At 30.4% G+C, this 62,709-nt stretch overlaps 6 protein-coding genes across 6 annotated transcripts in view; all 6 read left to right on the plus strand.

The window, feature by feature from the left end:
- The window catches only part of LOC133779461 (phenylacetaldehyde synthase-like), a 7,724-nt gene extending 7,050 nt beyond the window's left edge, over positions 1–674 (plus strand). The window contains exons 17-19 of the mRNA XM_062219593.1: positions 1–53; positions 140–277; positions 408–674. The exon at positions 1–53 is cut by the window's left edge and continues 71 nt beyond it. Of these exons, the coding sequence (XP_062075577.1) occupies positions 1–53; positions 140–277; positions 408–530 (314 nt within the window). The 3' untranslated portion in view covers positions 531–674. The remainder of the gene's footprint in view (positions 54–139; positions 278–407) is intronic.
- Positions 675–33,313: 32,639 nt separating this feature from the next.
- Positions 33,314–40,824, plus strand: LOC133784111 (ABC transporter C family member 5). The gene is made up of 12 exons (XM_062223614.1): positions 33,314–33,561; positions 33,832–36,088; positions 36,191–36,511; positions 36,599–36,685; positions 36,865–37,560; positions 37,665–37,829; positions 38,010–38,304; positions 38,641–38,855; positions 39,005–39,310; positions 39,551–39,614; positions 39,691–39,930; positions 40,097–40,824. Exons 2-12 carry the CDS (start codon positions 33,980–33,982, stop codon positions 40,207–40,209), a joined length of 4,611 nt encoding a protein of 1,536 aa, XP_062079598.1. The 5' UTR covers positions 33,314–33,561; positions 33,832–33,979; the 3' UTR covers positions 40,210–40,824.
- A 3,862-nt stretch (positions 40,825–44,686) lies between these two features.
- On the plus strand, positions 44,687–46,069 carry LOC133780049 (uncharacterized). Its single transcript, XM_062220125.1, has one exon. The coding sequence runs from the start codon at positions 44,687–44,689 to the stop codon at positions 46,067–46,069; it is 1,383 nt and encodes a 460-aa protein (XP_062076109.1).
- Positions 46,070–46,094: 25 nt separating this feature from the next.
- LOC133781185 (uncharacterized) lies at positions 46,095–49,430 on the plus strand. Its single transcript, XM_062220543.1, has one exon. The coding sequence runs from the start codon at positions 46,095–46,097 to the stop codon at positions 49,428–49,430; it is 3,336 nt and encodes a 1,111-aa protein (XP_062076527.1).
- Positions 49,431–49,675: 245 nt separating this feature from the next.
- LOC133784122 (NADH dehydrogenase [ubiquinone] 1 alpha subcomplex subunit 9, mitochondrial) lies at positions 49,676–53,285 on the plus strand. The gene is made up of 13 exons (XM_062223618.1): positions 49,676–49,856; positions 49,938–50,034; positions 50,439–50,503; positions 50,631–50,716; positions 50,845–50,929; positions 51,011–51,081; positions 51,445–51,576; positions 51,782–51,897; positions 52,042–52,165; positions 52,266–52,334; positions 52,506–52,626; positions 52,735–52,945; positions 53,083–53,285. Exons 1-12 carry the CDS (start codon positions 49,763–49,765, stop codon positions 52,869–52,871), a joined length of 1,197 nt encoding a protein of 398 aa, XP_062079602.1. The 5' UTR covers positions 49,676–49,762; the 3' UTR covers positions 52,872–52,945; positions 53,083–53,285.
- Positions 53,286–53,928: 643 nt separating this feature from the next.
- Positions 53,929–54,294, plus strand: LOC133782053 (uncharacterized). Its single transcript, XM_062221553.1, has one exon. It carries the CDS (start codon positions 53,929–53,931, stop codon positions 54,292–54,294), a length of 366 nt encoding a protein of 121 aa, XP_062077537.1.
- Positions 54,295–62,709: the final 8,415 nt, after the last annotated feature.

A 62,709-nucleotide genomic window follows, 5' to 3' on the forward strand; every position in this document is an offset into this window, starting at 1 on the left:
TCAACTTGGCTAAACACTTTGAAGACCTTGTTGGTCAAGACCCGAGATTTGAGGTAATAAATTAAGTAACAGCTATAAATTTCATGTCAGAGTCATTTGGTGTCATAACTTGGTAAATTAAGTTGTGTTGGCATGGCAGATCGCCACGCCTCGAATCTTTTCTTTGGTTTGTTTTCGGCTGCTGCCAAGCTCCAAGGATGAAGCTTTGGCCAACAAACTGAACCATGAGCTGTTGAATGATGTGAACTCAACTGGGAAAACTTTCATTTCTCATACAGTAAGCTCACACTCACTTAGCCACTAGTTCATATAGTTTGATAGTGAAATGATCACTTTCACTGCCTTGTGTTTCTTCTTTCCATGGTTAAAAAGACTTGAAAAGAGTTGTTTTTTGTGTGAATATGCAGGTGTTATCAGGCAAATACTTGCTACGATTTGCAGTAGGAGCTCCATTGACTGAAGAGAGACATGTTAATGGAGCATGGAATGTTTTACAAGAAAAAGCCTCTGCTCTGTTGGGAACTTTGTAAGACTATTTTTTCAAGACCTCATCAAGTTTAATAATTCTTAACTAGAACTGTTCATAGTTTATTAGTGACTCCCATTAATGTGGAGTTAAAGACAATGATACCAGCAGTTACTAGTTAATGAATGAATAATCATAATTTGGCATACTTTTATTTTTATTTTTAATATGAACAACCAGTTTAGATGGTTTGCAAAAATGGGATCTTTTTTAGAACATACCACAATTTGTTTTAATAAAATATAAATACAGCCAGTTCATAATCTTTTCAAAAATATGATTTTCAGAAAGCATATCATATTTTTGTTTTATTTTATAGAAAAATACCACTCCAAATTTTTTACAATCATACAACTTTGGATTACAATGTATCATAGTTGGGCAGATGAAAAAGCCCAACAGGAAATGCAATCTATCTGGGCCATTCAAATTGAAGCCCATTTGACTCAGATTATCAAAGCTCTTACATAAAATTACTAGGATAGGAGCACTCACATTAGAATAGCTTAAAAATAATAAGCTCAAACTTAGCTACATATGTAACATTTTATTAATTACTCACTCTTCTCTCATCTCTTTCTTATTTTATATGTTTTTATTTTTTTTTATTTTATGAATTAGAAATTTTGAAAAAAAAAAATATTATATTTAAATGATTTTGAGAAAAAAAAATAAAGAATCTAATGTGTATAGTGTAATGTAAAATGCTAAAATAAAAAAAAATAATAATAAAATTTTTGTAAGGTAATTTAAAAGATAGAGAAGCTGGTGTGAATGTTATAAGATCATGACAAATAATATATATTTATATACATACATATATAGGGAGTTTCTTAGGTAGAGGCATCACTTTTGTCCCTAGTGTAAGAGCGTTTTTTATTTTCGGTACTCGGAGAAATTATAACCCAATTTTTTTTGTATGATGTTGTACATTATACTTGTAACATGCATCTCGTCAATTTTTAAGAAATTTCGAATAATTTACGATACCGAAATCAGAGTTCAAACTGTATTTTGACATCGTAAATTATTTAGAATTTCTAAAAAATTTGCAGGATGTCTGTTATAAATTATAATGTACGTAATCATGGAGAAAAAAATTGAATTATAATTTCTCCTAGTGCCAAAAATAAAAAATACTCCTACCTAAAAAAAATTCCTATATATTTAATATGCTAATGATTCTTGACAAACTTGGATGATTCCACAAGGAAAGAACAGAACATTTACATGGTTCCACACACAGATTATATCCTCCATTGTGGTCTATTTCAAATAGGTCCAAATTGTTGTTGATTTTAAAGACAACATTTTTTTCAGTATAGATAATGACATAACATGTATGGAATAGATTATTTATCTGGTTTCTTCTATGGAATAAAATTCCTGTATTAGAATATTCAACTGGAAAAACCATGGTTTCATTCATTTTGAAATATTGACCTTTGAAACTCTTGTAAATAGACTCCCACAACAACATTTTTTATATGTAGAACAAAGATACTTAATTTGTTTTGTTCATTTATAAACAGGAATTAAAAAAAAAAATTGATAATTAAAAAAAGTTCCAATTTTTTTTTTTTTTTTTGTGTAATGCTATTGCAAGAATTTTATTATTATTTTTAAAATATGGAGAATTTGGTGATGGTGTTGTGAGTTGAAAATTATAAAACGTTAATTCATTGAGTACATGCCTTTGTCTCAAATGTCAATTATATGAAAGAGAATCTTATTCTGTCAGATTGTCAGTCAGAACAATACAAATCACAAAGTCCAACTTATGGGGCTGGCTTCAACAAATTAATACTTTTAATTCAATATTTATTTTATTATTTTTTCTTAAAAAAAATATTATCACACATTGTTTTTCATCAATTTTGGTTCTTAATAGCCCTCACAAGGAGCTAAACTAGCTAGTTTTAAAAAATATAAAGAAGAAACCTAAAATTTATCTTCGATGGGTGAGCTAAATTTGAACTATTTTACTCATTTTATTTTAATGAATAGTATTACAATATATATGACAATTATCTGTGTTTTAGTATAATTTGGTACAACTATCTATTTTGATCGTTAAATTTGTCTGCAACACAGAAGTAAAATGTACTAAATTAAAGTAATATTTGTAGTGTAATAGTGAAAGTACCAAATTAAAGAAATATTTACGACGAAATTATCTAAATTATAAACAAAATTGACGTCACATTTGCGGACTTAACAGCAGAAACAGACTTACCAAACTGCACCAAAATGTGAACAGAAAGTACTTTCGATGCTAAAAAAATAACTTAAGTACTTAATTGATATAACCAAAATAATTTAAGTATTTTTCGTTGCAAATATCCCAGAATATAAATATTAAAACGTCATTATTGATAATGTATATATATATATATTTCTTTTAATGTTTTGGATCTCAATACTGTTGTTTATTGTTCTTGAAATTAACTTCTTCTTGGTTTTTTCTTTTAAAAAAACCTATAATTAAAACTAAAACAATTATATCCATAATCAATATAAATAAGCTAAACCCATGTGATTAGATTATAAATCAAAGAAGTAGAGGAGGGGACTTGCAAAGATATGAATTATTGGATTTTGATGGTTTCATTTCTAACTTTTTCTTTTCTTTTCTTTTCTTTTTAGCAATACCAAAAGAGGAAAAAGATTATTGGAGAAAACTTTCAACAAAATTGGTGGTAGAATTTTTTACATGTGAAGCATCTATTTTTATTTTATTTTATTATCAAATTTGAACAAAAAACTTTGATTGATGCATAGAATAAAGTTTAAGGTTGACAATATTGAATTCTCAAGAAGAAAAAAATAATATATAAGTTGACAATATTGAAGAAAATAAACTCAAAAGACACGTAAGAAGTACATGTGGTATATGTATCTATAATTGAATTTTGATGCAAATATCTAATTTGGCATGTTCTTATGAAAACACTTTGGCTTCTTTAGTCCTTTAAATATATCTATTCTATATAAAAAGTGTCTAGATAACGGAAATTTTTGGTTTTAACGGTTTTTTAATTTTTTTTAGTTAACTTTAACGAAATATTCTTATATTTAATATAATATTCTTATATTTAACAGTAGATTGTAAACATGACTTAAACTTAAATAAATAAATAATTAAACAAATTAAAATAAAATATTTTTGAGATATTTTACCATGATAATTATTTAAAAATAATAAAATCATATATTTTATAACTTAAATAAAGTTTAATCAAACTTAATATTATATTAAACATATAATATATAATCATTTATTGTCACTGCCACATTCAAAAACTAGAACAAACATAAACATAAACTTAAAAAAAAAAAAAATTAATTAATTAAAATAAGATATTTTAAGGATATTTTATGATAATTTAAATAATTAAATCGTATTTATTTAAAAATAATAAAGACATGCATATTATTTTTTTATCTTATAAAATTTGTGTGATAGTTTGTTTTTATCAAGTGATTGGAGCTTTTTTTCTTCATCAAATTCACCAAAGGACAAAAAAAAAATAGTTGATGCAGATATACTATTGTCTACACTATAACTTTTTCTATTCTTATTTTATTTCTATTATCAATTTCTTTTTAAATATTATTCTATTTTATATATATGTCATGTAATTATGTAAATATATAACTATGTCAATGTTATGTTTAGATGTCATATATGTAAAAATTATTAATATAAATATTGATATATAATATAGAACTATAATTCATTCGATTATAAATATATATTTTAAAAAAATAGTGAACCAATTTTTATTAAAATTATATACAATGTTTACAATTTTAAAACTAAGCAAACGTGCATTGCACGTTGCTTTTACCTAGTATATATATATATACACATTTATAGGACAAATCTTCTAATCCCTATCGGTAGGGCTCTCACTGTTTCTCAACCCGTGAACAGTTTTCGGCGCGACTTTTTTTTATGACCGTGTATATTGTAGCTATTTAGAGCATCCTGCAAATTTTCAGAAAATTTCAAATAGTTTACAATACCGAAAACTAGGTTCAAACATGTTATTTTCCACGTGCATAAAAAAAATTAGTCACGCGTGCAACAACATGTTTGAACCTAGTTTTCGGTACTGTAAACTATTCGGAATTTTTTGAAAATTTGCAGGATGCTCTAAATAGCTACAATATACACGATCATAAAAAATCGCGCCGAAAACTGTTCACGGGTTGTAAGCACTGAGAGTCTTACCAGTAGGGCTTAGAGTGAAGCCCCTATAGGAGAATTCTCCTACATTTATATACTAGTAAAAAAAATGTGAAGGGCATGTTTGCTTAATTTTATTTAGAAAAAATATTAATTTATTTTAAATAAGTAAAATATCATATATTATAAAATAATGACACAAACATATTCAAAAAAATAAACCAAAATATTGTTTATAATTTTTTTTTTAAAAATAATATGATAATTTTTATTTTTTATTTAAAAAAAAACCATTAAACTAAGAATCTGTTAGATACACATTTTTACATATAAAAATATGATGCCTTCTAGTTTTAAAGTAAATTATTTGATGTTGTTTATAATTTAAATTTTGGTATTTTTTATGTTTTGATTTATATATTATATATGGTGATTCTAATTTTAAAATTAAATATTTTTTTAGAATTTTTTTTTAGAAAAAATATTCAATGTAATAAAATATTAAGAAATTCTAAATTAAAACTATAAATTTAAAAAGTTTATTTGATCAAATTTTAATTATTTAATTTAAAAAAATTAAAGTGAATAAAAAGTTATATATAATTATATATTATTCAATTAATGGGTAGAACAATTAAAATAAGTAATTTTTCATTAAAAAAACTAAACAAAAAAATAATAAAAATGTATATTTATGTCTTATGTCACCATTACATATATATTTGGATAACAAAATACATTAAGGACAAAATAAATAATTAATAAAAGAAAGAAAATAATAAATTTAGACACATAAATATATTTTTTTGTTATAGTTTTGAATAATTGATAGAGTAATTTAAATATTTTAATATGAAATTTTAAAACATATGATGAGAAATTATTATAGCTCATTTATTACTTTTTATTTTTATTTCAATTTATTTATCTTATTTAGATGATTTTATTATTTAGTTTTTTTTTAATTTATTTAGATGACTTTAAAACTAACGGTGTTAAAAAACAATAAAAAAAATTGTGAAATCTAACGAAAACCAACAATTTCCATTGAACTTACATTTATAATATATAAAAATACGGCTTTGGTGCAACTTTTTTTTTTTTGTTAATATTGGTACAATTATTTTTTTTGTCAACACTTGTGCGGTCACATTTTTGTTAATATTGGTGCAACTATTTTTTTTTCAACATGTAAATAGTTATAATCTCATTTTTTTTAATATAATAGTGTACATTATATTTATTTATAACATCTCACAATTTTTTTTATAAAATTTGAATAATTTATAATGTCGAAAACAAAAAATATTTAGAACGGTGATGTTGACAAAAAAAATAGTTGCACCGCAATTGTTCTATGTTTATAAAATGAATTTAAAAAGTACAACAAAAAAATCCAGCTCTACAATCCACATACTCCAAAAGGTTTTGTTTATGGTATTTTAAAAAAAGGAAAAGAACAGAAAGACAAGTATTATCCAAGTGATTGTATTAAGTAACAAATATGAAGAAGGAAAAACACTTTCTATTCTTTTCTTCTGATTTGATTTCTGAGTCATAATCCAAAATGTCACTACTTGACAAATCTTATGAGTCATATACCAATTCTCAAAGAGGTTATATCTGGTTATTTATTTATTTAATTATTTATTTTCATGGTATTTGAATGAGAGTACACTTTGGAAGAATATAAGGAAGTCCTAGAAAACATTTCCCCTTTCAAAGTTTGAAACTTGTTTTTTTTTTTCCTTGTGTTTGTAGTTTACTTGCTGTTTTGGTTATAGGATATTAAGTGCACAAATTTTATATGTAATTTAGAGATAATAATAATAAGATATTATAACACTTTAGAATATCTATTTTTGCTAAATATGTTTAGATAACACGATTATGGTCAACATACGTTTGTCCTTAAAATTTATTTATTGGGTCATCAACTTAAATAAAATGTGTAGATTTCTTATGGGGATAAATTTTACGATGTCATATCCAAAAATATTTTGATTATTATCGGGTTTAGATGAATATTTAGATCTAATTTACAAAAAGGAAATTCACAAAAATACTTAAGGTTTAAACAAAGTACAAAAAAAAAAAATACAAAAATATGGAGTGGCATAATCGTAAATACGAAGTTTTTTTTATTTGTAAACAAAGTTTACATATTTGTAACAATATAGATTTTTAGTAACCATATATTACAATTTTGTAAACAACATTTACAGATTAAATAGAAAATTGTAACAGACAATTACATAATCGTAACAAACTGTTATCCGTATTTTTGTAATTTTTGTAAAATTCTATATTTTTCAAAAAAAAATTTAAATTTGCGTGCAAGGTGTAATTTTTCCTTTACAAAACTCAACATTTGAAAAAAATAAATAAATAAAAAGTCCAACATGTATTTAACAAAAAAAAAACAGATAATATAAATTACTATCATCCCCAACAATAATAATAATAATAACTTCAAACTATATTGTATATATTGTTTGAGACAATCAGCTGCAATGCAACTAAATATTAAATAAATGTCACCCTTTGTTGATTTGTCACTAATTTAAGCACAAAGATTTGGAATATTTTAGGGTTTAACTTCATCTCAACCACTTTTTTTTTTAATTATTTTTATTTTACTTTTTTTTTATAAAAGAAAAATTCTCTTAGCCGAACACGTGTCTATACTCATTGCCGTAAAGTTTGTTGCTATTCTTTTAAAGCAATGAATTTACTTCACATGTCAAAATTTTGATGTTCCAAATGCAAATGAATCTTCAAAAGTTTCAACTTCGAAAGATATGAATATCTTGAAATTTATGTTGGTGGGTGTCCTCAATTTATTACTTTAACAAAAAACTAAAAGGATTCTAAAATAAGAGCTTCATTCATTCTAAATTTTTGTATTTTTGTTTTAAGTTATTAGTTTGATTAATTATTTGTGATTTTAGTTTAAAAATTTTTAATCAAACTCAGATTTATTAGTCTATTTGAACAATTTTATAAAATATAGGAGTTATTCAGTAACACTTAAAAAAATTAATTTTTTATTTAATTAATTAAAATGTTGAAAGTTAAACATAAAATAATGTTTGATAACTCCGTTTTTATTTATTATTTTTAAAAAATTTAATTAAAATTCATTAAATTTTGAAAATAAAATTTTTTCACTTTCAAATTTTTTTTAAATAGTTTTTGACTTTTCATTTTTTTTTTCTTATCTTCTTTAAATCAACACCTTATTTTATATTGTTAAATAAAAAATAAAAATAAAAGTTATCAAACACATTTATTATTTTTTGTTTTTAGAAATAAAAAACAAAAATAGTTACCAAACATATTTTTATTTTTTAAAAATAAAAAAACAAAAATAAAAACAATATTTCTATTTTTGTGTTTAAAAAATTCAAAAACAAAAAGTTTTACCAAACACAACAATTGGGTTTAAAAAATAATTTGTCAAAATACATGGTCCAAATAAGTAATTAGACAAAATACAGGATCTAAAAAGGTATAAACTCATTTAAATTACCCAAAAATCTTTCTTAGCACAAATGTTTGTGCAAACCATCCAAATATCATGATTCATGTCACCAACCCAATAACTCATATTCAAGACAATAATGTATGTTTAACATGGATTAAGCACTTTGAAAATTTTAATTTGAGTTATTTTTTTTTAGTAATTTTTATGTTTGGAAATTTTTACTAAAGAAAGATCTCTACCGACTTTTTCAAGAAAATCTTTGGAAGAAAAAAAAAATTGTTTGAAGTTTCAATAAAATTTGATAATTTTACATTTTTATCTTTATGACACGTTTATTAAATTGTAATCATAATCATAATAAATTAATAGAGAAATGAGTGAGAATAAAATAAGAAATAACTAGAATTATTATTTGTATTATGTTATTTAATAAAATTATTCAAAAAGGTAATCAGAAATAATTAAATTATCCTTTTTTATTAAAAAAATCATAAAAGTAGTTATTTTGTGGGATATGTTTTCAAAGGACAGTATTGTCTTTTAATTTTTTATTTATAAAAAAATTGAAGTCATTACCTTAATGACATTTTTTAGAGAATTGGGGAGAATCATTCTCATTCTTCTCCCCTTATCTCACTAAGTTCTCTTATTCCTTATTAGTAAATATGTAAATGAGAATCATTAACTCATAAATAATTCTCTTTCACCTTAAGTAAACATGTCATTATTATAATAAAAAAATTACATTAAATTTTAATTTTGTAATTTATAAAGTTCATTTAAAGTAGATTATTCAAATAAATATGTAAAAAAAAATATAAGATTTAATTTAGTTTTTTCAATTATCTAAAAGTAAAAGTATGAAATAAAAGTAAAAGTATTTTGGCATTTTCAATTTTTATTTTTACTTCTATTATTTTTATCGTCTAAAAATAAAAGTAGAGGCAATGATAAATCAACATTTACTATCTTGTACCTAAAAACTCTCAAAATCAATTTTAAGTTTGGAAAGCAATGCCATTAAACTCGTAAAAGTGCTATCAACATTATCATTATTATCAATTAAAAAAGAAAAGTTAGGTAAAAGTAGGAGCTTATACATTTTTATAAGATTTTTATAAGGGATATTTACATCAAAAGTACTCAAATTATTACGTTTGTAGCGTTTGTACTCAAATTATATTTTTGCCGACAAAAGTACATTTTGTCCCTGTTTTGTTGCAGCCGTCAATTTCAATCGTTAAGTAGGTTTGTAACATGTTGGTGAAAGTACCTAATTTAATATATATGTGCGACAAAAATACTCAAATTATAAAGATACTCAAGTTATAAGCAAATTTGACATCACGTGTTGGATTTAACGGCAAAATAAACAACTGCAACAAAATATAGACATAATGTATTTTCGCCAGTAAAAAAATAACTTGATTACTTAAATGTTGCAAACGTAATAATTTAAGTACTTTTACCACAAATATTCATTTTTATAATAATAATAGTAATAATAACTAATGACTTAGTAATTAGAAGAATGCCGAAAGTGATAATTACCAAAAGTAACTTTATAATGTTGTGCGGTGGATGGATGGAGTAGTATTAGGAATAGGAGAAAGCAAAACAAGAATGATTAGATATTTTCCAAGAATGATTAGATATTTTCCAATCCAAAACATAACTTCTTATTTGCCAAGCTAAGTAAACTTGTTCAATTATTTTTAAATTATGAAAAGTGGTCCTATCTAGTAGTTGAATACAGAACATAAATTAATTATTTTATTTTATTTTATTTTACTTTCCATAAAAAGTTCGAACTTGAGGACACAAAAATGTTTTTTCTATAATGGGGATTAACTTAATTTGCAAGAATCACGCTTTCCAATTAAAAAAAAAAAAAAACTCTTCTTTTTTTTTTCATTATTACTATTATTATCTTTAAGCAATCATAGAATGGAATGTATTTCATATGTTTTGATTCTTTGAGTGTAATAATGATATTTTAATTAGAGTAAAAAAAAACTTCTAACATATTTGCGTTAAAAATGAACTAATTTGTCAATATATATATATTTATTTTTTTATATATGAGTGTTTGGTGTTAGAAACTATACAACTATATGAATATGAGGATAAAATCAAATCTACATATTATCATATCACTATAGACATACAATTATCATATCACTATAGATTTGATTTTATCCTCATATTCATATAGTTGTATAGTTTCTAACACCAAACACTCATATATAAATATATATAGTGAGTAATAGTTATTAAATTACATCAATAGTATTTTTCATTTTTACTCTTATAACTTTATGTTTTTATTTTAAGTTTTGTATTGATTTGACCAAATTTCCATTTATCTCTATAAATCATAAAAAAAAATTAAAGAAACTAAAAGAATAGCATTATATGAGGTGGACAGCATCATCATCTATACTTGCATGTGATGTTTGTTTAGTATATAACTATATATATACTATTATATCTATATGGTTTTTTTGCTCAACTTTACTAAACTATTCTTAATTGTGATGAATACCAATTAAGAAGGGTCTCTTAGTGTTGATGGGAGTGACTCAAGGGCCTATAATGTGGGATTTTTATTCTCTTTTTTCTTTTTTCATTATCAAATGCATATTATAAATATATATATATTTATATACATCTATGTATATGCTTAATTTGTTCTCTTTAGATAGGAATCTTTAGGCTTAGGGTATATAAACTATATATGTATATATTTTTGTTGTTATATATGTACATATTTATCAACTTTTTCTTTATGACACAATACACATTATACAAAGAATATAAGAAGTGTTGGAAATCTTCAAATATATAGACAGATTTGGAACAAAACATGTAATGACTATTTTTATTGCTAAGCTTTTTATTCCCCAAGTAAGATTATATCCACATATACAATTATTAATGAGAATATTATTATTTTGTCCCTCTCAATTTAAGCTTATTATCAAGTTTAAATATGAGTTTTTGAAAAAACTAAAAATAATTTTCTGTTATATTAAATAAATAAAAATGATCCCATTTGCATGTTTTTAATCAAAATTTTCCTTAAAAATATTTTCACTTAAAATGTATTAATATAATATTTTTTTTACAAATATAATTTATAAATTTGATTAACAAAACATAAAATCTAAAATAAATATAATCTAGATTTAAAACAAATAAAAATATAATTTTTATTACTTTTGGAATTTATTTATTTATTTGTAGATTTATTAATCAATTTTTATAAATTATTTACAAAAATTATAAATACATTAACACCTAAAAAATGAAAAATATAGTTTTTTTTTATTATTTAAATTTTAAGTTTTGGTGATCAATTTTTTAAATTATATTTATAGATGATAAAAATATTAATGCATTTTACGTAAGAATAATACTAGGCACACACTAATATTTAGGTGGTCCCCACCAAATTAATGTGTTTGTTAAAAAATGCATGTCACACACCATGGTGTGTAAAATGAGTATGTCAATTATTATTGTTTTTTTTTTCTTTTTAAAGAAAAAACTTAACCTCATTAAAATTATTCAAAAGCACAACCTCATTATTCAAAAGCTCGAAATGGAAAAAAGAGTGCCGGGCGCTATCATTGATTAAGGGCATCAACCGAAATAATACGATCAATACAAAAAAGGTAGCTAGGTCACCATTCAATCGATCATCTTTCGATAAAGCTAGTTTTGCCAAAGCATGACCAACACTAATGGCAGTCCTAAGGAAAAAGAGTGTCAAGCGCTATCATTGATTAAGGGCATCAACCAAAATAATACGATAAATACAGAAAAGGTAGCTAGGTCACCATATAATACGATCATCTTTCGATAAAGCTAGTTTTGCCAAAGCATGACCAACACTAATGGCAGTCCTAGGACAATGAGAGAAAGATATGTCGAAAGAATTATTACATAAAGAAATAGTTTTTATGATTGAAAGACAATCAGATTCAAGCATGATATTAGTATATAGACACAAGAACTTGAGTGTCTTAATTTCTCAAAAATAAGAAATTAGGTATTTTGAAAAGGACGGTTTTATTGTCAAACATTCATTTATTATTACATATATTTGAAAATAAAAACTAGATGAAGTGAATGAATCTTCTTCCTACTTCACTACAAGAAACCAGTTCTTTGCCGGCGTAATTCGTAATTGCGCCGGCAAAAATCACTTTCACCGGCGCAATTCATGAATTGCGCCGGCAAAAATCAAATCCTATGCCGGTGCAATTAACGCCGGAAAAGATGACTTTTGCCGGCGCAAGTCGGGGTTGCGCCGGCAAAAGTAATGCCAGATTTTTCAAAATAAGCGTACAAACTTTTGCCGGCGCATTTCACCTAACGCGCCGGCAAAAGTCAACGTGTTTTTAAATTTTTACACGTTTGAAATAAAAAGTAGGTGGGCTTACTTTTGCCGGCGCGTTTCGTTGCGCCGGCAAAAGTGAACAAACGCGCCGGCAAAAGTCGAGATAATTAAAACGACATCGTTTTACTTTAGGGTTTACTTAAACACTTTTGCCGGCGCAGTTTTAGACTTTTGCCGGCGCAACGAAACGCGCCGGCAAAAGTCTTAACGATATATCTCAGCCGCAGCCTCCTTCTTCCCCATTTCTGTGTTTGTGAAAGCAAAGCTCTCTCTCTCTCCTCTGTGATAGTCTCCGACCACCGGTGTCCCATAATCCCACGCCGTGGCTCAAGTTATATATTGAAGCATCTCTCAAGGTTAGTAAAATGAGAAATTTTTTAACATTTTTGGATTTTTTTCTCAATATTATGTTTTGTAATTGTATTTTTTTTTTTGTTATTCTCTCCCTATGAACAGGTGTGTTGTAACTCTCTCGGTGAAACAAATGCAAAGGTTAGTTTATATATATATTTATATATGTTTATATATATTTCGGTTTATATATATATTTATATATGATTATATATATATATGTATATATTTATATATATTAGTTATATCCGAATATATATATGTATATATTTATATATATTAGTTTATATATATGTATATATTTATATATATTAGTTATATCCGAATATATATATATATATATTAGTTATATCTGAATATATATATACTTAAATTTGTTTTTTTTTTTTTATATATCTGTATATATGTTTGTATATGGATATATGTTTATGTATTTCTGTAAATGGGTGTGTATATATGTTTATTTAATGTTAAATTTTTGTAGAAATTGATTAATATAAATGTATGTGTGTGATATTTGTTATTATAATTATATTTTTCTGTTTATAAAATAAATAAATGTGTAGTTTTAAAAAAATGATATTAATAATGAAAAAGAAAATATAATTTTAGTATTTATTAAAAAAAATTTGATTTGAGAATGTATATTTTTTTAATTTTAATGCTTAATATGTATATTAAAAAATAGATTAGATTATGTATATTAAAAAAATATATATATTATATTTTTTATATTAAATATTATTTGTTTATAAATATTTACTAAATAAATTGTTTTGATGTTACTGATATAGAAAGATTTGATATATGTTATTAATCTTGGTTTATGTTGTGCATGTTATGAGAATGTTCTGTATATTGCTCTGGGACTATTCTGGTTATATATGTGTTTAATTTGTAGGTTTTTAAATTTTTGGGATAGTTTGAAATATAGTCGTTATGCTGCCCAATTTTTGTTGGAGTTAGTAAAATTAATAAAAGTTTAATAATTAATTAAATAAATATTTAAGTATAATTAAAAATTCATCAAAAAAATAATTTTTAACTATAATTTAAATAAAATAAAATTACCAATCATAATAATTAATAATTAATAATTAATTTTAACATTAATATTAGATGTTTTGTAATTGAAAAAGTTAAAAATATAAATGATTTAATAAAATATAAATATAATAAAATTATTATTGATTAAGTAAATAATCCAATACAAATTAAAGAATTTAATAAAAAATTACAAAATGGAGATTAATGTATAATTAAATTAATTTTAAATTAAAAGTAATAAATAAGTAAATGTTAAAGTAGACTAGTCAACGGACACGTGGCAGTACATGATTGATAAAATTTGTTATTATTCTTAAAATATTTTTTAATTTAACAAAAAAATAAAATTTACATTTTTTAAAAAAAAATTCAAAATTTTTTTCAACTTAAGATTAAGTATGAAAAATACATTTTTTTTAAAATTTAATTTTATATTGTTAATATCCTCAAAATTTTTAAGGATACGTTGGTCGAGTATGAAGACGATGAGGATGACGATAATGTTCTAGTCGATAGTGATAGTGATAGTGATGTTCGTAATGATGTTGTAGTTAGTGATGACGAGGACAGTGATATGTAATTTAAACAAGTGTATGTAACTTTTTATTTAATTCAATGAAAAGTTTATTTATTATCATTAATTAATGATAGTATTAGATATAGGTACACACGCACCTATTGGATGCTTTGGGGATAGTCAATGTATTCATGTACTGGTACTCATTTTTTCAATATATTTGATGAAATATGTTGAAAAAATGGGTAGTCGCACATGTCTGCTTACTATCTCCAAAGGATCTATTAGGTCGGAATAGGGTAGGTTGGGAAAGACAATAAGTAATAAAATGTTAATTCAATAACAAAAAATAATAGTGATGCACCTAGTGGATGCCTTGGGGATAGACAATGTATTCATGTACTAGTACTCATTTTTTCAATATATTTGATGAAATATGTTGAAAAAATGGGTAGTCGCACATGTCTGCTTACTATCTCCAAGGGATCTACTAGGTCGGAATATGGTAGGTTGGGAAAGACAATAAGTAATAAAATGTTAATTCAATAACAAAAAATAATAGCGATGCACCTAGTGGATGTCTTGGGGATAGTCAATGTATTCATGTACTGGTACTCATTTTTTCAATATATTTGATGAAATATGTTGAAAAAATGGGTAGTCGCACATGTCTGCTTACTATCTCCAAGGAATCTATTAGGTCGGAATAGGGTAGGTTGGGAAAGACAATAAGTAATAAAATGTTAATTCAATAACAAAAAATAATAGTGATGCACCTAGTGGATGCCTTGGGGATAGACAATGTATTCATGTACTGCTACTCATTTTTTCAAAATGTTTGATGAAATATTTTGAAAAAGTGTGTAGTCGCACATGTCTGCTTACTATCTCCAAGGGATCTACTAGGTCGGAATAGGGTAGGTTAGGAAAGACAATAAGTAATAAAATGTTAATTCAATAACAAAAAATAATAGTGATGCACCTAGTGGATGTCTTGGGGATAGACAATGTATTCATGTACTGCTCCTCATTTTTTTTAAATGTTTGATAAACATTTTAAAAAACTGAGGAGAAGTACATGACTTCTTACTATCTCCAAGGGATCCACTAGGTCGGAATAGGGTAGGTTTGGAAATACCATAATGAATAAATGTTAATTTTATAACAAAAAACAATAGACATACATAATTTGAATTAGTTAATTAATGAATATTTTAATGTAGAATGGCCGAAACAAGTAATGACACAGGTGGTGGCTCCAAGAGAGGCAGGGGAGCTTATTACGGTGCCAATATCGAGAAGGAGCTGGCCATCAAAAAAGTTACTCATTTGAAAGTAGAGTTTGATAAAGAAACTGGAAAAGCTATTCAAAAGTACGGCAAGTGGTTCAACAATTCTATGGCTCGTTATTTGCGTAGCACCGTACCCCCAACTACACTAGCTTGGGAACAAGTAAAACCAGCTGATATCGAAGTTATTCGAAAGAGACTATCTGTAAGCATTCTTTAAACCTTTAATAACTCATTATTAAATATTTTGTCTATCTTCAAAATATTTTAACAAATTCCAATTTTAATTGTGATTTTAGGAAAAATTCATTTATCCAGAAGACAATCCAGTAATCAACGATGCCATGGTAAGACAAATGCAAAAACATCTGACTGATTGGCGCCACACGATGAAGAAACACTGGGTAGATGTTGGAGGAGAGGTGGACAATGAGAGAGCGAAGTCAAAACCTTTTGTGTCGATCACTTCTTCTGATTGGGCAGTTCTGTGTGATTTTTGGGTTTCTGATTCTCACCAGGTATGCCGTACATTTTACATTAATTTTTAATTATAAAATTACAATTTAGATTAATGAGTACTGTTTTCTTTTTGAAGCGTATATCGAAGAAAAATAAAGAAGCTCGAGCTAAAATGACCATACCAGGAGGACACGGTTCCAAATCCATCGTTGCCCATGTTTATGATCACGTAAATTATAATAACTTATATCCTTACATTTACGAAAATATTATAAATGTCACAATGTTTAAATAATTTGCTTTTTTAGATGGACCCATCTACTGGCTAGCTCCCGAGCATGATCGACACATTCGAGCACCTGCACAAGAAGAAGGATAAGTGGATTAGTGATGCAGCGGCGACAAAACATGTAAGTTGCATAACCTTAACTAATTTATGATCATTTAACTTTAAAAAAGTTTAGTAAATAATTAATAAATATTAATTATTAATTGTTGTTGTCAATTAGTAATTATTTATTAATTATTAATTAAATTTTTAACAATGAAATCTTTATAATCTATGTGCCAATATTTTTATGATTAATGATTGTGGACTAAGATAAAAAAAGAATGTAATTAATGTTGTCCCCGTATCAGGGAGCTTGTGGACTAAAGTAAATTTGGTCATGAAAATCCATATCTGAATAAAAAACATGTAAATATAGTTGATGTATATGTTTGGAGACGTAAATTCCTCATTAATGGAATTAACTGCACTTACCGTATATATCAACAACATCTTCATGATTTTGATTCAGATATGGATTTTCATGACCAAATTTACTTTAGCCCACTTGCTCCCTGATACGGGAACAAAATTAATTACATTCTTTTTCAGTCACTGGTCTGCAGTCATTAATGATAGGATGTTGGCAGATAGATAATAAAGTTATATTTTATATGTTGTTATATTAAAAATTTATAAGTTAGGTTTTCAAATAATGTTATATTGGAATTCGAAATACGTGCTTTTTATTGTGCAGAATGAGATGACCGAACGTCGAGCATCGCAGAGTACGGCCCCTGCATCATCTGCTGCTTCTTGTGTCGGCGATAATGTCGACGGTCATTTCCCGCCTGATATGGATATTGTCACGGATGTCCTTGGACCCCGCTCGCGTTATAAGAAAGGGTTTGGGGGGTTGCCTAGGTTGAAGGCAATTGGCGCAAAGAGGGCAGCATCTTCGTCAACTTCTCAAATGTCCGGGCAATTGCCACCTGAAGTGGACACCATTTTGCAGCAAAATCAGGACATTATGCTAGAAAATCAGAACCTAAAGAAGCATACGACTAAACTTGAGAGTCGTCAACGGCGTCAAGATCTCCTGCTCAGTGCTTTGTTGAAGCAGGTTGGTCAATTGGCTCCTGGTTTTACTGTTGACTTACCAGACCAGGATTCGGACGAGGACGATGATGCTGATGGGGGCGGGAATGATGAGGCGGCCAGTACTCATTTGTAGAACTTTTTTTCTATTTATTTAAAATTTAATTTATGAGACATTTATTTTACTAAATTACTTTTATATTTTAATGTTTGGTGGAGACAATAAATATTAATAGTTGTAATTTTTTGTTTATTTATTTATAAAATTTTAATTTTATTTTTATTTCTAATTAAATAATATTACTAAAAAATTAAATAATTATTAATATATTAAAATTGAAAATTATTAAATAATATTAATATATTGAAAATAATATTAATAATTTAATAAAAATTATTATTTTAAAAATACTTTTACCGGCGCAAAATTACGTCGGCAAAGAGTTTCAATCTTACCTTCACATATACACTTTTACCGGCGCAAAAATGCGCCACTAAAAAATTAAACTATTGCCGGCGCATTATTGCGCCGCTAAAAGTGTTTTCCACAATATCGTGACAGATTTTTTTACCGGCGCATTTATATTTTCACCGGCGTATTTTTTCGTCGCCAAAAAAGTCCATTGCCGGCGCATTATATTTGCGTCGGCAAAAGTGACATTAGCGACGGAGATACGACGCAATTCTTTGCCGGCGCAAAATTGCGTCGGCAAAAACTCCATAATTTTTGCCGGCGCAAAACCATACTTTTGCCGGCGCAAATTTGCGCCGGCAAAAGTCTCCTTTTTTGTAGTGCTTCTTTGGCACATACATGAATTAGCTAGCTTATTCTTGTTCTATTCATTGTCGTTTTGATTTTGACAGAACAGATCAAAAGAATATATATATATATACATTAATTCATTCAAACATAAATTACTTTAAGATCAAGATATTTGAAATTACCCATAATAATTTTTTTTTCACTTAATTTAAGTCAATTTGTTAAACAAGAGTAGTTTAAAAATGAAATAAATAAATAGGGCTTAAATTATTTTGGATTCTTCTATTTTTTTATATTAATTTCGACCTTCAATTTCAAATAATTACAAACAAGCTTCTCTAATTTTGTATGATAAGAAAAATGATATTCTTAGCTTAAATTTGATCAATAACAAACTAAAATTAGTATAGATTTTTGTTGTTGGTCTCTTATGACTTGAAACACAAAGCATCATTGGATAATCAAATTGAATTCGAGAAAGGAGAAAACAAAAAGTGAGAAGAAAGAGTCAAAATTATATAAAGAGTTTATACTTTTTTCGATTATATGTTTTGAAAAATTATATTTTGGACCTTATGTTTTGTAAAATAATTCAAATAGACCCCTAAACTCAATTTTGATGAAGAAAAAAATTAAACATAACAATACAATTATTAGACAGAATGATTGTAGTTTTGCTTTGAATTGTTAGTTTGTTAAATTATTTGTGATTTTAGTTAAAATAAATTTTGACCGAAATCGGTTTTAGGAACCTATTTGAATTATTTTATAAATTACAAGTCTAAAAAATAATAAATCAAAATAAAGTATCTAAGCAAATAACAAGACAAAATAGATGAGACAAAAATGTATAAACTCTTATATAAACACAACATATATTATTTTTATTAAAATTTATGCATGAAGTGTTAAAATATTATGGCTAGGTTGTAGTGTGTAGTACTGCATGCAGTTTATTTTATTTTACTCTTGTTCGTAATGTCACATGGTGCTGTTCTTCTCTAAAGTTATTATAATATTTGGTTTTTCAGTATTGAAATCGGTGGCATTATTGAATATATATATATATATATAAATATATATATTATATATTATAGTTGAAGACAAAAATAGTAGAGGCAATTCTAGAGTTATCTTTACTAATAGTTTTCCTTGTTTCAACCCATCTCTCTCATTGGGATTTATAGATATATATAACATTTTATGAATAATCATACGTGAACTAAAATTATACACCGAAATATTACAACAGCTAACGTGTCATTAGTAGGTTCTGCCGAAAATAAATTTAATTGGTTAAATGGAGCTATCATATTAGTTGGTGTAATATTTCGATGCATAATTTTGATTAAGGAATCGTTACTCTATTTTATAATATCTAAAATTCATTTACTCGTTTGGTAAAAAATACTAGTGAATTGCTTTATCTTGATTTTTTTTTTGGGTAGGACTTGGTCAATTTCAAATTAGGAGTACTGAAATGTAGAAAAGTATAAGCAATAACTACTAATTCTAATACTTTTCGTTGATAGGTGAAAATAATTTGTTGATTTTCTTAGTTTGGATTTAGATATATTCATGTGGCCCTAAACTTTGTAAAATCATTATTTATTACTTAAGTTTTAATTATTGTCATTTTGATCATTCCTGATTTGTTTTTACTGGCATACTATTTTTTTTTATCTTTTCACTCCATTTTTAGTTACACATCTCATACAATTTTAAAATTAACAAATTTATTTTTATAAGTACGAAATTACCCATTAATTTTTTTTAAAAAAAAAAACTTCTTTCCCTACCCCACTAACATTATTATTTATGTTTCTTCTATTTTTTTTAATTACATGTTGTTATCTTCCACATTTATATTTTATTCAACCACACTTTTCAGTACAATTTTGATTTTTTTAATTAAATTAATTTTTTGAATGGTCATATGTGTTAAGAAACAAGGTTTATAATTTAAAATTACATGAAGATATTTATATTAATTTACACAAATTTATATAAAAAGAGTGAGGAGAGAAAAAAAATTCCAATATAAACACCCAAAATTAATTTTATACGAAATTTAGCATTGATTCTAAGAAAAAAGTTTCATTTTCGTCCTCTCAAGTATCTGTCAAAACTTAATACTTTGAATAATTTAAGTACACATTTATATAATTTAAAATATAGAATCAAAGTATATAAGAAAGTTATTTATTGATTGTTCAATGACCCATGAGATCATTAATATTTAATATCTACTCTCCACGTTTTTTATTTATTATTATTTTCTTTGATATCCTCTCGATTCGATCTCCATATTTATTCTAAATTATGGGTTTTTTTTAAAAATATTTTATGTTTTCCACATAATTTAAATTATTTCGAATCAATACCATTCTCTTTTTCTTTTTTTATTTCCCCTCATTTTACTTAATTTTTAATAATTTTTGCCCCATATTCGAATATATAATATAATTGATGGAATGTGTAAAATACCTTATATAGAATGTATAGAGTTTTATTTTATTTTTTATTTTTTGAGATGAAGAATATATAATTTCCAAACGTGTGAAATAATATTTTGACGAATATGTCATGTTACTACCAATTACTTGTCAATTTTTACATAAAATTCAATTTGTCAATGTGACAGTCAGAATTCTGTGATCCGTAAGAGAAAAAATTGGGTAAAAGTTGTGCAATCTCACACCGCCTGAGAAATGTCAAGTTTGATGATTCTAAGACTGTGTAGGTATGAGACTACACAGTTGAAGAGAGCTTAAATGAATTGATGGGTACTGCCTATGCCAACATGATGCATCTTCTTTTCGGTAGCCCAATACTTGAGAACTCCAAAATTAAACGTGTTTGACCTAGAGTAATCTCAAGATGGGTGACCTCCTGGGAAGTTTTCCCAGAAAGCGTGCGAGTGAGGACAAAGCACGCTGGAAAGACTTGTGTTGGTTTGTAGGGCTAGTCGTCATTCCAGGAACAGTCATAGTGACGTGGGGCTTACAGTGAACAACTAAATAATAATGTATAATGAGACATTTTATATTAAATAATATCTAAGCAATGTATAAGCATCACTATTCTATAATAAGGTCAAGTATATAACATCAAATCTTTGAATAAAAAAAAAAAGAATAAAATCTTGGCTTATACTCCACCTTAGACCTTACTATAGTTTAAGCTAATCTCTATAGTGGAACTATATAATAAATAAATATTAGATATTTTTTGAAAAGATAATCAAAGAATTTAGATTGGCTTTTATAGTGTTAGTCAACAGTGTTAAACTAATACATTAATAATAATATGTGAGAATCTATATACACTTGCTGATGTGCACTACTAAATATTAATAAGAAAATTTTGTTGATATATATTATGAACATGTGTACGTATGAGAATTTTTCAAAAATTGAATGCAAAAACAAATTGGAGATTTGACATCATAATTTCTAGATTTGAAAAGATTCTTATAACACTTTATATTTGGAGATATTATCATCATTTGGATTATGTATTTTTGTTTGTTTGTATTTTTTTATATTAGGGAGGGGGATTCGAGTTTGTGACTTCCTCTTCGTGACGAAAGATGTAGTACTATTAGACTATGTCTATGATAATGATTTTATGTTTTTTTTTTTTGTTGAATACTAATTTTAGTGAAAAAAATTCATATATTAGATTTCATTCTTACCTACTTGATCATTTTCTTCATTTCTCTGAACTTATCGCATTACTAACGACCTGATAATTGATCTTATAATTGAAAATATTTTGACCAAAATCGGGTTTAAGGTACTATTTTGATTCATTTTGTAAAATACAGAGTCTAAATTGTCATTTAACAAAACACAGAGGTCGATTACATTTTTAGGAAAAATACAGGAGCCAAAATGATATTTTCCCTTTGTTTTTTTAAAATAATAAAAAAAAACTTTTGGACCCTATGTTTTGTAAATTGAATCAAAATAGTCACATGAACTTGATCATTGACAAAATATTTTTGCTTTAAGGTTTGATTTACGAGGTCATCGATTTGGAAAACACGTGGAAACCTGACGAACATCGATCTTTATAGGATTATATTAAAAAAATATCTTAATCAAAATTAGATTTGAGGGATTATTTATATTCAATTCACAATACATATGGTCCAAAAAATATATTTATTTTAGAATAAAGAGTCCACACAAGTATTTAGTAAGAACAAAAGATCCAAAATAATATTTTATTAAAAATAATACTATTTTGTTTTTTTGGATTTTAACGTAATAGCTAAAATAGCATTTTCTCTATTTAAAATCTTATCCATAAGAAAATTAGAATTTTGTTAAAAAAAATTAAAACTTAAATACTACTATTTTTAAACTAAAAATTTTGAATGGTGAACAAAAATCAAAATTTGAATTGCCAAACAGTGAAAAACTCATTACTATTCTTGATAAAAAAAAAAAGCCTTTAAACAATAATAGAATGAGATATTTGGGGCATAAAGCAATGTTTTAATAATTTTGGATATTTTTGTCAAAAAAAAATCAATTATTTATCTTTAATATATATTGAATATTATGTTTTTTTTTTTTGTAAAAATAAAAAAATTAAGTATTTAATTATAATAAGTGTGAAATATTTAAATACACTCGAGATGTTTGGTAGGAATAAGAATGTAAAATCTATTCTATATTTGGTGAATTTATTTATGATACTTTGGAGGTTTGTGTTTTTAAGTGAATCTCATTTTTCATCTTGATTTGAGAGTAATCTTAATCCTTTTGAACACTTGAATTTCACATTTTTTTAATCTAAACTCTCAATTATTCTACTCAAACAAACTCAAAACTCGTACCAAACACCGTAATCGAATGAAAGTTATGGTGGGGAGGGATAGGAACAAAAGTAAGTCGGCTAAAGGGAAGACTGTGTGAATGGATATATATAAATATATTTATATATATATATATATCTTTTTTGATGGGGATGGTTGGTGTAGTATAAGCCACGAGTATTGATTGTGTTGTTTGTATCATATCACCAAACACTGGATTTTGTGGTGAAAACCTCCCAACCAAACACTTTTTTTTTTTCTTCTCTTTGAAAATTCTGAGTCATCAAATGTCAATGGTAGGGCTAAATATCCCAGTACGAAAATTTAATTGAATTGAAAGAATGGCAGTTTTTTTCATTATCAAATTGGTGGAATTGGCAGGTCTCTATTTCTCACTTTTTAAATTATTTATATTTTGAAAGATGGTCTCACCTTCTCACTTTCTTTTGATTTTATTTATAGTTTGAAGAATGGTTTGGGAGTTGAAAAATTAAATGTGACTTTTTTCTTTCACTAAAGTCAGTACTATGCTTTATGATTAATTTTCATTTTAAAACGTGACAAAAATTGCCAAAATTATAGTCCTATCTACTTTATTGTTATTATTATAAGGAAAAATATTATTTTAGTCCTCGTATTTTTTTCAAATATATGATCGGTCTTTCTATGTTATTAAATGATAATTTAGACTATGTATTTTACAAAATGGATCAAAATAGTACTCTAGATCTAATTTTGGTCAAAATATTTTTAATTATAAGATAAATTCTCGAGTCGTTAGTGATGCGATGGGTTAAGAGAAGCGAAAAAGTGGTCGAGGGGCTAAGAATGAAATATTATATTTGAATTTTTTTTACTAAAATTAGGTATAAGGTACTATTTTGATTCATTTTGCAAAACAAGTGATCCAAATTGTTATTTAACAAAACACATGAGTCAATAACGTATTCGAAAAAAAATTAAGAGTCAAACTATTATTTTTCTTTATAATAATAATTTTAGGGAATTGTAGGGTATTCACGGATAAGCCTACATTATTCAAATTTAAAAAGTTTAAAGAAAAATTTAGATAAGATCACAATAACTAGAAAAAAAAAATCAAAGTCTAAAAACTTTAGTGGTTCCTTCAAAAAAATAAAAAGCCTTTAGTGTGAATCTTGTATTAATATTAAGAAAATAACAAAAGATTTCCATTCATTCTAATGACCAATCAATAATATTTACACATAAATATGAGAGAAAACAGATAAATCTATTAAATTAAACTAATGTATGTTTTATATTAGTTTCTAACTCATTTTCAATAAATTATTTACTAAATATTATCAATAATTTTTTTTCTTCTTTTAAATAATTGGAGCATATAATTGAATTTATGATGATGATGATTCGATTGTATATGGAATATCAATGATATGAAATATAGAAGGACCCAAAATATTGCAGGCATGTTAAATGTTTTATATTTAGATATAATTGAGTAGGGTACATTTGTAACATTACCCTACTCGAAATATGATTTGGGTTAGATATTTTTGTACTTACAATATAAAATTGTCAATCAAATTAGTTTTTAGACATCAATTTTTTATTTTTATTTTTAATAATATTGTTTAAATCATAGGTCTACTAGGACACCTTTTTATCTTAGAAAATAACAAATAAATGCATTCATTATAATAATTAATCAATACAATAAAAAATATTACACATTGAAATGTATGTTTTATATTAGTGTTTTTTAATCATTTTTAGATATTATGTGCTATAAATTATTTATAATTTTTTTCTATATAAATAACTAGAATATAAAATCAAATTTATCATCATAGTTTAACTGTATTTGATTTTAAGCTCATCATAATCGACTGTGGACTAAAGGGAGCTAGGCCATTCCTAAGACCCATTAGTCCAGGAATCTTTATATTTTTTTAATTAAATTATATAAATTATTGAAAAAATCTCAATTAAAGTAAATTTTAACTAGGGCAAATGCTCGTAGTTTGATTGTGTTAGAGATGTTAGTGGAATGAGAGTTAGGAGTTAGGACCCACTTAATATATAATTGTGGAAAAATGTTAGTTTTGAACAATGAAAATGTTTGAATAGGTAGATTTCATCATAGTTTTGTTTTGTTTAATATTATATATAAATTGAGATATGCCTCTAAAGTCCTTCATAATTTTAACTAACATAATACTATTATGAAATTATTCAATGACTAGACAACTATGCATTTGCCTAAAGTCTTCATTGGACCAAATGCCTCAAAATACAACTTAAACTCACTAATCCTATTATTGTAATCCAAAATTCACAATGACCAATTTCACCTACTATAATACATAAAAATGATATCACATTTTCATTATTTACCTCATTTTTCATAATGAAAAACTAATATATTTATCTTTGTATTTTAATTGTTGACCTTATACATAAGTTTTTATTAAAAAAAAGAGTATAAATACTAACCAAAAATTATAATAGTAGAGCATTTGATGATGAAGTGCATTTTTGGACAGTTTTCTCTAAATTTTGAAAGCATTTTTATTTTACATCATTTATTGTGAGTGCTATTAAATATAAGTTATATGTTGAGTGAAATAACACTAGTGTGGATAGTAGAAATTATATAACTATACACATTTCATTAATTAATGAGTAATTAGAGTGCAGTAATTTATCAAAATTACACGAGAATAATATAATTATCCATATCTGTGATAATGATAATAATAAATCTTTTTTTTTGGAACATTACATGTTACAATCAAATACACGTGGATCTTAATTACTAAGAGTGCAAGTATTTATCAAATTATGTCGTGTTCAACTTCATTTTTTTTATAATAAAATTATCAAGCCGAACACTGCGCACGAGTAAAAGGATTTCAGGCGACTGCATATTTGATATTATTTGTATTTTTATCTTAACTATTATTTAAGACATTTCTAAAAAAAAAATAGTGTCGAGCAACTTCCAAAAAACAGGACCAGATACATCATCAGAAAAGGAGATAACACATACCACCACAAATGAGACAATATATAATTTACAAATATATAAATAAATATTACCTTAATCTCAGAGTTACCACTACACATAAGGTGTGGTGTTAAAATAAAATCTTAACTAAATGGTATAATTATAAAAAAAAAAATTAGATATCAAATTTAGACAATATATTAAATAGAACTTAAATTCAAAATCTATCTTAAAATTTATTGAATAAAATATATTAACATATATTTATATATGGATTTTACCTACATCAGCTGTTTGATCACCCCTAATTTCATCACCCCTAATTTCATCCTTAAGTGTCACTTATTGAAAATTATTTATACTAGTTAAATAATAATAACGAAGCTAAATGATGAAAAGTTCATGGACTTTTTTAATTTCTCCACCACCAACTATGAGATGCCATTTTAATTCATTTGATTTAACTGTATATTATATATATATATAGAGGACAATTATCTGCTTCACTTTAAGCTCTATTGGTAGGGCTCTTTATTATTCTCGACTCGTGAATAGTTTTTGCACAATTTTTTTTTATAACCATGTATATTGTAATTGTTTAGAGCATTCTGCAAAATTTTAAAAAATTCTAAATAATTTACAGTACCGAAAACTAGATTCAAACATGTTGCTTTCCACGTGCTTAAAAAAAATTAGTCACACGTATAACAACATGTTTGAACATTGTTTTCGGTACTGTAAGCTATTCAGAATTTTATAAAAATCGTGTCGATGTTCTAAATAGCTACAATATACACGGTTATAAAAAAAAATTGCGTTGAAAACCGTTCAAACGTCGAGAACACTAAGAGTTTAACCGATAAGACTTAAAATGAAATTATCCTATATATATTAATATACATTAAAAAAATTTCTTAAAAAATCTATACTTTTGAATATTGTCATAATTGGTATATTTATGACATTATTAATTAAATTTCATTATCCTATTAAAGAAAGATAATTTAAGACACCAATCAAACCACATGTTTTAATACACGAGAAATGAATCTAAGCACGAGATTATTGGCCAATGGCCAGAATATTTTTTGAAGTGTTTTTAAAAATGTTACCTTTTTTTTATTTTATTAGTTATGAATATTGATTTGTGAGTTATTGTGACTAATTTTTTATTTTTTTTTCATATATATATATGGTGATTTTATATTATTATATGTTTAATTATATTATAAGAAAACTCTTAAGGTATCTGATGTAAAAGGAATTCTTCTAAAAACATCAAAATGAGTCAAAAATAGGCATAAATTAGATGTTTTATTGTACTTTTTTTTTCAGCAATAAATAGTAACTGTTCCATCATTATTCATTGATCTAAACTTATTTTATTAGTTTTTTATATGTGTATTTGTGTGTATATTAATATTATATATTAAAAACGGAATATTTAAATGACGTACTAAAATAGAAAAAGTAAATAAAGAAGATTTTTATTGGAATTACTCTAATGAATAATCAATAAATTAAAAGTAACTCTAATTAATTCTTTTGAAAGAATTTATATAAATGCGTGTGTGATAATATTTCTTTTTAGGGTAGGTACTCATTTGGTATTTTGTATTTTTGTAAAGTATCATTTTGGTTCCATCTGTTTTCAATAATACTTTTATGGTACCCGTATTTTAAAATCGTACATATTTGGTACCCTAAACTCAAATTTAATTAATAAAATTTTATCAATTTAATCAAACTGCTATCAATTATGTAAGTTTCAAATTTAAATTTAATTACTTAATTACATATAATTGATGACAGTTTGATCATATTAACAAAATTTAATCTATCAAATCTGAGTCTAAGGTATCAAATATATATAATTTTAAAATACAGGGTACCATATGAGCATTATTGAAAACAGAGGGTACCAAAATGATACTTTGTAAAAACATAAGATACCAAAAGAGTAAATTCCCTTCTTTTTATATCTTTCATATTAATCAATTATTTCTAAAAACATTATTTTATAAAATAAATTAAATATTCTCTTTAAATATTTTCACCAATTTATATCATTTATATATAATTAGATTATCCGTTTTCCTCAAATATATAAGTTATATATTATTATGATTTTAATTATGTTTTTATATTCTTAAAAATAATTATTTTCATTTTACCCTTTTCATTAAAATAAAATATAGGGGAAGGGGAGATAATTTGTTTTAAAAATATATATGGAATATTATTTACTTAATGAAAATTAAAATAATATGTGAGAAGATTTTAATATTTTGTAGAAATGATTTAACAAGTGATTAGAACAATCCTATATTTATCTAGACCCAAAATACTCGGCTCTAATTTTATTTAACAAGTTATTATTTATTTATTAAGGTGGGCCTTAATTAAATCTTTTATTTATTTGTTTTTTCTTTTAAAAAAATTTGATTTACAGTGACATATTAGAATTTAAAGCAAGCACCTAACTATAAACTATGCCCAATTCTACATGTTTCCTAATATGGAAATTTTTAATTAATTATTACAATTAATACTTAATCTACTTGAATATTGGTTTGGGTAATAAATTGCAATCTTCCTAATCCACATCTATACTTCTTGTAACAATCCAATCCAAACAACAAAAGACCCTACATATAACTAGCTTTTCTTCACCCTAAAAATAAATAAATAAATAAATTAAAGAAAATAAAGAAAAGAAGTTGCAACTTATATCTACCTACTTATCCCAACTACTTCTTTTTCATATTGAGTAGACTATACATACTAATTAAGTAATTAATACACTAATGGTGCATTTAATGCATCGTATTATATTATATTGTATTTATTATATTGAATTGTATTTACATATAAATATACAATATTTTAGTAAAAGTTGATACAAAACATATTACTATATAAAAAGAAGAGAATTCTCTCATAGGTGATTCACTTTAAGCCCTATCGGTGAGACTCTTAGTGTTCTCGACCTGTGAAAAGTTTTCGGCGCGATTTTTCTTTATGACCGTGTATATTGTAGCTATTTAGAGCTTCCTGCAAATTTTCATAAAATTATGAATAGTTTACAGTACCGAAAACTAAGTTCAAACATGTTGTTGTACGCGTGACTAATTTTTTTTATGCGCGTGGTAAGCAACATGTTTGAACTTAGTTTTCGGTACTGTAAACTATTCGGAATTGTCTGAAAATTTGCAGGAAGTTCTAAATAGCTACAATATACATGATCATAAAAAAAATTGCGTCGAAGACTGTTCACGGGTCGATAAACATTGAGAGTCCCACCAGTAGGACTTAAAGTGAAGCCCATATAGAAGAATTATCCTATAAAAATATGCTATAAAATATAATTTATTATAATATAATACAATACAATACGACTTAGTATGAGATATCAAACATGCCCTAACTCACTTAAATTAAATATATTAACAAACAAAGTGTGTCAATGTCACTCAATTTGGTAGAATTGAATTCCCATAGAATTAAGACACCCACAAAAATAATGTAATTAAAAATAAAATTCAAATTACATCATCATAGATAGTGGAAACAAACAAAAAAATATTAACATATATAACTTTGATGATCAACATCACCCAAAAAGAAATGTTGAATAAGCAGACAAAGTGGGTTGTGATAAGTGGGTCAGCTGATATAAAAAAGTTAAGAGCTAAAAACAATGGCAAATGAATTGGCCACTCACTCACCCATGCATTGAGATTTGAGTAAGAGTTATATCTTTTGAACACGACAACTACTATTATAGATACCTTTACAGCCAAGTTCATGTCCCCACAACTTTTTTAATTTTTTAATTTTCCAAAATTTATTTTAGAGTAAAGATTGAAATACACTCAAATTATATATATTATTTATATATAAATAATTATACATTATATATATATAAATGATGTGTAATTAGTCTCAACCACATAATTAAAAATGATGTGATGCCCACTTAAAATTACACGCGGTTAAAATTTAACGCACATCATTATGTGTAAAAAATGTATGCAATTTAAGTGTATGTCTAGCATTTCTTTTTATTTTAAATAATGTGTAATTATATACATTATTTATATATAAATAATTATGTATTATTTATATATAAATAATGTGTAATTAGTCTCGACCACACAATTAAAAGTGATGTGATGTCCACTTAAAATTATATATGGTTAAAATTTAAAATATATCATGTAAAAAGTGTGTATCTAGCATAACTGTCAGTAATTTTTTTTTACTGCTTTTAAAAACAGTGAATCACATTTGTAATAATTGTAATTGAATTGAAAAAACTGATATGTTAGTGTGTATAATGTTTTAGTGTATATTTAGAATGCACATATTATTACTCTATTTTGTTTGGTATAAATATTTCTTGAGTTTTGTTTCCATTGCCAATTCAATTATAAGAAATTTTTTATTTTAATAAAGTTTTTAAGTTCAACGAGTAACAATTAAGCATTTATTATTTATTTTTTCACAAAATTTTTATTTTTTTCTATATAATATGATGTGTAAAATATTTAGAGATTTATAATATTTTTAAAAAATGTCAAAATTATTCATAAAAATACTTTGAAATTTGTTAAAGAATTAACTTAAAGAGACTTTTAAGACTTAATTGCCATTTAAAATGATCAGGACTAAATTATCAAATAACAGAAAACTTAAGAAATAATTCATTATAGTGCATAACATATTATGATAAGTGCCAAATTCATAATAGTAATCCCTAATTCGAACATAATCTATTACAGTAATACATCTTTACAGTAGGACCAACATATTTTATTACTAATGTTATAACTTAATAAAAGTATATCTATAAAATATTAGAAATATACACATTTAAATCTAAATTAAATATTAATTTATAAAATTCAAGTAAAATATTGATAAGTGAAAATGACGTAAAATATAGCTATAATGTACATATTTATATAATGTTGGAAATATACAAAGTTATTTTACAAATCTAAATAAATAATTAATTTTCTCATGAGTTTTTCGTATGTAAAATATAATATACACATAAATATATTTAATATTAAGACAATTATTACTATGTGGAGACATATTTTCTAAAAGCGGGACCAATAAATATTATAATTTATTATAATGTAAAATTTATTCCTATTTATAATTGGTTCTAAGTTGGGACTAAAATTTTTTATGACTATATAAGAGTTATTCTAATATATAATAACATTTTCCGGAGATTTTACTATAGTAAAATTACTTAAAGTGAATGCAAAACTCCTTAAAGTTTGATCTTGTTCTCCAGCGCTAACATAGTACTAGAAAGAGTATTGATATTTGACACATTAAGGTGTCTAACACCACATGATTGGTTAGCGATACCTCATACACTTATTAAATTCAAATAAGTGGGACCCGATATTAGATTGCACTAATAATAATATACCACCTCTCTGTGGTGTTGGGCACTAGCAGCGCTCCTTAGGGCTTGATTGGTTTACGATTGGAAAACTGCATTTTCAAAAAGTGCGTTTCTGAAATAAAAATATGAATTTATAGACTGGAAACATGTTTTTAAAAATGTGATTGGTACAGTATCTGAAAACTGTTTTTGAGTTTTAAAAAATTGAGTATGTGATTGGTAGGAAATTTGAAAATATATAAAAAAAAATGATAGATTTGTAGGAGTTTAGGATACAATATTTTGGAATGAGAGAAAACGTGATTTTCTTGTTTTGGATTTTAGAACACAAATTATAATACTTATTTGAATTTTATTTTCAAAACTACCTCTTACCAATCAATTATTCTGGTACGCTCCACTATTTTTAATTTTTTAAAATGATAAAATGAGATTCGGACACTATACCAATCAGACCCTTAGGGTGTGATCGGTAGAGTATCCAAATTAAATTTTATCATTTTAAAAACTTGAAAACAGTGGGACCTAAAAAATAAGTGATTGGTAGGATGTTTTTTAAAATAAAATTCAAATTAGTATTCTAATTTTGTGTTACAAAATCAAAAATAAGAAAATCATGTTTTTTCTGATTTCAAATCATTGTATCCTAAAATCATACAAATCTATCACTTTTTATATTTTTAGATTCCATACAAATCACATATTTAATTTTTTAAAACTCAAAAACAGTTTTCAGATACTGGACCAATCACATTTTCAAAAACATATTTTCAAATTATGAATTCAGATTTTATTTTAGAAATACACATTTTAAAAATTTAATTTTTCAATCACGAACCAACCAAACCTTAGCAATTCTCTACTGAAAAAGTAGTGTGAACATCTTGCATGCAATAAATTCAACCTAACATGGAACAAAGTATATGATATAATGATAATTTACCAACCTATGAGTGGTGGACAAGTGTGTGTAAAGTCTGTGAATAGAAAATATTACTGGGATTTTTTTGTTCTGTTTTGGGTTTTGGAGTTTTAACATGTTTTCATAATGAGTAAAATGGTAGTGGTCTCAAATTTGAGGTTGGTTTTTAACATTAAATACAAGAACATTATTATGCTCATTTAAAAGGGGTCCCTATGGCTTGGTTGGCTCAATCAATGCTCTTCTATTTATTTATTCAGTAAATAGTTAATGTAATTTATAAAAAAAATATATTTATATTAGTTAATTAATTGAACACCAATAACTATTTATTAATCTTTTTCTTTGGGTAAAGAAAATATGAGATCTCTTCTATGATCTGATCTATAATAACAGCACCTATAATAATAATAATATTCTTTTTTTTAATTATTATTATTACAATACAAGATTATATTCTCTTTTTTTTTATTATACACTTGCCAGTACATATATTATATAAATATATATACGTATCTGTGTATTTGTACGTAGAAAATAAAATTTGTAATAAGAAAGAGACTTTAGTGACTGTTTTATTTTATTTATAATATTTTATGTTTTGTCCTTATATAAGTTTTTCTTACATCTGAGCCCCCCTGATTCACAGTCTCTTTCTCTCCTCGTTAACAACACACTCGTCACACGGCAGTGTAGCCAAGTTTTTAACCATTTTTCACTATAAAACAGAGAAGAAGAGACACACCCTTTTCTCCTCTCTCTCTCTCTTCTCTTTCTCTCTCTAGAAGTGTGAAAATGTTGGTTGGAGAAGAGTACTGATTATCATCGTCGTCGTTGAAATACCTCTCTTGTGTTGTTGAGTTTGTAGAAGTTGTGACTCTGTGGTCTCTGTAGATAGCGCGAAACGCAGAGCTTTCTTTTTGGGTTTCTTGCTCTTTCTCTCTTTCTGGTTCATATTTATCACAGACTCTCTCACCTTGGCTACCATAAAGGTCAGTTTTTGCTGTTTTGTTTTTGGATTTTTGTTTCGAAGGTTTCGTATCTGATTTTATATTGTTTTGATTTTTTCTTCATCTGTTTGTCTCTTTCTATTCTTGACGATAACTCAAAAACAGGGTAGAAAGGGAGAGTACAGAATATTTTCTCTTTCTATATAGACGTATATATATATATAGAATATAATATGTGTATGTGTATGAATTTCTCTTCGAGTTTCGAGCTCACAAAAAAGCTTTTTGTTTCTATGTGCAATGTGTCTTCAGGTTCTAATCTCCACATACGCGTTCATTGCTGCGCAAAACCCAGATGGTGAAATGCCCTTTTATGATAAACGGTGTGATCTCTCTCGCTTAGCTCGCCACCGACTCACTATTTTCAATCGTCTTATTCACCAAGTTGCCGTATTCGATAATGGGTATCGAGCTTTTGCTTCATAGAATCTCGTCTTCGTCGCCGGAACCACAAACGCCGATTGCCTTTTTCAGCTCGTTACAAGGGTTTCCCATTTTGGAGCTCGCTTCAATTTGCATCAATCTCACACTACTTCTCGTTTTCCTATTCATCGTCTCCGCCAGGAAGATTTTTGTCTGCGCGGGTCGAATTCGGCTGCTTAAGGATGATTCGACTGCGAATGGCAACCCAATTCAGCGCAACAGTGGAGTCGACGGAGAAACTGGAGATGTTACGATCGGTACGGACTTCAAAATCTCCGTTTCCTGCTGCTTCTTTGTGTTGTTTGTTCAGGTTGTGGTGCTAGGGTTTGATGGGGTTGGTTTAATAAGAGAGTCCGTGAATGGAAAGCTTGTGAATTGGTCTGTGATTTGGTTACCGGCTGCACAAGGCTTAGCTTGGTTTGTCTTGAGCTTTTCAGCTCTGCATTGTAAGTTCAAGGTGTCTGAGAAATTCCCATTGTTGCTAAGGGTATGGTGGTCTCTGTCGTTTGTGGTATGTTTATGTACGTTATACTTTGATGCTAGAGGTTTTCTAATCGATGGCTCAAAACCGCTGCCTTCTCATGCCGTGGCAAATTTGGCCTCAACCCCAGCTCTAGCTTTTCTTTGCTTCGTTGCTATTAGAGGTAGTACAGGCATTCAAGTTTGCAGAAACTCTGATCTTCAGCAGCCGTTGCTCATGGAAGAAGAAGCAGGGTGTCTAAAGGTTACTCCGTACGGTGATGCTGGGCTGTTTAGCTTGGCCACACTTTCATGGCTGAATCCTCTTCTGTCAATTGGAGCAAAGAGACCGCTGGAGCTCAAGGACATTCCCCTCCTTGCGCCAAAGGATCGAGCCAAGACTAACTATAAAGTTTTGAATTCAAACTGGGAGAAACTGAAGGCTGAAAATCCATCAAAACAGCCATCTTTAGCATGGGCAATTCTCAAATCATTTTGGAAAGAAGCAGCTTGCAATGCCATCTTCGCCGGCTTGAATACTCTTGTTTCGTATGTGGGTCCGTACATGATTAGCTATTTCGTTGATTACTTGGGAGGGAAAGAGACTGTTGCTCATGAAGGGTACATCCTTGCTGGAACGTTCTTTGCAGCAAAGCTGGTGGAGACCTTAACAACAAGGCAATGGTATCTTGGGGTGGATATTCTGGGAATGCACGTCAGGTCAGCTCTGACAGCAATGGTGTACCGAAAGGGGCTCAGACTCTCAAGCACTGCCAAGCAAAACCACACCAGCGGAGAGATAGTGAACTACATGGCAGTAGATGTACAGAGGGTGGGGGACTACTCTTGGTATCTCCATGACATATGGATGCTTCCAATGCAAATCATTCTAGCTCTTGCAATTTTGTACAAGAACGTGGGCATTGCTTCTGTCGCTACATTGATTGCAACCATTATATCCATAGTTGTTACTGTTCCACTGGCCAAAGTACAGGAAGAATATCAAGACAAGTTGATGACTGCCAAGGATGAAAGGATGAGAAAAACTTCCGAGTGTCTAAGAAACATGAGGATTCTCAAGTTGCAAGCTTGGGAGGATAGGTACCGGTTGAAGTTAGAGGAGATGCGAGGTGTGGAGTTCAAGTGGCTGCGCAGAGCGCTCTACTCGCAAGCTTTTATTACATTCATCTTCTGGAGCTCTCCCATATTTGTTTCAGCTATCACTTTCGGTACTGCCATATTGTTAGGTGGTCAGCTGACTGCTGGTGGTGTCCTTTCTGCTCTGGCCACTTTCAGGATACTTCAAGAACCACTTAGGAATTTTCCTGATTTGGTGTCAATGATGGCTCAGACAAAAGTTTCTCTTGATCGAATTTCTGGGTTCCTACAGGAAGAAGAATTGCAGGAAAATGCAACCATTACCCTTCCCCGAGGTATGACAAACACCACCATAGAAATTAAAGATGGCATGTTCAGTTGGGATCCTATCTCTTCGAGGCCAACATTATCAGGAATACAAATGAAAGTAGAGAGAGGAATGCGTGTGGCTGTATGTGGAATGGTGGGCTCTGGGAAATCAAGCTTTCTTTCTTGTATCCTCGGAGAAATCCCAAAAATCTCTGGCGAAGTAAGTTGCTATTACTTGTTTTCAGTTGGTTTGCTGGTCATCTTTTCTTCTTAGTTTGTTTGATAAAATCTTCATATTCTTACTTGTTCTAAATCTTTGTAGGTAAAAATATGTGGCAGTGCTGCCTATGTTCCTCAGTCTGCATGGATACAGTCTGGAAATATAGAGGAGAATATTCTTTTTGGCAGCCCAATGGAGAAACCAAAATACAAGAATGTTCTCCATGCTTGTTCATTAAAAAAAGATCTTGAACTTTTTTCACATGGAGATCAGACCATAATTGGTGATAGGGGTATAAATTTGAGTGGTGGTCAGAAGCAACGGGTGCAGCTTGCTAGAGCACTCTATCAAGATGCTGACATTTATTTACTTGATGATCCCTTTAGTGCAGTTGATGCACACACTGGCTCAGACTTGTTTAAGGTCAGACTTCATGTTTGAATGATTGATACCACAGTTTAGTTTAATTTAGATTAAAAAAATGGCTAAATACTGAATATGGAAATGCAGGAATATATTTTGACAGCATTAGCAGATAAAACTGTTATTTTTGTGACTCATCAAGTTGAATTTCTGCCTGCTGCTGATTTGATCCTGGTACGCACTCTGCTTTATACGTGTGTGTTACTTATAGAATATATATTAGCTAAATTTTCTCAGTCTCTAAATAGATCTGTATAGTATCAATTTTTCATGTCATATCAGTTTTTTTTTCTTTCGTAATGGCTTGTCATTGGTGTCAAAGTTTCATCTTTAATGTTCGTTGTATCTCATAGGTTCTTAAAGAAGGGCGCATCATACAGGCAGGAAAGTATGATGATCTTCTACAAGCAGGAACAGATTTTAACACATTGGTCTGTGCTCATCACGACGCAATTGAAGCCATGGATATCCCAAATCACTCATCAGAGGATTCAGATGAAAATGTGTCTCAAAATGCATCTATTTCAGATGGTAAAAAACTTGATCCAGACGGAAGTAGCATTGACAATTTGGCAAAGGAAGTCCAAGAGGGTGTATCTGCTGCTGAGCAGAAAGCAATTAAAGAGAAAAAGAAAGCAAAACGCTCTAGAAAAAAGCAGCTTGTGCAGGAAGAGGAGAGAGTTAGAGGAAGAGTTAGCATGAAGGTCTATCTGTCGTACATGGCTGCAGCATATAAAGGGTTATTGATTCCACTTATAATTATTGCCCAAACGTTGTTTCAGTTCCTTCAGATTGCCAGTAATTGGTGGATGGCATGGGCAAATCCTCAAACAGAAGGAGACAATCCTAAAGTGAGTCCTATGGTACTTATTCTTGTATACATGGCGCTCGCTTTTGGGAGCTCCTGGTTTATATTTGTTAGAGCTGTTCTGGTAGCTACATTTGGTCTAGCAGCTGCGCAAAAATTGTTTCTGCAGATGCTTAGAAGCGTATTTAGAGCACCGATGTCTTTCTTTGACTCTACTCCTGCTGGAAGAATCTTGAATCGTGTAAGTTCTTCTTTGTTGTCACTAAAAAATCATTTTTCAACTGCTCTTTTCTATGTGAATGCATGGCATATGATTAATTTCATGTATCATTTGTTACAATACAGGTGTCTATTGACCAAAGTGTAGTGGATCTTGATATTCCTTTTAGACTTGGTGGGTTTGCTTCTACTACTATACAACTTATTGGCATCGTTGGTGTAATGACAACAGTTACTTGGCAAGTTTTGCTTCTTGTCATTCCTATGGCTATTGCTTGCCTTTGGATGCAGGTATTTTAAATATTTCAAGAATTGGCAATGTAAAAGCTCTTACTTTGAAGAAAGCTGAGAAAGAATATTGCACCAATTGTATTTTTATTTCTATCAATTTCAATGCATACGTGAGCACGCATTTAAAACTAATTTGGTGTTCCAATTCTTTGCTAAGGTCACTGAATGGTTCTCATGCAGAAATACTACATGGCTTCATCAAGGGAGCTGGTTCGCATTGTTAGCATCCAGAAATCTCCAGTATTCCATCTTTTCGGTGAGTCAATTGCTGGAGCAGCAACAATACGAGGCTTCGGACAAGAAAAAAGATTCGTGAAGAGGAACCTTTATCTTCTTGATTGTTTTGCTCGTCCATTCTTCTGCAGTCTTGCTGCTATAGAATGGTTATGCCTGCGCATGGAACTACTCTCCACCTTTGTCTTTGCTTTCTGCATGATTTTGCTCGTGAGCTTTCCTCAAGGAACTATCGATCCAAGTAAGTCTTGTAACTTATTGTTGATTACATGTCTAGATTACGATGAGGGATTATGTTTTGTCTTGGAGTAGTAACAGTGTCAAACAGTAAGATTAACCTCTGGAAATGAAATGAAATGGGTATTTAGTTGAATTCCAAATGTAATAAATTGATGAGAAAGCTTGAGCTGGATCCTTAATCTCTGTTGGACTATTTATGGCATGCACCTCTGTTATGCTTATTTTTTTACTTCTATGTGCATTACGAACTAAAGAAAAGCATTGGCACTGTCCGAGGAAAAATGATATGATTTCATAATTGTGTTAACTGCTAACACTAATTATTTCTTATGTGCAGGCATGGCAGGTCTTGCTGTTACTTATGGCCTTAATTTAAATGCACGACTCTCGCGTTGGATACTTAGCTTTTGCAAGCTTGAAAATAAAATTATTTCGATAGAAAGAATATACCAATACAGTCAAATTCCAGGAGAAGCTCCACCAATTATTGAGGATTCTCGTCCTCCAACTTCGTGGCCAGAGAATGGAACGATTGATCTGATTGATTTAAAGGTTTGCAGTTCTGTTTCACTTGTTAGGCAGTTCAATTTGTTGTCACTGCCAGTCGGGCTTTTGAACTACCTGGTGTGATGTGTTAACATTTTCAATTGGGGGTAAAAATAATGTGGAAATTACTGACAGTCTCTTTTTGCACATTGAAGGTTCGTTACAAGGAGAACCTTCCTGTGGTGCTTCATGGTGTAAGCTGCAATTTCCCTGGTGGAAAGAAGATCGGAATTGTTGGACGAACGGGAAGTGGTAAATCTACTTTGATTCAGGCATTATTTCGACTGCTCGAACCAGAATGTGGGAAGATCATAATAGACGGTATTGATATTTCTAAAATTGGGCTGCATGATCTTCGTAGTCGTCTTGGCATCATACCCCAGGATCCTACCTTGTTTGAAGGGACTATTAGGAACAATCTCGATCCCCTTGAAGAGCATTCAGATCATGAAATTTGGCAGGTTTGCAATACTATGCATATTCTATATATTCTCGTTTTTCACCCATTCAAATAATTGTTTTATTGATATTCAATCAAGTAAAATTCTATATAACTTGGTATCCAAGTTTTTTTGCTTAATGAGGTTATTCCTAATCATTTATTTATGCAATAAGAATAAGTTACACATACAAAGAGCAATGTCAATATGTATATTTTTCAAATTCCTTGTGTGATGACTTTGAGATTGAATTTGGTATAGGCGCTCGACAAATCCCAGTTAGGAGACATAATCCGCGAGAAAGAGCATAAACTCGATTCACCAGGTATATTTATTTTATAGTCCATTCCTCTATCCCCGTAAGTAGATAGTTAAGTGACTGATCATTAATGCCAATGCAGTGCTCGAAAATGGAGATAACTGGAGTGTAGGACAGCGACAACTAGTTTCCCTAGGCCGTGCTCTGCTTAAACAGGCAAAGATACTGGTGCTTGATGAGGCAACAGCATCAGTTGACACGGCCACGGATAATCTGATACAGAAAATTTTACGAACAGAGTTTAAGGATTGCACCGTATGCACCATTGCACATCGTATCCCAACTGTTATCGACAGTGATCTTGTTCTGGTTCTCAGTGATGGTAAGTTTACTTCATTTCTTTTACTAAACTGGTCTTGCACTTAAACTATATGCAGTTCCACACTTGTTAGTGCAAGTTTATTTTAATTCTTCACTTATCAGTATGAGTACATTCTTTTTTGGGTGTTTCAAGTGATCGCTGAACTTGGTTTTCAACACGTTTGTAGGTCGAGTTGCAGAGTTTGATACTCCTATCAAACTACTAGAGGATAAGTCATCCATGTTTCTGAAATTGGTAACCGAATATTCATCACGTTCGAGTGGCATGCCAGATTTTTAGAATAAATGGCATGTCAAATCGCCAGCAAACCGAAGGCCGGGGGTTTGAGCAGAGCAACCAATCGTTATCAGACGTGGCTGCAGCTGCATTCGGCAAGTTGAAAGACAAACGGGGAAGGACAAAGGTGTGTGTCCTGTTATGAAAAGAAAATCCCATTGAATAATTAGTTTCTACTTCCGAAATGAAGAGGGGTAAATTCATCCCTAGTAGAAACTTTGAGTTCATTCAAGGTTGGTATACTTTTCTTTTTCCTTTTTCTTTATAAAACGGGTAAATAAGATGGGTTGGTGGAGGTTGGTAATAAAGCCACAGGAGAGAGAGAAAGAGAGCTGTTTTGTCAAATAATGTAGTGTTTAGGTTGATGCAAGAAGTTCTTATTCAGTTAGGAGTACTTGTAGAGCTGAAATTAGTCAAGAAAAACTCAAATGGTTTGTTCTGCAGTTTCTAGTTTTAGAGACTTTGCTCCCTTCTTGTTAGGCCTTTTTTTTTTCTTTTTTTCTTTTTTAACCTTCATGGAATAATAAACTTCTTTGTAAGCTCAATTGTAAAGAGACTTTACCTCTACCCTTAATCCACATCCCCATGTTTTCATTCATGGGGAAATTTTTGTAGGAATTTGTCTATTGTCTCAGCTTTGATATGTTTTCACTTTTCATTTCATCTCATCCTCAACTAACTTTTGTTCATGAATTGGTTTTTGTGGCACTTTGGTAAAGAAAAAAGTAAAAAAAAAATTGTTTGACTGACATGCAAACTTTATCCCAATTGAAAGTGGCAATTAGGGCTGTGCAAAAAATCTAAAAAACTGAATAAACGGCTCAAATTGACTGTCCGAATACCGAAAAAAATGAAACTGACAGAACCAAAAATCGCTGAAACTGCTCTGGCGAAAATTAACATTAAATCGGTCAGCTTATAATTTGGTTGCAAACTAACTGTAGAAACTGAAACTAACCGAATATGTTAGGTTGTAAATTTGTGTATGTAACAATGTAACCATGTGTTTAGATTAACAATGTAACAAATCATAAAGTTAAAATCTTTAAGTTAACAAATTATATGAATCAATTTTATATTAAAAAAAACTAAAAAAATGAATTCCAATAATTTACATTTTTTTAACTTATTTTTTTATTAAAATTATTTAAAAAATAAAGAAAATTAAGTTTGGTTTGGGCAATTTTAACTTACCGAACTGCGGTTTAAATCGATCGGTTTTTTTAGTGTTGTACGTAGGTCGGTCGATTTTTAAATCGCACCAATTTGAATCGAAAATTAAAATCTGAAATTTAGAATAGAAATAAATTGTACAAACCAACTGATGCTCAACCTTAGTGGGAATGTCTTAATTTTTAATTGCAACTGAGCTGAATGGTCAGATATTTTTTACATGTAAAATTATTGATATTTAGTGGAGAATGAACTTCTTAATGTGAATGAAAACTCCCACTTATGAATGAAATTTCATTATGATCTTTTTATTCAACATATTAAATAATGAATGAATTTACTATGGAGTCTCTTATGCTGAGTTTAATTGAATGAGTCAATTCTTTTTGCTTAAGAATATGATTATTCACAATGGACAAAGGATCTCTCTCCAACCATTAATAGAGAATAACTCCATACATACCAATTCAATATTCTTAATTAATGAATCTTATTACCAAATTTATAGTTAAATGTTTGTACCATAATAATAAAATAAAAAAGGGTAAAAATCTTTTGCAAGACTAGCACAAAACTATACCCTAAATTTCTATAAAGTATTTATTTTTAATTTTTAATTTTTTTATTATTATATTATATATTTTGACTTTAAAATGAATTTTTCTAATGTCTTAAAATTATATAAGATAAAAATAAGTTTATTATATGTTTAATTTTTTTTTATATAAATTAATATTTGAGATTGTATTAAATTTTTATATGTATTTTTTTATTTATCAAAAATATTCAAATTTGTCATTTTAAAACCTTGATTCCAAATTTTTAATTTAGAAATAATAACTTCGGCCTCTTCAATTTAAGTTGATTATTGAGTTTAACACAAAAAATTCTCACAAGCTCGGCCTGCCAAACAAATTGGAGGAGGGTCACAATCCTTTAAAAATGATATACAAATTTATATTATCAAATATCATATAAGATAGCAGTTGCCAAATTTGCACATATTTATTTATATTTTATTTGTTAAAAAAATGGTAGATTATTTAAGATAGATGATATCTAAAGAAAATAAATAAAGTGGAAATTAGATTCTATACTCATTTTAAATAATTCATTTTAATTTTTACCCACTATTTTTAACTCTTATTTTAGTACCCAAATTTTTAATTAATGTACCCATTATACCCCTTCAATTACATTTTTTTTTTCTCCTTAAACACACTACAATTAGAATGTATTTCTAATTTAACTATAATATGACACATATAATACACATTACAACAACACTTAGAATCATATACTCAAATAAGGGTAATTTGGGAAATCTCATGATAATAATGGGTAAAGTTCAACTAAACATATTTAGTGTCTAATTTTAGTTAACTACTCCTAAAAATGGGTAGTTTTCAACTTTTCCCATAAATAAAGTGTATGCTTTTAGTGGGCAAAATTTGTCTACGTGTTAAAAAAGTCCAACAAGGCAGGCAGACTAGCCTGCCAGGCCCAATAAGCAAGCCTGACTAGCCAATAAGGCTCAAACCAATGTAAATGGACTCGCATATATTAAATGAACCATCCAAAATGGTCAATCGATACCCGGACCCGAATTCGAATACACCCAGTCAGTCAAGGACCTTGAATCAGTCAAGGTACACGCGCACATTTTCCATGAATTTCTAGAGGATTCATTTGGAGCAAATCAGACGAATAAGGAAGGCGGATGAACAATGGAAAAGTAAATGACTATAAGGAAGACCCTAGGGGCGAAGAAAGGGGCATTTGATAACGATTACTCTGAACACTCTCTTTGATTGGTAATATTCTATCGAGTTGATCCTGTCAAGCAAGTCGAACCAGTTAGACTGACCTGGCCAGACTATCGAGCTTCTCCGTCGCCTGACCACAAACCAGTCAGACTGACCCGACCAGACTGTTAGGCTCCGCTGTCGCCTGACCATAAACTAGTCAGACTGACCTGACCGGGCTGTCAAGCTCCGCCATCATTCGATTATCATTTCACTCACTTATTTACTATTACTTACGTTATTATTTTACTTTTTCGGTTATTTTTCAGGACAATCTGATTAACTTGAGCGTGGGAGTCCCTTTGGCTGACACCCCACTGGTGCTCCCAATTGAACTCTTTTCTCTCTCTTTGTTCTTGACAGGTTGCTGGTACCTGTTTAATCAATTGCAGGAATCAACCTCTACCATGCTAAAATAAACAAATACAAAACATATTATTTCTTAAAAAAACACCATAAAAATTATAAAAAAAAAGATTCCAAATCATGACAATATGTATTTGTAAGGATTTGCAAAAGTAAATGTTATTTTTTTGAGAATTTGTAGGAGAATATACTATTTTTTGAAATTTGTTGTATCTTTAATTTTCATATTTAAATAAAAAATATAAATAAGAATATTGTTATAAGTCATCTTAAGGTGATCTTGGATACTTTCTTATGACAATACTCTATAAATAAGCATGCCCACTAAACCAAGCTTAGTAAATTGACAATTACAGTAAAAAACATGAAAAAATAGATGAAAATGAACAAAGAGAGAAAAAGAAACAATGTGAAGTTTAAGAGAGAGAGAAGAAAGTGGGAAATTTTTCATTTTCGATATTAGTAGTTAGGTATTATTGTAAGAGTCCATTATTTTTGTAAATAAAATTCCTAAAAGAAAGAGAAATTTAAAACTATTTTACAATTTTTTTTTTTGACGATTCTTGTAAAAAAATAATATATTTTTTACATTTTTTCATTATAATTTTACAGTATTGGTATATGTGTAGTTTATGTTTGGTAGATATTAGGATATATGTGAGTTATATTTTTAGGAGACCGTATTTTTTTTAAAAATAGTTTTTTTATTTATTTAATTAAAAAAATTGATAATTAAACATAAAATGTATTTGGTAACTCTATTTTTATTTATTATTCTTTTAAATTTTAATTATAATTTATTAAATTTTAAAAATAGAATTATTTCACTTTCAAAATTTGTTATTCTCTTCTTCAAATAAACACCTCGTAATGTTAAACAAAAATAAATATAAAAGTTATTAAACACATTTATTATTTTTTGTTTTTAAAAACAAAAAAACAAAAATAGTTACCAAATATATTTTTATTTTTAAAAAATAAATAAATAAAAATAAAATAATATTTCTATTTTTGTGTTTAAAAAATTAAAAAACAAAATTTTTACCCAACACAACCAAAAAGTAGGTACTTTTGCACAAAATAAGTATACGACGGTTAGAACCTTAAAGGCGTGTGATATTCCTCTCTCTCTTCCCATGGGTCGGAAGAAGAAAGTAATATTGAAGCCAGTAGCGGTTTCCGATGAGACGACGGTGGAAGACCTCCCTTCGATCCAAGAAGTGGAGCCTGAGTTGACTACTGCTGAAGAGTTTCATGAACCATGTGCCGATTTCGAGATGGATTGTGGAACTGAAGAGATTTTGAATCGCTCTTCGCCCAAAGCAGGGAACTGGGCTGAAGAGGTTGAGGATGTCGATTTTCAGAACTCTGCGAAGGAAATTTGGAGTAAGTTCAAAACAAATCAGGTTCTCACCCCTTCTACCCGTCTGGTTTATACTGAACCTTTGAAAGTTGGTGAACAAATTGTTGCTCGTCTGGACTTGGAGGAGGTGGAGATTGAAGCCTCATTTTGGAAAAATGCTATAGTATGTATTGTGCTTGGTGCCAACCCTCCCTTCAGAGTTTTTGAAGGTTTTGTCAAAAGAGTATGGGGGAAACTAGGGGTTGATAAGATAGTAAGAATGCACTCTGGTTTTACATTGGTAAATTTTAGGGATGAAGTTACTCGGGACCTAATTCTAGAAACGGGAGTCATACACTTCGACAAGAAGCCTGTTGTCCTTCGCCCTTGGACAACAGACATGGATTCTGTGAGAATGGTGAAGTCTGTCCCGGTGTGGATTCGAATGAATGGTCTGGGTTTGCAATATTGGGGAAAAAATAGTCTTAGTGCTCTAGTGAGTACAATTGGCAAACCAATTATGGTGGATAAGGTGACCCAGAGTAGAGAGATGGTGAAATATGCTCGGGTTTTGGTGGATATGGAGATTTCAGATCACCCTCCTAACAGTATTGCTTTTATCAATGAACGGGGGCAGTTAGTGGAACAATCGGTTGAGTATGAATGGCTCCCTTCTAAATGCACAGCTTGTACTCAGTTAGGGCATATAGTGGCCAATTGTAACAAGGAAAAAGGAGTGGTTTGGCGAAAGAAAATCTCTGTTGAGAAAGGAGAGAAGTCAGATCAGGAAATTAATGGTTCTGAGACAGTTCATGAGCATCAATCTGAAGTTTCCATACCAGAAAACATAGTGCAAACTTCTACTAGTATTGATGCAGAAGAGCGGGGTAAAAGCTTATCTAAGGACTATGAGTCAATGGAGAGAACTGATCAGGGTATTCGCATATCATCTCAGCTAGTTGGAACAGACAGAGTTGACAGTGCTGGCAATTGGATTACTCCCAAAAGGAGAGGGTCACGGGCAGGGGCTGCTCCTAACAAGACAGTAACAGCTCCTAACAAGGTAGTAGCAGCTCCATTTAAGACTAAGGAAAGTAATGGCTATGCGGTTTTACTTGAGTCCGGGGGTGGACAAGTGGTCACTAATTCAAACCTAATTCTTGATGGAGGTTTGTAATATGATAGGGTGGAATGTGAGGGGGATGAATAAAAAAGAAAAGCAGAAAGCTATTCTTGATGTTTGTAAAGAGAATAAAGTTGGTTTTGGTGCTCTTTTTGAGACCAAGGTGAAAAATGAGAAGCTTCAGGAGGTTTTTGTGAATAACTTCCATAACTGGGACTATTTTTCTAGTTCTATCACAGCTGGTAGGATTTTGGTTCTTTGGCAAGCTAAGTTTGTGAAGGTTGAAATTTTACTTGAGGACTCTCAATTAGTCCATTGCAGGGTTAAAGTTTGTGGCCAGCAGGAGGTTTTCTATGCCACAGTAGTCTATGGTAGTAATTCTATGGGGGAAAGGAAACATCTATGGGATAAGTTGGCTAGTATTGGTCCTTTGAAACACCCTTGGATTATTTTTGGGGACTTTAATGCTATGTTTAGTTTCCATGATAGGAATGGTGGGAGACAAATTGTAGCTAAAGATTTCTCTGATGCTCAAAATTGGTTGGCTTTAGGCCAAGTGGATGAATTCAAGTGCTCTGGGGCGCACTTTACCTGGTCTAATAAACATGAAGTTGGAGATCGAATTTATTCTAAGCTAGATCGAGTTTTTATCAATGACTATTGGCTGGACATTTTCCCTAAATCTGAAGCTTGCTTCAAATGGGACTATATTTCAGATCATAGCTACTGTGTGATTAAAAGCCAGGAGTTGAATAAGGTGGGGTTCAAACCCTTTAGATATTGCAATCACTGGATGTCCTATAGAAGCTACAAGGAGACAGTTCTGAACAGCTGGTTTTCTTCTTTAGATTCGGGAGGTGGTTTATCTAAGATTGTGCAGAAGCTGTTTCGGGTCAAACATGTTTTAAAAAGATTTAGTAGGGAAGTGGTGGGGGATGTTGTCTTGGATTACAAGTTGGCTAAGGAGGATTTTAATATAGCTCAGGAAGCTTTGGCTTCTAAACCCTCTGACATTCTGCTTCAGCTTGCTGTTACTCAGAAGCAAGAGAATTTTTCTGTTATGCTGAACAGGTACTCCAGTTTTCTTAAGCAGCAAAGTAAAATTAAGTGGGTCAATTTCAGTGATGAAAATTCTAGGTACTTCCATGCTATTATGAGGAAAAGAAGGTTGGAAAATAGGATTACTTCTTTCTGTGTTGGTGATAAAATTGAGGATGATTATTCAACAGTAGTGGAGCATTTTCTCAATCATTTCAGGAAGTTTATGGGGAGTAGTAGTTCGGCCACTGAGGGTATTGATTTAACTTGTTTGAACCAGGGTAGAAGGCTGTCTTTGGAGCAACAAGTCAGGTTAATTCGGCCTTTTAGTAAGAATGATGTCAAGAAGGCACTTTTCAGCATCCATTCTTCTAAAAGCCCTGGGTTAGATGGATTTGGTTCAGGCTTTTACAAGGGATTATGGGAGTATATTGGAGAAGATATTACTCGGTCTGTGTTAGCTTTTTTCCAGGATGGTGCTTTGCCTCCATCGTTGAATGATACAGTGATCTCTCTTGTTCCTAAGGTGACTGACCCGAAATCAGCCAGTGATTACAGACCAATTGCCTGCTGTAATACACTTTATAAGTGTATCTCGAAGATGCTCTGCTCTAGGCTTTCGGAAGTGCTTCCTCTCCTTGTTCATAGCAACCAAGGAGCATTCATAAAGAATAGATCTCTTGCGCATAATATTTTGATCTTTCAGGATCTCCTCAAAGGTTATACTAGGAAGCATATTTCAGCTAGGTGTATAATGAAGATTGACCTTAGTAAAGCATATGATACTGTTGATTGGTGCTTTGTGGAGGAGCTGCTTAAGCATCTTAGTTTTCCGTCTAGATTTATAAACTGGATTCTGGTGTGTTTAAAAAGAACGAGATATTATCTCCTCATGAATGGTAGGATTCAGGGTTCTTTCAAAGGGGAAAAAGGCCTTCGTCAAGGAGACCCCATATCCCCCCTTTTGTTTGTTTTGATAATGGAGTATCTTACCAGATTATTGGCTCATAGTTCTGGTAAAAAAGGGTTTGGTTTTCACCCTTTGTGTAAGCAACTTGGGTTGACTAATCTGTGTTTTGCAGATGACTTGATATTATTCTGTAAGGGCAATCTCAGTTCAGTGACTCATATTCAAGATGCTTTCAAGAAATTCTGTTCTTCTACAGGTCTTTCAGCGAACAAATCCAAATCCCATATATACTTTGGAGGAGTTAAAGAAGACAATAAAAAGAAGATTCTTGAGTTGATGCAAATAGAGGAAGGTTCTTTTCCTTTGAAATACTTGGGAGTTCAACTTCGTCCTACTAAATGGAAAGCGTCAGATTGTGGGGTGATTTTGGATAAGCTGAATAAAAATCTCAATTGTTGGGCGAGTAGAAATCTGTCTTTTGCTGGGCGTGCTCAACTAATTCACTCAGTTTTGCTTGGTATCAGAAATTTTTGGATGAGCTTATTCATTCTGCCTTATAAGATCACAGCAGCCATAGACAAAAGTTGTCGTGACTTCCTCTGGGGTGTCAATGGTAACAGGAGCAAACTTCATATCCCTTCTTGGGAGAAAGTTTGTCTTCCTAAGAATTTGGGTGGTATTGGATTTCGAGAAGGTAAGAAATGGAATATGGCTTTGATGGCGAAGTGTTTATGGGCAATCTCAAATAAACAGGACTGCCTTTGGGTTAGGTGGATTAACTCTGTCTATCTTAAGGATCATTCTATTTGGACTGTCCCTTTTAAACATGACATGAGCTGGTATTTTAAGAAGCTACTGAGGCTTAGTCAGATAATTGATACTTCTACATTGAAGCAAGCTGAAAAGGGAGGTAAGTTTCGTGCCAAAATTTTCTACTCTTCTCTTGTTTCTGCCCAGAAAGTTTCTTATGCTAGATCAGTGTGGAATAAGCTGATTGTGCCCAAGCATAGATTCATTTATTGGCAAATTCTGAACCGCCATCTGCTTACTAGAGATCTTCTGAGTCGCATTTTGCCCATCCATTCTACTATCTGTCCTGCTTGCGCTTCAGCAAATGAATCTCACAGCCACTTGTTTATGGAATGCATCTTTTCTAGGAAATTATTTGGGGAAGTTAATTGCTGGCTGGGTATATTTCAGTGGCCGAAATCCTATTTGGAGCTTCAGGTTTGGTGTATGACAGCGATCAATTCACTGCAGAACCAAGTCATTAATGCTGTTTTTGCTGCCACTTTGTACTTTATTTGGAAAAATCGAAACAAGTGTATTTTTGAGTATGCTTGTTTTTCAGCTAGTAGTCTTAGCTTAGAAATTAGGAAGATTGTCAAATATAGAGTTTTGGGTCTGAGTTGCCTTTTTCCTAGTAAAAGGGACAATTATATTCTCAATGTTGTAAAGGGTTGGTAGTGGTGTGTTGAGTGCAGCTGCTGTTTTCGCAGGCTGTGGTGTGGCTGTTTGTAGCAGTTGTTTCTTGTTTTGCTTTGTATCTTGCTTAGTTTTTGAATGAAGTTTTCCTTTTGTTCAAAAAAAAAAAAAAAAGTATACGACGGTTGAGGTCCAGGCCCAATTGTTCCAAATGGGAAGCCCACAAACCAACACGAACCAAACTGGGCTCAGCTCAAGCTCATACAGTCCTCCCTGGCTTTCATCTTCTTCCTTCGCATCTTTCCGGCCCTTTGTTTCAGAGCTTTCTCTCTCTCTCTCTCTCCTCGCGACTGCAGTAGTCGAGCACCAGCACGATGCAGGCCGTGGCCAGGCGTTTAGGGCAAAGCTCTCTGAGCCCTTCGCCTTCAATCTCCTCGCTCAAGTCTATCTACCCTCTCTACGATCACTGTACGCACTCTTTCTTCTATCTCTCTAGGGTTTACGATCCCAATTCTCATTTAATTGAGCGTCGTGGTTGATTTTGTGTAGATTATGGAGCTGAACACCCGAGGTATGGATCTACCCTTGCCACAAAGGGAATCGGTCACCTTGTTCGGAAGGGGACTGGTGGAAGATCATCTGTTAGGTAATGCTGATTTTCGTTATTTCAAATGAAGAATGTAAGAGTTGGAAGTCTGAGTTAAATGCACGTTTGGGTTCTGAGAAAATGTAGGAAAGAGAAAAGTCCCCTTTTTTTTTGTTATCTGGACGTGGTTTATAGAACGATCAATATGGACGAACAATTGAGCAAATAAAATTGCTTTTCAATGCAAAACTCTTTTGGAATGTACCTTCATAGAACAAAACTATCCATTTCTCATATTGACCCTGAAATTCTCATTAGTTGTTAAAGTCTAGGCAATTTTTTCAGTATTGATTTGGGTACAAGCTACAGTAGTTTTGGAAAGTAAACGTTTCCCACCACCATTGTGTTAATGCATAGTCTGGTATATAAGTTTTTGTATATTTATTATTTATTTTGTGTTTCAGTGGCATAGTGGCTACAGTCTTTGGAGCAACTGGGTTTCTTGGTCGTTATGTGGTGCAACAACTTGGTAAACTGGGTCTTAATATTATTTCTTCTATTGATAGGGGCATAATTTTGGAACAGACCTTACTTGATTGTTCAAAAATTATATCTTTTCAATGCATTTTTGTGCTGATTCTTCACTTCTTAACCAGCTAAGATGGGATCTCAAGTTCTAGTTCCTTTCCGGGGTTCTGAAGATTCTCATCGTCATCTAAAGCTGATGGGGGATTTGGGACAGGTTGAGACGTCGAGTATTATATGGATAATTTTTATAGACATTGGACAATTTTTTTCTTACTGGAATTGCTTTTGAATTTTTATTTAAGTATGCTAAGCTGCTTATCTTCCGATGGTTTTCTATCACAGATAGTGCCAATGAAATACGATCCAAGAGATGAAAGCTCAGTCAAAGCTGTGATGGCAAAAGCTAATGTAGTTGTTAACCTTATTGGTATGCATCTTTTTTGCTTTTGAAGTTTATTGCTTCACTTGCACAAATGAAATCATCCTTAGTACTTGTATTTATTGGCAGGAAAGGATTATGAAACAAGGAATTACAGCTTTGAAGAAGTAAACCATTTCATGGCTGAACAACTTGCAACGGTAGGTTTATAAGCTTTAATGAAGAACCTTCCCCCTTCTCAAAATTAACACAGACTGGAACATGGATATCATACGTTTTGTAATTGTTTTTGTTACCTGCATCTCCTCACGTGAAAGAGTATCTTATTTTTAGGAATGAAAAATAATCCATTCAATATTATTTGTACCCCCACCAATGAATTTACATGGTTTATGTGTCGTCTTTGTGTTTTTGTTTTTTTCCCTCTCTATCTGCTGCTTTTAATTAAGTCCAATTCATGTATAGTTGTCCCAGCCTGGAAAAGAAAAAAAATCCTAGTAAAGATGATTATAAATAAATGTCTGTATCCTTTAGTGGTAATGTGATAATGATAATGTCTACAGATTGCTAAAGAACATGGTGGTATTGCAAGATTCCTCCAAGTTTCTTGTTTAGGGGCTTCTGCTTCATCTCCGTCGAGAATGCTAAGAGCTAAGGCTGCTGCGGAAGAGGCTGTAATGAGAGAAATGCCTGAGGTAGAGATTCGTGATAATTGTTTTTTCATGGTCAATACTGGCTGTATGTATGTTCAGTTCGTAGCACTGTAATATTAAAGTACACAAAAATGTTTGAATTACAGTTTTTATATATTTATATATATACCGAGACTTGTTGCTCACTGTATATTCAAACTTGTGAGTTATCTTTGGTCAATAACATCTTTCCTAAAATTTATAACAGGCCACAATTCTGAAATCTGCTGCATTGGTTGGCACAGAGGATAGACTTTTGAACCGGTGGGCAGAATTTGCTAAAAAGTATAGCTTTCTTCCCCTCATTGGGGGTGGATCTACCAAGTACGTGTTCAGTGTAACAATATGGATGTTATTACTTAAATTTTCCATTGTTAAGTACATGTCAATTATGACTTGGATACTTGTATGCTTCCATCCTCTCTTTGCTTCCCCTAAGTGGATGTTTTTTCAATGAATTATTTTCAGAATTCAACCTGTATACGTTGTTGACGTAGCTGCTGCAATTATTGCTGCCTTGAAAGATGATGGTACCAGTATGGGAAAAGTTTATGAACTTGGTGGGCCAGATATATTTACAGTGCACGAATTAGTAATTACTTATCTTCATCTCTTCCATGCATTGCGTTAGCGTTTTTTTTTTTTTTTTTGTGTGTGTGTGTTTTTTTTTTAACTCGGTTAATGAAATGCAGGCAGAGCTCATGTTTGAGACGATTCGTGAATATCCTCGCTATGTATCACTTCCTGTTCCTATTGCAAAGGTAAACATATAACCTCTTGATAAATGTCAACATAACTTCATATATTTATACCACAAGGAAATATGCCAATATAAGACTTTTTTCGTTACAAGACTACATGGGGTTTTTTTCCCCTTATAGTGCCTTGGATACGTGTACATATAATGCATATGCTTTGTTTTATAATTTCAGGCCATGGCAATGCCACGAGAAATATTACTTAAGAAGGTTCCCTTCCCATTACCAAATCCTGAGATCTTCAACCTAGATCAGATCATTGCTCAAACTTCAGATACAGTTGTGTCGGAAAATGGTAATAGCAATACTATTTAGCATAATGATTTGGTTCTTTCTTCTTGCTGATTTTCCTACTGCGTTTTAGTTTTTTTCTAAATTCCTCTTATGGTATTATTGGGTGCAGCTTTGACTTTCAACGATCTCGGACTCATGCCACATAAGCTGAAGGGATACCCTATTGAATTTCTTACCTGCTACCGCAAGGGTGGTCCGCAATTTGGTTCTACAATCAGTGAAAAAGTGTCTGCGGATTGGCCATGATATCCTAAGGGTCCTAGTTCCGATTATTTTCTTGTTTGTTGAAGAGTGTTACCGAGTTGGAAACATTGAATCAGGTTCGGGTGCAAGAATTTTGTTTCATTCTCTCCGATGTTCTGAGCCAAACTATTTATACTATGATGCATCATAATTGTGACTACTGTGACAAAAATTTCTGTTAGGTTTGCTAACAATTTCATCATTGGCGTGACAGGTTTTCAGCAAGGTGCCTTTTAGGAAAAGTAGGAAAGCAATAAAGATAAGGTTCATATGGAAAAATGGTTCTTCAGTTATTTTTCTGACTTGTATAATTTGTGAAGTACTGCCAATTTGTAATTTTTTAAAGAGTTGGAATTTTCATTTTTGGCTCGTTCATAAGCCCCGAGTAATGGAGGGAACCCAGAATTTGTCTTCTCATTTTCCTTTATTTTTACATCCTTTATCCTGTTCTGAATTTGGCAAGCCATTTTATTTTGAAGTCTTTACTCTCTTTAGAGCTTTGCACATGAATTAAAGCAAAGAAAACCAGATTAGGACTAGTATAATCGAACTTTTAGTTTCAAACTATATTATAATTTGAAAATGAAAGTGTACCACTGAAGTAGGACTTGAGAGACCAAACACTGTAAGATTGTGAAATACAAGGCAGTCGTTTATGTGTCATCTTCAAGTGATTGTCATTCAATTTTCTGTTCAAAATCTATGAATAGCCAACTTTGTAAGCAAAATAGCAGATTCTGCGCCCCAAGGCCTGGGCCAAAAGTTATTCTACGAGGGCTTTTGGTGGTTCTTGCAGAATAACCGTGGAAAAAAGTTAATGGAATTGATCCAAAAAGAAGAATCTCAGTCAATGTAATACTTTGTTTTTTATTTGTCTTTCAACAAAGGTTGTTGAAAAAGCAAAAGAGAGAGTCTCTATAGTCATACCATTGGTAAAGTAAACATATATACCAAGCGCTTAGTACAAGCAAAGAAACCATTGATAGGTAGAGTTTACTATTCAAGGGGAAATTTTCTTTCATTCCAAACAGGAGCAAGAAGCCTCAGCTCAACTCTCATAATGTTCTCAGAAACTGGCCCTGAATTCTCTGAACGTATCAACCTCGAAGGGAAGAACACCGGTGCGAGGTTTTCGCTGAGTCGAGGCGATGGATCTGAGTCCCATGAATGTTGTTGCATTAACATTTACATAAACAGCAACATTCAGGGAGCTACCAACTCTCTTCTGTCTGACAGTAAAGTGGAAATGAGAGATCCTGGAGTTCACTTGTTCTTTGATGGTGTGAAGTTGGGTAAAAAATCTAAAAGAGCAAACAACAAGAGAAAGGTTCAAGGAAGTACTTCCTCTACCTCTTATAATGTAGTGCCTTTATTTGCTTTTATAGTCTCCATTCTCTTATTGTTCTCAATGGTCAGGATTATATGAATTTCTGTTCATATTGGTCAATTGTTTCAGATATATTCATGTATAAATATATACATATATTTATTTATTCTTCATAAGTTGTAGCATGACAGTCCTTGAATTATACATAGTTTAACAAACTTATATCTTTAAATTATAGAATATACCAATTAAGTCTCTAATATCATTAAACATTACTAATTAAATCTTTGTATGTGATTTTTTTATTTTGACTAATTGTAGAGGAAAAGATTGTAAGGCATTACCAAAATGGTAATATAAAAGAACAAAAAATATAAAACACATAACATCTCAATCTCTCTCTCTTTTTCTTTTTCTCTCTTAATAGCAAACAATAAATAATAAAAATTGTGCATATCAAACCATAGCCTCATAAATAATTGGTTAAAAAAAATCACATACAAGGACTTAATTGTAATTGTTATATTATATAGTTCAAAGAGTAATTTTTTAAACCACGTATAATTCAGCATCACACTGAAAATTCCAAAATTTAAGAAGATAACATAGAGGCTATTCCTCTATATGCTAGAAAAAAAAATTTGTATCGGTTTATGCCAACTTGTTTGTTTAATCTTTTAACCTCGTTAACATGTATAAAATTAAGAGAAATTGGTAAAAATGACCTCTTTTTTCTTAAATGATTTTGCACTCTGGTCTACTTTTGATCATTTTTTGCAAAATGACATTTGTCTAAACTTCGACCTGTCTAAAATTTTCGACCGACTGTTTGAATTTTTCGACCACATGTCTAATGTTTTTATTAGTTGTCTAAATTATGAGAGACAATTTTACAAAAAATTATTAAAACTAGGCTAGAGTATAAAATTACCTTAAAAATAGACCATTTTATCAAAACACCTAAAAATAGGCCATTGCTAAAATGAATGTCAACATGACATTGCTAGTGTTACAATACTCAATACATGGATGATATGTTCAAGGCTGTTGTGTGTGCATCCGACCATGAGTCCATGATTTGGTGCTCATAAAAGCTTAGTGGTTCCCCACTCCATTCAATCCAATTTATTAACATTATGATTCCCCAACCCAACCCAACCCACAACATACTATAAATCTATTACAATTACATTCTACTTAAACCAAACCAATAATGGACATGTGTATATATACAAGGACAAAATACTATAAATTATTTTGTCGATTGGCCTAACCTACCTCAAGTAGTTCTAGTACCATATTACTACAATACTACTAATTAATCTTAGAGAAGAGAACACTCATTAGAGTGAAAGCTGTTGACTTAAATGTCAAGATGGGAAATTTAGTACTAACACTAACACTATTCTTAGTTTAATGCAACCTCTACATTTGTGTGGTTGTCACGTCTATAATCTACTTCATGTTATCCACTTAGTGTTAGAGTTTTTGATACAATCCTAACATGCATAAATAATAATATTTCTAACACAAGTTGAGAACCTAATCATGTTACTATAAGTGCATGAATGGAAAACCTAAGACATGTTTCTATTTCCATTTGATTAATAAAAAAGAATATAAACATAAGAGTAGAAGTACTAACTTAACTGAAAGCTATTATATAATTTCTCTCAGAATGTCTATGTGATGGAAATAAGAGAACACGAGATATCATGTTTTTGGGGACTACTACAGTAACACCCTAGTTAGCCAAGATTGTTACGCTGTGTATTTTAAATAATGCTAAACTCCCTAGACGAGTTATTTGGCCATAATCGTGTAACTGAACGTGATTAATGATTTATGATTAAAAATTTCGATCAAAATGAATAGGTATTTCATTAAAACGTTAAGTTGTACATGGGATCCCATAATAAACGTTTATAAAGTTGTTTACAGTTTCAAAAGGGTAATTATAACCAGCCGGCCTAAGCGGAAAGTTTAACCCTAGTTCCTCAGAACAACCTTGGCCATGGTGGTCAAGCTACCGCATATGTACATATCGCCACCAAAGCTCTCCAACTTATGGCTGGTCCAACTTCCATTTCCCCTTACTTGCACCACGTAGCACCCATGAGCCAAGGCTCAGCAAGAAAACGTATACTTGCTTATAAGCAGTTCATAACATATTATCAAATAATAATAAGCATGTCTAGCAGTACTAACCATACTCATGCATGCATACCATTCGTATAAATGACTATAGCGTCATATGGGGGCCAGTTGCCCTATTGAAATGATTAATGAATCATACTATACTGGGGCCCGTTGCCCAAAACACATGATTGATAAATCACACTGGGGCTCAGCGCCCTGGGATATGAGACTAATAAGTCACCCCGGGGCCCATTAGCCTATCCTCTATATAACCAGCCTTAGAGTTGGCCCAGTGTACCTAGTGCTTTAGTTTTCCATGACCATTAGGTCGGACAAGCCTATGATTCACTCCTGATTAGAACTAACCATATCGACTAGCTCTCACCGCACTATTGTCGCCCTTGACTTATAAGTCAATGCTTTTTGACCAGTGCTCAGTGATATTGTCGTCCTTGATTCATAAGTCAATGCTTTTCGACTAGCGCTCAGCGCTATTGCCGTCCATTGACTCATAAGTCAAGCATTTCTCAATCAAATAATGCAGACCACGCATTCATTATATAACAAATATTCAGATACATAGCATTCAACATGCTTAATCAATTAATCTCAGGCATACTTATAATCATGCACATTTACAGGGACCCAAGCCCTAATCAAGTCTATATTCAACATTCGAGCCAAGTCCTAATCATATACATCACGTATTGGATGCAATTTTCTTACTTCAGGTCCGAGTGTAATATGTAATAAGAACGACCCTCGAGTACGATCCTGATTTCAAGCCCCTAGCGATAACCTAGTCACAACCAAGTATACAATCCCGTCAATAACGAGTAAACAAAGACTTCTGGTCCAAGTCCTAGCCTCTAGGACGTCGAATCCTACTAAACTGGGTCGTAGGATCGATCCCGAGCCCTTAGGTTTGAGTTCCCGCACTTAAAACCTTCTTTGGCAAAAATCATCTATTTGCGCCGCGGCACCCCCGCAATTAGAGTTGCGGCTCTCACAAACAAAGAGCCCAACCCCTCACTCCTCTGCACATAGGCCGCGGCGCAACTCCACAAGCGCGCGGCCCGATAACAGTTCAAAGAACCTCCCAGGCTCCTAGGTTCATGAGGGCCGTGGCGCGACCCTGCGAACCCAGTTTTTCTCTAATTCAAATCCTCCAAAACTCACCTTAAAACCAAACCAAACCCACAATTCAATCCCAAAACATCAATGGTACATCCCAGGCAACAAAACCTGACTTTCCTTCAGATTAAAACTCATAAAAACCATAAAATCCAATCAAATGTTAAGAAACTTAAGGAAAATGAAACTCAGAAACTTAAAGCTTAAATTACCTCTGATTGCGTTGTTTTCCAGCTAAATCCTTCAGCTATCAAACTTCCAATATTCCCTAGAATCATTATGACTCTAACCTTGCTTTAATTTGAGTCTTAAAACTCGAGTTTCCTTCGAAAATGCTAATGAGTGTCAAGTGAGAGAGAACGGGTTTGAACGTATTTCTGTTTATGACAGGTTACTTAGGGCTCAAGTAATTTTAAGCAAATCCCAAGGCTTGGGGTATCCAAAAACGTCCCCAGGAGTAAAGTAGTCAAAATTCTCAGAATTCCCTCATAATCTCACTTACTCCAAATATATCCTCAAATATTCATTCTCATTATCAAATATCTCGGTAATGTACTAAATACCCAAAATACCCATTGACTCACCCCGAACCAAGTATTGGTCCCATTGTGACTTTTCTGCTAACTTGCTCCCTATGATCGCCTCGTGTTGAATAACCTAAATATATCCACATAATAATGTACTCTCACACATATATCACATATATGTCAAATATATTCATAACGAGCCAAATTACGAAAATTTCCCTTATGATAAGAAACAGGCTCATATGCATATTGAATACACCTAAACATGCATATCAAGTCATATTATAATATAACTCACATAATCATGCAATGATGTACATATATATCACATAAACACATAATTTTTCATAATTTGCCATCCCGACCCCCTTAATCAAGGTCTCAAGCCTTATTAGTTAATTTGTGACGTTACAAATATATATTTAATTAATTGATTAATTATAAAATTAGTTTTAAATATTTATAATTTGATCCCTCATGAAATTATAAATATAGCTTATAATATCTATACATTATTTTAATGATAAATTAATATTTTATGATACTTATAATATAATAGATGACTTTATTTGTATCAAACTTTATAATAGTTTCATATCTCTTCTATATAAAAGTGTACTGTGTATAGATATCAGAAATTATTAATTTTAACGGGTTCTTTTGTTAACTTTACTGGAATATTCAAAATATTTAATGGAATATACTTTTAAAACTAATTAAAAATAAATATTTATTAATTATATTAGGGTTTATACCTTTTTGGACCATGTGTTTTTTTCCATTACCTGTTTGGACCCTGTGTTTTGACAAATTACTTTTTGGACCCTATGTTTTGTAAAATGGTTAAAATAGAACCCTAAACTTAATTTTGATGAAGAAAAAATTGAATATAACAACACAGTTTTTAAGCAGAATGATTTTATTTTTGTTCTAAATTGTTAGTTTGGTAAATTATTTGTGATTTTAGTTGAGAAAACATTGACCAAAATCGGATTTAGGGTTCTATTTTAACTATTATACAAAAAATAGGGTCCAAAAAGTAATTTGTCAAAACAGGGTCCAAACAGGTAATGGGAAAAAACACAGGGTCTAAAAATGTATAAACTCATTATATTAATATAAATTCAAATATTATAATAATATTTAATATAAAACTTGATATTTAATAATTATATTAATATAAATTCATATGTTATAAAATATTATTATTACAGTAATACATAATAAATACATTATATATAAGTGTTGTGTGTGTACAAAAAGTATGACTGTGTAACTAAGTAAAAAATTAGAATAACATTTATCTTTTATGAAGAATAAAGAAATTTCTTCTCTAACCATTGATGTGTGATTTAAATAACATTATAAATATCTTGTACCTTAAATATGATAGTTTGTGATTTAAAAATTTATTGTATTATTTAAAAAAAACTATAAATAATATTTTGGTTTAATTTTTCTTTAAATATATTTATATCATTCTCTTATATATAATATTATTTATTTATTTAAAATTTATATGACAATCATAATAGATTAATAAAAATTCGTTGTTGCTTGGAGCTAATACTAATATATATATATATATATATATATGTGTTCATAGGGTTATAATTCAACACTTAGATCATTCCAATTTACCTTTGTTTTTTTATTTATTTACTTAAGAACCAAATTATTTGTCCAAGAGTGACCAGATCAGAATCATTGCTTCATTTTGTCTCATCCTATTTTTGTTGTTGTTGTTATTTTATTATGTAAAAAAAAAGGCCAATTTACTTGCAAGATGTTGTAGAGGAATGATGAATGAAACAAAAGGGACATTATTATTATTATTATTGGAAAGGAAAGGAAACGGGATTCCAATTTCTACCTTTTGGAAAAGTTGAGGGAATATTCTAAAATCTTTTACTTTAGTATTCATAATGATATAGCCCATGGTGAGGCCCATACTTTAGTGTTCAATGTAGTAATAGTGCTAGGTAATCATGGTTTTCAAAGTTTAATAACAAATTATTTAAACAAAACACACACACACACAAGTAGATGCGATTAGTGACCAAATAAAAGAAAATAATAGCTAATAAAAAATAGGGCAAGTAGTGAGTGGAAATAGTGGAAGGTGGAAGAAAAATGTGGGTGGGTATCATTTATATTGGTATAATCAAACTCTTCTTTTTTATTAGTTTAATTTTTTTAAACCAGAGAATAGACTAGTGCTACTAGCCAACGTTATTTAAAAAAAAAAAAGCATATATAATTAAATTAGTATTTATTTATCTTGATATAATAGTAATAATAAAAGGATAAGTGTACTTTTTAAATAGGGAAAATATCAGTTTAGTTCATGTATTTTGTCCGAATATTTAATTGGTCCTTATATTTTTAAAGGGAATATACTTATTTGGTACCATGTGTTTTTCCAAAGTATCATTTTGGTACTCTGTATTTTAAAATTGTACATATTTGGTACCATAAACTCAGATTTGATAGATAAAATTTTGTCAATATGATCAAACTGTCATCAGTTATATGTAATTATGTAATTAAATTTAAATTTGTAATTTACATAAATAACAGCAATTTGATTAAATTGACAAAATTTTATCTATAAAATCTGAGTTTAGGGTACTAAATATGTACGATTTTAAAATACATGGTACTATATGAGCATTATTGAAAACAGATGGTACCAAAATGATACTTTGTAAAAATATAGGGTACCAAATGAGTATATTCCCGTTTTTAAATGACATTTTAGATCTCTTATTTTGCAAAACCTAAGGGCATTTTTGTAACGCCCTGGCTACCCCAGAACAGTTACGGAGAACGGTGAACCGGAAATTTGACCCGCTACCCGAGTCCTTTGGCTAAAAACGTGATCTAAGTGTTATTATCAAGTTAAGGTGTAAAACCAGTAAAAAGGAAAGGGTACTTTTCATTAAGTAAATAAACTGCTCATGAGCCTTTTAAAATGTTTACAAGTGGTTCAAGTTACAAAAGAGTTGCTACAGTTCCAGATATACAAACTCCGCCGGCCTAAGCGGCAAAAATAGGGTAAACCCCCAGTCCCTCTGAGAACTCCTTGACCGTGGCAGTCAAGCGACCCTGTATGTACATTACATCGCCCAAGCTCTCCTCTCAAGGCTGGCCAAGCTTTTCCTTTCCCTTACCTGCACCACAAAGCACCCATGAGCCGAGGCCCAGCAAGAAAACACAAAATAGCATGATATAATATCAACAATAATCGTAGTTATTCCCTCAGGACTATCAGTCCAACAAGTAGGCGACAATAGCCAAAATTCACAATAATGAGCATCGCTCCCTCTAGCCATGTGACGATAGGGTCACCAGGGCTTGACTAATAGGTGATTTCTTTCATAAGCTTGATCAGGACAGGTGCATGGTGATTGGTCACCAACATAACCTTCCTCACGACCCTAGAGTCGAAACTATGGACAACGTCCCTTAGCCCTGTGACAGACAGTCACCGGGGTCACATACCCTGGCTATAATCATCTGGTCGTAGACCAGGCAAGCGCTTATAAGTTTCTCGACCTTAGGGTCGGTCTGGCATTAATGCTATAGAGGCATTCAATGCATAATTCTCGACTTTAGAGTCGGTCCCTGACTAGTCAGTGTCTTAAGCAGATAATCAGCGTTCAATAGCATTTAATATGCAAACCATGTCCACATATATCAACCAACATGCCTCAAGTATCAAACCACACATGTCATATACCTATACAGGGTGCAACTGTATTCATACACTGTTTTCTTACCTCTGGTTCGAGTGAGTATTATAATATGAACGACCCCTGAGAACGATCAACCTTTAAATTCCTCGACGGTCACTTGGTCATAACCAAAATATAGGATTCATAAAAAAAAATGATAACCAAGGGTTCCCAAACCAAATCCCAGCCCCCGAGACATCAAATACTACCCAACCGGGTACTAGGTCCAACCCCGAGGCCTATGGTTTGAATCCCCAAGCTAAAACACTCTCTTTGGCCAAAAATGCCTTAAGGGCCGCGGCCCTCCTTGGCCATGCCGCGGCCCGCCCCTCAAACAGAGGCGGCTAAACCTAGTAGCTCCCAAGGGTCGCGGCACACCCTGGCCATGCCGCGGCGCAATGCCCATTTCAGCCAAAACCCCTGTTTTTCTTCCTCTACGACTTCACTTAGAACCAACCCTTCAAACCCAACTTAAACACCACCCAAACCTCTCTCAAACACCCATTAACACCCCTAAACAACACTCAAAACTCTCCCTCATCATAACCCAAGTAAAACACCTCAAGAACTCCCTTTAATCCTCACTTCCCACATCAAAAACCATGAACTAAATACCAAAGATAAAACAGAGCACCAGCTGTGATATATAGTAAAAACTCACCTTGGAACTAGCTTTAAACCTCCCACACCAGCTAAAACAAGTGCTCCAACCTTGCCTTTCAATTTCCTTAGCTTGATCCCACTCCTAGAACTCAAAACCTCAAAGGAGTAATGAAGAGGGTGATGAACGGGAATGGAGGAGGCAAAACTCTGTGTTTTACACTGTTTTATTCCACAGCCTTCAGCCACTAAATCTTATATATATCCTCCCCTAAAAAAGACCAAAATGCCCTTGTGACATCTAAAGCCTTTCAAACTACTCTAGGGGTAAAATTGGTACTTCTAGCTTAACCCGTTAATTATAATTAACGCTTCCC

Source organism: Humulus lupulus, chromosome 1 (genome assembly GCF_963169125.1).
Source record: "Humulus lupulus chromosome 1, drHumLupu1.1, whole genome shotgun sequence".
Taxonomy (NCBI): Eukaryota; Viridiplantae; Streptophyta; class Magnoliopsida; order Rosales; family Cannabaceae; genus Humulus; species Humulus lupulus.

What these genes read in the sequence shown, in the direction of transcription:
- LOC133781185 (XM_062220543.1), top strand. Translation starts at nt 46,095, where the DNA reads ATGAATAAAAAAGAAAAGCAGAAAGCTATTCTTGATGTTTGTAAAGAG.
- LOC133780049 (XM_062220125.1), top strand. Translation starts at nt 44,687, where the DNA reads ATGGGTCGGAAGAAGAAAGTAATATTGAAGCCAGTAGCGGTTTCCGAT.
- LOC133784111 (XM_062223614.1), top strand. Translation starts at nt 33,980, where the DNA reads ATGGGTATCGAGCTTTTGCTTCATAGAATCTCGTCTTCGTCGCCGGAA. An exon ending in CTGCTGCTGATTTGATCCTG is followed by an intron (nt 36,686 to 36,864) that starts GTACGCACTCTG and finishes TGTATCTCATAG; the next exon opens with GTTCTTAAAGAAGGGCGCAT. An exon ending in TGTTCTGGTTCTCAGTGATG is followed by an intron (nt 39,931 to 40,096) that starts GTAAGTTTACTT and finishes ACACGTTTGTAG; the next exon opens with GTCGAGTTGCAGAGTTTGAT.
- LOC133784122 (XM_062223618.1), top strand. Translation starts at nt 49,763, where the DNA reads ATGCAGGCCGTGGCCAGGCGTTTAGGGCAAAGCTCTCTGAGCCCTTCG. An exon ending in TGTAGTTGTTAACCTTATTG is followed by an intron (nt 50,930 to 51,010) that starts GTATGCATCTTT and finishes ATTTATTGGCAG; the next exon opens with GAAAGGATTATGAAACAAGG. An exon ending in TGGCTGAACAACTTGCAACG is followed by an intron (nt 51,082 to 51,444) that starts GTAGGTTTATAA and finishes TAATGTCTACAG; the next exon opens with ATTGCTAAAGAACATGGTGG.
- LOC133782053 (XM_062221553.1), top strand. Translation starts at nt 53,929, where the DNA reads ATGTTCTCAGAAACTGGCCCTGAATTCTCTGAACGTATCAACCTCGAA.